This window comes from Rattus norvegicus, chromosome 6 (genome assembly GCF_021556685.1).
Source record: "Rattus norvegicus strain SHRSP/BbbUtx chromosome 6, alternate assembly SHRSP_T2T, whole genome shotgun sequence".
Classification (NCBI taxonomy): Eukaryota; Metazoa; Chordata; class Mammalia; order Rodentia; family Muridae; genus Rattus; species Rattus norvegicus.
The window spans coordinates 21,939,645-22,011,733 of record NC_141539.1 but is presented as its reverse complement, the minus strand read 5'-3'; the positions used below and the strand labels follow the sequence as shown (position 1 = coordinate 22,011,733).

Here is a 72,089-nt window from a genome sequence, read left to right as displayed (position 1 = left end):
GACCCATGAAGGACACGTGCCGTTTGGAGGAACTCAGTGGGCAGCAATGGAGGTAGAGTTTGGCTTGCTAGAGGTTCGCTCTTGCAACTTCGCTAATCTTGATCTTCACGCCAATGAGAGAGGCACAGCCGGGAATTTCTCCTGGCATGCCTCTTGGTCGCTCCTGCTGACTTGTGCTGAGACTGAGGCCTGGATGATTCTGCTAAGTAGGGCCACCATTGCTGATTCGTGTTTGCTATCCTAACTCTGCCAAACTTGACTGCTGGTCATCTGTGAAGTATGTGTGAGTAGATCGAGCTGCTGCTGCTGAGATGGGATTGGCTCCAAGAACCATTTCTAAACAGGTCCAGTTCCCCCATATCCTTTCTTTCTTTCCCACTACCTCTGGCAGGTAGTGGGCTAGAAGGGAGGTTAAAGCATTGAAGAGCCATCATTAAAATAGGTTTTGAAAAAAAATTAAAAGTTACAGGCACCAAAGCTCCTAAGACCTCTTCCGTCTCCTTCACAGGCCCTCCCATTCTTGAGCCCCCCGGGCACTTTGCTCTCATCTCTACCATAGCGTTTTTTCACAGTGCGTTAGAATCTTTCTGATTATTCAGATGCATCTGCACTTGTCATAGAAGATGCCTATAGTCTCGCTTACTGAATGAGCAATTAGAAGCATAAGAATTACTTTCCCAGCACGAAGACGTTACAACTGAGTTGAGGGACAAGACACATGAATGTGAAACACTAGCACAAAATACAGAAGGAAGGATTTTATGACGTGGTACAGACACTTCATAGTACATAAATACAGATGAGCACGGGATTATAGGGAAAGAGAGTGACCAGGGAAAGTTTGAACAGATATGCAGAGTGAGTGACAGGTGATTTATGAAGAAAATGCAACCATTGGTATTCTTTTACAAGGTCCCATGGTGATATATTTTAAACACTGAAGATATCTACTGTGAGGACAACTATTGCATAAGAGGAAGAGGGTTGTTCTGGGGTGGGGGATCAAGAAAAAAAAGAATTTGACTGAGGAAGACCTCGTGCCTACTCTACCAGCTTTAGTGGCATTGACTGTGTGCATGAATAAATAGATCTTTGTGGTGATGGTGGAGCTAATGGATGAACTTGAACCTGAGGTACGTACGGTACAAGGCACCAGTACTCGGAGAGCAGGAGGACATCTGAGAGTCTCCCGACAGTTAGGACATTGTGTCAGGCTTAAGCAGACCTCTAGGAGAACAGAGAGGCAAGGAGCTTATGTTACAGCATGAAAATGTGTTCCTTCTCCAAAGATAAGGGGCCATGGGCCTTAAGAAGCCACCCAAGTCAAGGCAGAAGGACTTCACACTTTCTTTTAGCCACTGGCTCCGTGTCCATGTCTGTCTGCCATCCGGACAGCGAAAGGATTTTCAACTCTGCCTTAAATGAGGGAAGCTATGTTAGTGTGAGTTGTTTGTGATGGCAAAACCACTTAGTGTTTATTGTAAAGCCTTCTCTCTGTCTTAGTTGGGGTTTTAACCATGATGACTCTTATAAAGGCAAACATTTACTTTGGACTGTCTGTCAGTTCATTGATTTGGTCCACTGTCAGTATGAAGGGATACATGATGTGAGGCAGGCAGACATGGTGCTGGAAAGGTAGCTCAGAGTTTTATATCCAGATTGGCAGACAGCAGGAAAAGAGAGTGCCACTGGGCCTGGCTTGATCATCTAAAAGCTCAAAATAACAGACATCCTCTAACAAATCTACACCTACTTCAAGAAGGGCATACTTAATAGTGTCACTCCCTGTGGGCATATGGGGGACATCTTAATTCAAACCACCACAACCTCTAGTTTGAAATCATGTTCTCACTATTTTTCACCATAAATATTTCTCTTAATGAATTTATGGTTTTTATGTGTTTACATTGGAAGTTTCAGATGTGCTGATTTTGTGTTCATCCTCTGAACTTTAGGAATTTCATTGGTCCACATAAACCTACAAGTTCAAGAATCACTTCCCTTAATATGACCCATAATTTTCAGTCAACTAGATTTCCTTAATTAAATGGGGGAGGGGAGATTTATTTTCAATTCCCATTGCTGGTACTGGTTGGAGTTGATTAAAGCAATGTCTTTTTGAGTTACACCATTCAGAGCCTCCTCAAGTTAAAATCTGCAAGTATATGCCTTGCCTCTGAGGACTGTCTGTGTAGTTACTGGGTTTAGATTTGTGATCGGCACTCAAATAACAAAATAAACCCTGCAGCTTCTCAGAACATTTCATTGTTTCATCACAAAGCAGTGTTGATGCAATGATCACAGATTTTCACGTAATAGTTATGAAATGCACTCTGGTTACTGTGTCACATGGTAGGTAATTGCCACATATAGCACATGTTCTGTGTAAATAGCTGTAGTTCCTGTGGATCTTCATGTAGACAGCTTTGTAGGTATGATACCTACCTAGTCACTCGGGGCCTCATGCTGGGTGTTCTGTGACTGTGGCTCTCAACTGCCCTAATGTGGGACCCCTTAAAGCAGTTCCTCATGCTGTGGTGACCCCCCCAACCATAAAATTATTTCATTGCTACTTCATAGCTATATTGTTATGAAGTATAATATAAATATCTGATATGCAAGATATTTAATATGCAATCTGCAAAGGGGTTGAGACCCACAGGTTGAGAACCAATATTCTATAGTTATTCTGTAGAACTCACTGATAAGGTTTTTACAAGGGTGCTCACCCTGCCTTTTCCCTTTGTACTGAATCCTCCAAGTTTCTTCTGTCCACCTGCTTGGGTCTGGCTGAGAGAATCAAAGACAAGGTAGGAAGAAAGGAATGAGACTGGGTCTCTCCACAGCTCACGAGCCCTTGCCTCTTGTGCTAGAAAGGAGTCCATCACTTAGGAGGTTCTGGTTTTTTTGTTGTACCGTAAAGGGAAGAAAAGAAACACAGCAATGTTTCAGTGGGTGAAGAACTTACTATAGATACCTGACAACCTGAGTTTGATCCCCGGAACCCACCACTAGGAATGATCCTCTGACCTCTGCCCGCATGCCACACATGTGTCTAGAGAATGAGTTATAGTCAGATGTCAGAAGCTATGGGCACAATGGGTCTGGAGAAGGAAGTGGCCAAAGGAAATCTTCCTCACCTCTAACCCCTGCTTTGGCACTGTCCTTGTTTTACTGCAAGTTCATCTGAGTTCGATCTTACTAAGGCTTATGGGAAGCATAAAAAGATCAGTTATGCACCATCTGATCAGCAGAAAGATTAGGACCTCAAATGTCTGCCCACGGTCTACAGACCCACCCTATAGGGGCCATTTATGTTAATATAGAATAGTCTCTCTGCAAGGGTGAGGGGGACCTTGGTGGTAATAGTCCTAAACTCTACCAGACTGACAACCAGAGAATAATTGAGAGTGATCAAGTGACAAAAAGGGTCATGAGAGAAAGTGTTCTTCAAGGTAACATCATTGCTGTGGGACACTCAATGTAATGGAGCTGGCTTTTGTCCCTCTTCTGCAGTATCTTCAGTTAAAAGGGTAATGTTTACTTTGGGTTTTGATTAGTAGATTTCTTCACTGACCTGAAAACAGTACCAAGTTCCAATCTTGAGCTGATTCAACTAGAAACCAAGATTGGTCACCAGTTTCCAGAAACTCAGGAACCAGAAAACAGGATGGGGAGGAGATGGAGGTGTCGGGAATTGGTTCTAATGCTTTGTCTTATTTTGGATCACAGAAGCCGTGCTTCCAAATCTGAGGGTCCCTGCCCCAGCTGGCTTTCATTGATAATAGAGAATTGCTGTACAGCCATTGGCTGGGTAGGGAGACAGGGTGGGACTTTTAGATAGTGTAGCAAGGAACTGAGAGAGGGGGGAAGAAGAAGAAGAAATCAGAGGCAAATGGATCAGATATAAGAACTGCAGGAAAGGAACCATCCAGCAACGTAGGTGAAGGGAAGTGGCCCTATGGGGAGACTTCTTAGAACGTAGCAGAGCTGTAAAGATAAAATATAGATTTAGAAGATATTGAATATTGGAAGAAAATGTGTGCTAGTATTGGGAGGCTTAAAAGTGACCAACCATTGAGCTAGTCAAGACTTATCAAAATTACCTGGTGTGTATGTGTGTGGTGGTGGTGGGGTGTCTTTCATTTGTGAATATGAAGAGCTTTTGGACAGATGCAGTGCACGCACCACCCACTAGGAGCCAAAATAGTTTAACTAATTCACTGTTACAGATGGCACCCAATATGGGGCAAGAACTCAGTTTTAAAAATTAACTGGAGATTCCTGAATGGATTACACATGCACCATGATATAGATAAAGGAGGAGGGAATAATTGGTTTCTCAGTGAGCAGAGCTGAGTCATGTGGTTCCCGCACAAACCATGAAACTAGAACAAAGGGACACCCCTAGTGGTAGGGATTTATCTCAGGCCCTTCTAAAGGTTTCTAGCTACCTCAGAGAGCTTAAACTCGGAGGCACTGGGAGAGACAGGCTGGCTGCTCAGAGGCAGAAATAGTTAGATGATAGACACTGCCTGCTTCTTAGAAGCAAATAATCGAAGGACAGAGACAAATAAAATTTACTGTAATTGTTTTTAAGGCTAGAAAGGGAGTATAATGATAATTATTTAAATGTTCTTAAGTGTACATGAAACTGTACACTTAAGAAATCTGGGCTTTTGATCTTAAATTATAGGTCCGAAACAGGAGGTAAGTAGAATAAACTTATCTCAGACAGATAATAGAAGCTTGTTAATTCAAGTTATATAAAGAGAAAGGAAATATATGCCCACAGAGATATTAAGCTCCACAGAAAGGAGAATGAATAAGAAAAATGCTTTAAAGAAAATTTAAAAACGTCTATGCCAGGACAGCTCTTGGGATCTTCAAACATGGTCTACATGGCATTTCTGGAATTGTTCAGACTGGTGTGACAAAAATTAGGGCCTAGAAATAGGCTTATACAGTAAGTAGAAGGGAATTTATTTAAAATTAAATGCATAAATGAATAAATATTTGATATTAAACTGTAGGTCATAAACAGGGGATAGATAGCTTAAATCTATCTCAGACATAAGAAATTTAGACCTTGATCTCACTATTAAAAATTAATTGCGTAAGAACAAAAAAGGGATAATAGAGGAGCACTATCTCAACAGATATTTGTTTAGATTGCTTTAATTACTTTGAGTTGTCTTAATTATCAAAATGAAAATGATTATAAGCTTGATAGTATTTATGATATTAAAAACCCCTGGGAGAGAGGTCTAGGTATTAATTTGATTCATTCTATACCTTTAATGATTTCCAGTTACTGAACCAAGGTCATGCTATTTTGAGAGAGGGGCTCTGTATTTGTGTTAACAGGAAAGGAGGAAAGGTTTTGGACCCCTTCCAAAGTAATATGGATCAGATATGATGGGGGGAGTCCCCATGAAGATCTTGGCTATAGACAGAAAAGTAAAAAACGTCAAGAAGACCAAATGGGACAGGTAACTTGATCTGCTGATCCCTAAACATGTGAATAGCCCAATAACTGGCTTAGACATAAAAATGTCTCTAGTCAAACATCAGCTAAATTTAGACAATAAATGTTATTGGTTATGGAGTCCCTAAGATTCTTCATGCCCTCTTTCATATGGCATGAATAAAGATTTATTACAGTTGGTTATTGATCAAATTAACTCATAAAAAGATAGCCGTTTTTTACCTGCTCAAACAAGGAGCAAAAAATTCATCCTTAACCGATCTGCACACCTTGCATAATCCATACGAATATCTTAAAAGTACTAAAATTCTGGTTGTGAGATTCATATATTACAGAATGTACAACTTTAGCAAAATTCATTCTTGGAATGCTGAATGCCCCTGCTTCCTAATTCTGTACAAAGACTGGCTTCCAGAACAGCTTCAGGAATTGCTACTGATTTGTCCTGGTGGACTTGGTTCATCCAGCCATTCTGATGGATCCAATCAAAACTTCAGTCAAGTACTAAGCCTTCTAAGCATACAGAGACTGGATAACAGATGCTAAAGCTAGCTTTCTTAAGTCTAATCACATTTTCTAATTTTCCTACCCCTCTCCTCTGACCTTTAAAGAATTTCTCATTGCCCCTATTCAGCGGGAAGAAGTTATGGAGAGTCATCATCCTGATCCCTTGGGTTTGGGTATCTGGTTATGATTATTTTTTCATTATAGGTAGGTTGTCATTTTAAGGGATAATTTGGGAATGGTCATAATTCTGAACAGGAATGAAATAGATGGGATGGCTTACTAAATTTATTCTTAAGCAAACATTATATAGCCACAATCTTATATTGGCAGAAGTCTTTATAATTAATACTAATTGAAGTTATAATTTTATACTGATACAAAATTTGTAGATTGATAAGATTTAAGGTTTCATTGGTATAAAATTCTTATATTGATACAAAGTTTGAAAGTAATATTGTTACTCTTAGATAGAGGTTGTGCCTATACAACTCATTTAAGAATATAAGGCTTAGATGCAGTCCTCCTAATAGCTGTTATTACAAACTGTTTAAGATAATTATGTGGCACAAGTTAAGGGCCAAGGAATAAACTCATGGTTTTATTAGATTCTGTTATAATTATATTTAGGTGCTTTCTACAATTTTCAAAAAAAATAGCCAAGAGTAGTCAACTTTAGCAATTCAGATATATTTTATATCATCTTTAAAATATCAGAATTCCACAGAATATGAAATTTAATATTAATTCATTTAAAGATCATTAGACTAGAGACATGTCTCTTCCTGATAGTACCCCAATTCTTGGTTCAAAGAAGAAATTGAGCATCAAAACCGTCATATGGAGTTGCACCAGTTATGGCAAAATAGCCACTGAACAAAAATTACCCTCTTCATCTACAGACAAAAAACACTGTTCAAGATAGGACACACAGTTCAGGATAGTTGACAGGTTAGCCCTGCCAATACAGAGTAAACAAGTCCTTCATAGTTCTTACTTCATTTCCAGTCTTTCAAGACTGAAAACTGATGTTCCAATATTTTGAGGAATGAGGGACTGTCTAGGTAGTCAACTATCTCTGTGAACTGTTTAAATTTTGGAAGCTATGTTTTGTGCTTCCTATATATCAGATAATATTTAACCTGTTCTCAGATTTCTGTTGGGGTTGAAGATTAATTATAGTATCATGATCAAACTCAAGTTGTTTAACATTGAGAAAGATGATATAGAAAAAATGGTTTTCACATGATAATACAAATTAAAGTCAGGATATAATTCAGATATAGAATTGTAAACTCTAAGTCAGCATAAATAGTAGAGTACTTTATCTAATGGACAAATATGATAGACCATATGTTAATGATATATCATACTTTGTAATTTACATAATTGTTATGGTTATGCTCAATTTGTATCTGAGTAAAGAACCCTTTTATTTAATTTGGACAAAATGGGTGAGATGTTGGGAATTGGTTCTAATGCTCTGTCTTATTTTGGCTCTAAAACCAGTGCTCCCAGACCTGAGGATCTGTGTCCCCAACTGGCTTTGATTGATATTAGAGAACTGCTGTACAGCCAATGGTTGGGCAGGGGAGATGGGGCAGGATTTTTAGATTGTGTGGGCAAGGGATAGAGAGCAAGGGGAAGAAGAAGAGAGAATCACTATGACTTGGAGGCAGAAGGATCAGATTTAAGAGCTGAAGGAAAAAAAACGTCTAGCAATGTAGGTAGAAAAGAAAGTGGTCCTATTGGGGTGGGGGCACTGCCCAGAAGGTAACTGGGCAGCAAAGATACAGACTTAGAGGGTGTTGAGCCAGGAATACTGGAGGGAAATGTGTGCTAGCCGTGGAAGTTTAGAAGTGTCCAGTCATTGAGCTAGTCAAAAAAAATATCAAAATTAGCTGGTGTGTGTGTGTGTGTGTGTGTGTGTGTGTGTGTGTGTGTGTGTGCATGCGTCTTTCGTTTGCAAATCTAGAGAGCTCTTGGTTGAATGCAGCATGAGTATGACCCACTGAGAGCCAAAGTGGTTTAACTAATTCACCATTACATGGAGGAGGGCTTAGTGGGACATGGGATCAAGGTACAGTGCCAGCAACTGGCCTTTGAGTCATGTGACCTTGGTAAGAACACTGCTTTTGCTCAGTGGTTCTGGAGGTCCTGAGACTGTGTGTAAAAGACTTTTATGTGGCCTCCAGTTCTGGTGGGGGTGGTGAGTGTTTCTATTAAACAGAGTAGAGACTGTGTAAGCTGGGCAAACTGTCAGCCCTATAGACCAGTCATTCTTGCTCAGGCTGTTATGAAACATTTGCCTTTGTTAGTTTCTGTTTTCTCTAACTCAGAAAGTAGTCTTCAGATGCCATTGGAATAATCCATACTTTGGAGAGCTGAAAGTATAGCTCATTTGGCAGAATGCTTACCTCATTTGTACAAAGCCCCAGTATCATATAAACCAATTGTTTCAGTCAATGCCTGGATTGATTCACTCCACTTAGGTGGTAGAAGCAGGAAGATCAGGCTGTTGAAGGCCATCCTTGGCTACACAGCAATTTCTAGGCCATCTTGGGCTACATGAGGCACTGTCAAGTTGTACTTTTATTGCTATATTGCCTTTTATGTTTTTTAATATATTCTCCTCTCTTTACCTCTCCTTCTTCCTCCTCTCTTTCTCTCTCTCTCTCTCTCTCTCTCTCTCTCTCTCTCTCTCTCCCTCCCTCCCTCCCTCCCTCCCTCCATTTACAGCTTTATCTTTGCTGTGATGTTGACTTAAAACAGAATGTAGTTTGCCAGCCACAGGCCAGAACTCTGGGCAGGCTTGTGGGAAGGAGATATTTGGCAGCAGAATAGCTTAGGAAGCCAATATCTTTCAGCATAAGTTACAGTAAATATTTACAAAATTCAGTGGGTGTGCAGACTTTGAGTGAAAATTAATCTCATGCACCAATATTTCCTCTGAATATATGCTCCATTCTTCAGTAACCATGACTAATTCCCTGTTTCAAGGAGCAGAGAGCAAATTAGCTCAGCCTGGGGAATAAGGTCTCCAGTATATATACATTCTGGAAGCAGACATACAGTTAGAAGGAGTAATAAAGTGGATGAATGCCCGATGCTGTTTGGCACTAATTAGTAAATGAGCTAAATGTCAGTGACTCATGACCATGCTTCTTGCTCTGGCTTTGGTGGGTACCATACAGCAAAGGGACTCAGCCAAAGGAAGGCACTTATTGAGTATCACTGATGCTGTGGGATATGGAGAGAGTTAGATACAGTTCTGCCTTTGAGGAACTTATATTTGTAAAGAAAATATGTCTAGCAATGAAAGGAGCAGGGTTTGACCCTTAGCACTGGGGAAGGAAAATTAACAGAGAACTGAAAGTTTCCTGATGATGGCAGTAGAATGAAGTCAAGAAAGGCCATTAACCTAATGGTTAATTTATAAATGAAATATCTGGAGCTGTCCGAAAGGTAGCAGAGATGAGGTAGGACTGACCAAAAGAGAAGATCTCTCAAAAGGAGGTAGATGTGAATGTGGAACTGAGTTCTAGAGTGCAGAAGGCTTGAGCAAAATTACAGGGGAGACTAATGATCTCTGTGTGCAAGACCAAGGCAAGTAAACCAATCTCACTGAGGGAACTTTGGGGTGCTGGATGACTAGAGGTGGTGCTAGAAATTGCTGGAGTCCTTGATTTAGGGAGCAGGAGCTTCAGAGTACACTATGGAAGACTTGCTCTGTCAAAGAGGTCATCTCTGAATCCCCTATTTCCCCACATGTGTATATGTGCATGCATGCGTGTGTGCGTGTGCGTTCTCGTGCTTGCACACATGCCATGCCATGCATTGACTGGTCTGAAGACAACTTTGTGGAGTCAATTCTGTGCTTCTACTATACATATCCCAGGGATCAAACTCAGTCCGCCAGGCTTGGAGGCAGTCACCCTTTAGCCACATCACCACCATCTTACTGGTCTCCTAGAAAACTCTCTTGGGTCTCTTTCCCTTTTGCACTTTCTTTTGAAGCCAAAAGTCCAGTCCTGTTAAGTAGGCCTGTCTTTCCTGACTGCACTGAGTCACTCTAACAAGAAGGCTGGGCGTGTCAGGTGAGAGTGTAAGGCCTGGTGAGGAACTCTGCAGAGTGCATTACTGGTCTAACTAGGAAGGTGGTTTCCTCTTGCCCCCAGGGTGTGTGGGAATTTCTTCTTTTCGCACAATGAAAACAGAGGGCTTTTCTTATCCATCTCTGCTCCTGAGCTCACCTGGCCACTCACCTGGCTCCCCACCCGAGAGCCTGAGAAAGTAGGTGTAAAGTGGTGGGACTTGTTCAAATGCTCCGCATTGTATAAAGAGCCATCCCAACCCCCAAGCGAGGCATCATGAACGCAGACCTGATAATGCGCTATTGTAAGGGAATGAAAGTCTCAGACTTCGCGGTGGTGCTTTCAGAGTGCCGTAATTCTGGAGAGTAATTATGGAGCAGGAGACTGATTACACAAACTGCAGACTAAACAGTTAGGCTCTGCGTGTGAGGCCAGCTGACAAAGCAGAGGTAATTAATAGGCAGTTACAACATGGAAGATTCTGGAAAACATAGTTTTGAAGTTTCAAATCCACGCTCTGACAGAAGAATATTAGAAAGATAGATGTGGTAGGGACTAAGGAGTCTTGCGGGAAAGACGTTTGCAATCGCTTTTGGAAAGAATCCCTGGTGGGGTTTGTTTCCCACTTTCCCTTTAGGAGAGCATTCCGCCCAGTGTTGGGGTTGGCATGGGCATGCCCGAGATGATGCTGGAGAGAGACACGGCCACAGCTGTACAAGCAAGCTGCTGCGGGGACCAGACACTTGTTAGTTTTTATGAAGTCGCATGTCTGCTCTCTGCTCTTTGCCTTTCAAGGATGCTTCCTGGTGAGCAGATACAAGGACGACCTGTCTCGGGAAACCCAGGCTTGGCGGACTGCAGCTGGTGCTCAGTGTGGCTCATTACTTTCCGGGTCAGATGCAGCTGTGGAGTGATGAGCCTTAGACAGATAGGATCCTGTATTCTCTGCTCACCTCCTGCTGCAGACACAGTGACTGTAATGTAGTCTGACAGAGATGCTCACCCTCCTTGGGGTTAAGGGGAAAGCATGGAGGTTAACAGACTTTGTGGTGAGCCAGGAATTCTGATTTCAGAGTTGAGTTTTAGAAAACCATGAAACTGTTCTTGGATGACCTCTGACCTTTCTTTCCTCCTGTTGTTTTTAGACCCTTTCATTATACATTCCCCCACCACACACACACACACACACACACACACACACACACACACACACACACATTGACTGACAGATTCCTTTGTTTTATACTTTTTTTTATCTGTGTGGAACTGGAGGGTTGAACCCAGAGACTCATAGATCCTAGCTTGTCAAGCACACTACCTCCTAGCCCTATTTTCTGCCCAGGCATTTTTATTTATTTAACCTTTTTCAACAGGGTCTTATTGCATTGCCTGGGCTAGCCTCAAACTCATTCAGTAGGCCGGGTTGTTCGTCAGCTCATGACCTTCCTTCCATAGCCTTTGAAATAGCCACACCATCATAGGCTTGTGCTTACTTCTCGTATTACTTATTATTTGGACAAAATTCTTGATGAGGGCAATCCAGGGAAGGGAGGGTTTTCTTTGGCTTCAATCCACAATACAGTCCAGGATGTTGGGAAGCCATGGCAGCAGAGCGCGAGGCAGCTCCTGGCATTTCATCTACAGCCGACAACTTGGAACAGTGAACGCGGTGCTTAGTTCTATTCCTCCTGTTTATTCAGTCCCTGACCCCAGCCCTATTTAAGGTAGGTCTTCCCACCTTAACAACCTAATCTAGATATTACTTACAAACATGCCTAGAGGCTGGTTGTATGGTGATTCTAAATCCTGTCAAGTTGACAATCGAGTACCACCATCCCCTAAACCGCTTAACTTCCTTCTCTGTTTCTTCTCTTCCTCCCCATCCTCCTTTTCTCCCGCCTTTCCTGTTCCTCTTCTTGTTCCTCTTTTACTTCCTCTTTCTTTTGTTTTTTTTCCTTTCCTCCTCCCCCTCTTCCTCCTTTTCTTCTCTTCATTATCCTCCTCCTTGAGACAGAGTCTCTCTACATAGCCCTGGTTGTTCTGGAACTCACAAGCTGTAGACCAAGCTTGCCTCAAACTCACAGACCTCCCTCTGCCTGCCAAGTGCTGGGATTAAAAGTGCCTGCCCCCATACCTAGTCTTCCTTTTGATAGTGGTTATTTTTGTCTCACTATAAACCAAGATATCTGACAGAAAAGGCTTATTTGGGCTTCTAGTTTCCGAAAATTTTGTCTTGAAGGCATAATAGAACGTAACAGAGCCACTCACATCATGGTGGGGGAAATACATGATGGACAGCTATTTTGCATCATAGCAGAACCAGGGTGCAGAGAATAATACAGGGTCCAGGTGTAATCTCAAAGAATGACCTCATGTGACATCATCTTCCTAGACCCCCCAGAAACTACACGTCCAGCTGAGGAATGTGAGGCAGGAGCCATGGAGGACTATTTTACATTCATGTTCTAAGATGCTAGAAGACCATCAAACTCTTCCTTCCTTTTTCTATACAACACTTCCCTAAACATTTCTTTCCCTACTTTAGAACATCCACTTTCTCAGGGACAGTCCCAGGAGAAGCAGTTTAACTGGTTAGGTTACATTAATATGTGAGTGACTGATGCCCTGGTGGGTTAGCAAATGACAATATCTATTTCCTACAAGAGAATAGCTGAAAGCTTTCCTTTTGCATCCATGATCTTATTTGAAACAAACCTACCACTTGAATTGATTCAAAGGGAAACTGACCATTGGAGAACTTCAGTAACCTAATCTCACCCTTAAGGATATCGAGTAGTCTAACCTATACCTCAACCATTATGTCAAAAGTAGGCCATATCTGCTCTCTACTTTCCAATAGACTGTGTTATGAGTCCCCGAAATTCAAGAAATACACTTGAAAAACAATGAGTAGCTTCTGCTTTTTATGCAATTTCTCTAAATTTATATTTTTCTGCTTAACCCTCAGGGCTGGCCATTTGCCCAAAGATACCTATAATTGTTTGCTTTTAGATGTAGCTGTAACCATGTTCCACAAAATAAGGAGTTTGAGACTTAATATTTCATGAATAAATGCTCAGGCCATAAGCTTCAGTTCTGTTCCCTGTCTAGCTCATATCTCAATAATTCAGTTGATTCTAGCTTTTCCACTAGCTAGTTATCTCTCCTCAGGTTTATGTGTCCGTCTCCTTCAGCTCCGGGGCAAAGATCCCTTTGCTTATTCTGTTCTAAGAGTGCCATGTGACTGGTTACCTTCTCAATTTCATGTATCTGTCTCCTCAGAGTTTGGGGTGAAACTCCAGTCTTGACTCTTTCCCAGAATCCCCTTTTAGTTGGAACTCCCACTTCCTGTTTCCTGCCTCAAGCTCATTGGCCATAGGCTTTTTTATTGACAGGTGAATGCCTTTACATAGCAAACAAGAGTTTCTCTCTACAGCTATCCATGATATATAATTCACTAACCTTGAGACTATCTGGGAAGACTCCCCCATTTTCCCTAACTAGGCACAAATGTTTCCACTTGTATTCATCGTAAAAGATAAATGTAATAACCATGTGTGCTCAATTATAGTCATTCTTTTGTTGACTCAATTGGCTGTCCCTGGACTTTTGGATCAAAAGAAGCCAGCCGTATTCAGCTGAGTTCTCTTGCCCTTTTCTACTTTCCCAAGCACTCTGGAGTGGTGTAGGAAGAAAGGATAAGTTGAGTGCAGTAATTCACATCACTCAGTATCTTTATTGTCCAAGATCAACTGGAACTTGCTTAGGCAAAGGGGGGATTCATGCCCCTCACAGCAAACCTCAGGTTAACAGGAAAGAGGCTGGACCTTCAAGACATTTAGGAAGAGGCCTGGACCATCAGAAGTCTTCTCCCCACTCCCTTCCTTGCTCTCTGCTGTCCTATGCTTACTGGTTCCAACCTTCCTGACAAACATGTGCTCGACAGCTGGACCTAAGATTAGCAAGCAGAAGCACCATCTACACCTCCTGTCCCCAACCTGTAACCAGTTGGTATGGATGGTAGCAGTCTCAAGTCACAGGAAGACACTGGAACTAGAGATCACTTCCCCAAGGAATTCTGCTGGCCAAAGGTTTGTGGGCTTCCTATAAAAGGGGGCTCTGGGTTCACAAATAAAGGACTGTAAAGCTGTTTTGCAATGTGTAGGTTAATGTACGTTTGAAACGCAGGGTTCAAAACATTGACTGGCAACATCTGAAGTTCCCACTAATTTATGTCACCAAAATAGGAATATGAAGGATGCATTGCATTTAAAACACATTGCAAAGCTACCCCAAGAGACAGCAGCTCCTTTTATGTACCTATTCTTGGGGCACACGATTGCAATTTTAATTTTATCATCATTTGTTCCTTTTGACTCATATTTCACACAATGACAGGTTTCCGTGGAAAGTAACTCTAACAAGTTTTGAAAAAAAAAAAATGACAGCAGAGAGGAAGAATTCAAGTCATGACCCTCCAGTCACTCTAGAATAATGAGACTTTAAAGGGGGTGGGGGGAGCTCAACAGAACCTGAAATTAAGAAGTATAAAATGTAACTATTTTGTTGGTTTAACAATAGCTTATGTTTATTGAATGTTTGCAAGTACAGGTAACTAACAAAAGTTCTTTACTGTCATTATCTGAATGACTCTCCCGCCAGCTAAGTGGTAAATTAAAGCCCTGTGGACCAAACTCAGAAGTGTGTGTGTGTGTGTGTGTGTGTGTGTGGTGTGTGTGTGTGTACAATATCAGGTATCATTTTTCAAACACTGCCTCATCTGTCTGTCTGTCTGTCTGGCCGTCCATCCATCCATCCATCCATCCATCCATCTATCTATCTTCTATCTATCTATCTATCTATCTATCTATCTATCTATCTATCTATCTATCTATCTATCTATCTACAGGGACTTTAATTAGCCTAGAACCAGTGAGGATCCCAGCATACATCAATCTTTGCCTCTCTAGACTAAAATTGTAAGCACTGGATGCCATGAGATAGCCAGCTTTATTCATTTATCTACTCAATTTGGTTTCTGGGCATTGATCCACATCCTCATGTTCACAAGGTAAACACTTTATTGACTGAGCTGTCTCGGCTGCCCCAGTTCTTTTTGTGTGGTTTTACTGGAGCACAGCAACGCTCTTTCACAATGTATTGTCTGTTACCTTTGCTCTTATGCTACAGAACTCAGAGGTTGTGACAGAAATTATTTGGACCGAAAGCATCTTACGGCAAAGTTAGCTTAATTCCTGCAAATTCAGCAGTAGTATTGTTACGTAAAGTTGTAGACTGGTTTTTATTCTGACAGTGATCCTGAGCTTGGTCTATCTGAATATGCTGTGTCCAGATAACTTCACAAGGAGACCTTGGCTGCTACAGTCAGGATATTTAAGTTCAGATTAGACTATTACTTTGTAGCTGTGTGGAGAATATCACCTTAATTAGTCTGTGTTTTGGATTCTTCCATGACCCTTAGGATTGAAGCGATGGCTAATCATGTTAGTTTGATTTGACTAAGAAATACCTAGGAGACTAGTAAGGCTTACTCTGGGTGTGTCTGGGAGTGACTTCCAGACACAGAAACAATTCCACTATGAGGACTAAGATCTAATCGGTTGATAGATCATAAATAATATGATGATATTATTGGAGGTTGGGAAAAAATAAGCTATGGCTTTGTAGGGGAAGTGAGTTACTGGGGCTGGATCCCTGAGGAACTCTTTCTCACTCCTTCCTGTCTCTGTCTTTCCTATCTGCAGTGAGATGATGAAAGCTACCATCCACCACATGATTCCATCTCTATGACATTCTGCTTAAGGACATACGCCAAAGAACTCTAGACTGAGCCTCCCGAAACCATGAGCCAAAATAAACTCTGACCTTGTTTAAGCTGTTCTGTAAGTTATCTGATGACAGTGATGAAAGTTCTGACTATTATGGTTGCTGAAAGCTGTGGTTTGTCACCTTGGCTTAAGCACAACTTTAGACACTGTCTGTTTGGTCCCCACAGTTCATCCCTGGTATTTCCATGCTTTGAAGTAGTATCTCCCATGTTTCCAAAGTTCTGGGAAGATCTTGCGTAGCAGTGCTGTCACGGTGGGATCCCTGGAGATGAGATCCTGGGCCCATTTCTCTTCTTTATGTTCTTTGTGGTGATCTTTAAATTCTATTCTTCATTTTAATGTGATGTTCTCCAGAAGTCCAGATCTTACCTTGATGAAGTCACTCTAGGGCCTCAGGCCTGACCTTGATTCTAAGGCTGCTTAGCAAGCTGCTCCTCAGGGAAATTCACTCCCTGAGACTCTGCAGTTGAGCCCTAAGTGCATTGTGCACTGGTATGGATGTCTCTCAAATCACTCAGCATCTGTGAGTTCAAGACTTTGGGGTACTTGTGGTCTTCTGCCAACTCTTACACTTGGGTTGCATGTGGAGTTTATCAGCCTTTACCCCCTCCACCTTCTGATACACAGCAGTTTCTAGTCCATGGTGCCTTAGGGAAACAAAGGCAGCATCCTCCATCTTTGTTTTTGTCAATGTCTCATTCATGTACCAGGATAATTTACAGCCCCACTATGATGCCAGACAGAGGTAGACACACACTTGTCCTTGGAGATTGTTGGGGACTGTTGTCCTCCAAAGCCAGCAGACTCCCTGATGAGGCTTTCCCTGCCTCTAACCAGTGAGTTGGCATGAAGTCTACATGTATACACTGCATTGGTAAAGATGAGAACATGCTTTGCTCAGATGAGACCACTCTTCTTTTTCTATTCATCTCTTCCCATGTTTCTCACCTTTCCCATGGGAGGTGGTGTGTGAAAGACTAGGGGCCTGTCAGTGTTGAAAGAAATCAAATTAAAGGAATGTGGCAATGTCTCTAAGGACTTTAAATGGAAACATCATTGGGAAAATCTGCTGTAGTTTTACCATAAAGTACAAAATAATTAATACAGTAGGATGGGAAATTGAATTAACATTCGATTCAGGTTTTCCTTAATGCTCTGGGTAAGATTGGCCCCTTGTTGTCCTCAGAGCATAGTAACAACTTTTGAGGCAAGGAAGCTGGGATTGGTGAGTGATAATAGAACCAGCATTAAATAAACAGCATTTAGGGAACCCAGAAATTGCTGTGTGTATCCCAGGAGGCCACTAATATACGCTGTCACCCTCCTCAGTACTGGGATTACAGAACATATTTGAAGAGCCATGGTGATGGAAGCCGTTACAGTGTCTCCTCCAACAAAAAAAATATGAAATTTGAGTATTAGACCATAAAGAACACAGCTGGTTCTGACATCTATAGGAAGTGAGGATGGACAGATGTCATAATAAAAAAATAGAAAAACTCATTTTTACTCATTATTCTGAAACCTTGTTGAAAAATCATTGTGCTCCACATAGGTGTGTAAATAAAGCAATAAAATTGCTTATTTAGACAGAGTCCTTGAAGCAAAGTGCCAGATTGCATATCCTAAAGACAGATCCACTTTGTGTCAGGTTTCCTTCTTGGTGACACTCTTGCCTGTGTTTTCTTTCTTTCATTCTTTCTTTTTTTCTCTCATTTAGGTTGCTTTTCCTTTACAGTTTAATTTTTAGCTATTAACTTAATATTTTGTGGTATTGTATACTGCTCAACTTCTTTCAAAGCATGTAACTTTGTTACCATGTTTCTCTTTTCTGTCATCTGTTTGGCTTAGCTTGTCATTCATTCTCCCTCTGTCTCTGTCTCTGTCTCTATCTCTGTGTCTCTGTGTGTCTGTCTGTCTGTCTCTCATACACACACACACACACACACACACTATACATACACACACTATACAAGCTGATGCACACTTTAACATATAGGCATGTCTATGTAGAATCTGTTCCTTCCTTTAGCGACTATGACACTAGTGAACAGAAGCCCACACACGTGACCCAGGAAGGAGAAGATAGAATTGCTTGCCTTTATTCTCAGATCTTAAATCTAGACTCTTAATTCACAGTATCTTTCAGGGGACACTTCTCATTCAAACTACCACACATACCAATTAGGTTATAAAATCATTTGCTCCTGACTTCCTTGGCTGTTGTGTGCTCACACAGAGCAGGGCAGGTCATCTGAGACACAGAAATTTCAGTGCATTTAGATAATGTTTAGGGAAGGTGACAGAATTTTTTTTTCTTTTGTGCCAATTTGTACATTAGTGTGTCTTAAGTGGCGGATTAAAAACTTCTTAAAGCACTAATGTTGATTAAAAAAGGTTTGCTTAGGCTTGTTCAGGACTCTTACAAGATCCAAATCACATTCTTGTACTTCAAGCGTTTTAAAAGCCTGCTCAAATAGCTTTTATCCCATTGTGTAGATAATAATGTTTTCTGTAGAAGTACTTTTCTTTATTAGGTAATTAACTAAAACTTCTAAATATAGAAAAATCAACCCAAATCCATGCAAACACTTGTAAGTATGTATTTTTGAAAAGATTTTAGTCTCTTAGTCTCTTTTAATAGTCAGTAATCTATTGTGAAGAGACACCATGACCACAGCACCTCTTATGAAGGGAAATGTTTAACTGGGGCTGGCTTACAGTTTCAGAGCTTCAGTCCATTATCATCATAGCAGGAAGCGTGGCAGCGTCCAGGCAGACATGGTGCTAGAGAAAGGAGCTGAGAGTTCTATATCAGGATTCACAGACAGCAAGGAGAGAGAGAGAGAGAGAGAGAGAGAGAGAGAGAGAGAGAGAGAGAGAGAGAAACAGAAACAGAGACAGAGACAGAGACAGAGACAGACTCTGAGCTTGGCAAGAGCTTTGAAACCTCAAAGCCCATCCCCAGTGACACACTTCCTCCAACGAGATCTCACACACCCAATAAGGCCATACTTCCTAATCCCTTCAAATAGTGCCACTCCTTTGACCAAGCATTCAAATCTTTGAGCCAATGGGGGACATTCTTATTCAAACCACCACAGTACACAAACTAATATTTCCTTTTTTTTCTTCCTCAGAAATTCTTCTCCAAAATGATACCCTGTCTCCTTTTCAGTTAAGGTTGGAGAAGTCATTCATGTGGAGTAATTTTTAAAACGTTTGCTTGATGATCATTCATTTTAGTTGCTACTTCCAATCCATTTATTCTTTCTCCCCTCATGTCATTTATTGAACAGTAGGTCCGTGTTGGCCTGGAGGACACTTCATCATGCTGATGGACTCTGATACTGTGGGAAACCCACGGGATAGAGGCCATGCATGAGCTGACACTTGCTCTGGTGATATCACTGTGTTAGGGAAAGAGGAGGGCTCGCCCAGAGACATGGAAACTGGAAAGGCGAGAATTCAGAAAGGACAGCAGCAGTGAATGGGACAGAAGCAGAGTGAGAGGGGCAGTGGTATGGATGGGGCAAGCAAAGGCCCTGAGGTCCGTTTGGAAAAGACTGAACTCCTCTTTTCCCATGGGGACCTTGTGAAGATGACAGCTGGGATGGGGAATTTAAGTGGATGGTACTGGATTCAAAGGTTCTTCTAATAGTATGGACATGGGATTTAAAACTAAGCTTTTCCCAGAAGCTTATGTACACACATACTATGTATAACAAAAAGATTAATATCCCATCTTCCCTTTCTCTGCCTTCTCCAAGAAAAATCTGGCAGAGTCACTCACTAGGAATTAGGTTTCTTTTGGAGTTCTTTGAGAGACAGCTATAAGGAGGGAAGAGACGGTTTAAATGCTGTTTGCTATTATTTCATGGTTTGTTTTCCCACTGTGAGCTATCATAAGGTGAGTCCACACTAAACACAAGGTTTTTCCTTAGGTGACCAATAGAATGTGGAATGGTCCAAAGGTTAATGCTCACTGGTTGGCAGTTTGAAAAGTAGTGGTCCATCTATAAATAGTCAATCGGCAAGAGTCTAAGTCCCCAGTCCTGCCTGTTCTCTGCTACTCGCTGGATTTTGTAAGCAACACTCTTGGGGAGGGACATGGTGCCAGCACTGTGGCTTTATCCCAGATTGCTTCTGTCAATGTCAATTCTGGTTCACGAACCAGTGAGGGTGGCCATGGAGGCACAGTGGGTCAGGGCAGGTAGAGGAAAAGGAACTGGAGAGGAGGTAGATTAGCATAAAGAGGGAGAAAGGAAACCTGAGGGAAGAGAGAGGAGAGGCCAGGGCTGGTGGAGTCAGAATTGCAGAAGGAGCAGGAGGGGCCTTGGGCAATGTGACTCTAGGACAGCAGTGCACCAGGGACTGTCTAATTCAGCTTCAGTGGAATAGCAGCAAAGCATCCGGATGACAGTGGCTTTGGTGAATGTGCGGTGAGGAAGGAAATGGAGACCCGATGCAGGTGACCCCTGGAGGTGTTAGAAGTTTCTAGGGCAAGGCAAGGCTGTTGCTGGTTTTCAGAGTGGATACCTGAGCGTATTCTCCACACAAGCCCCCATCAGTGCAACTGACGGGCCATGCCAGCCATTTGGCTTACCTGTGCCTATTAGGCTGAGTCCTGAAATTTAAAAGCCTCTCTCTACTTCTAGGACTCCTTAAGTCCTCTGTTTTCCCTCCCTGACCCCACCTCCCTTACAGATAAAGGATTTGCTACAGCCTTTGAAGCAGAAATTCACCCCTACCCCCACCCTGGTGTGACATTCTACATCTTTAGAAACCACACTTCCTCCCTCACCTGCTTGTGCCACACAGAGTTGCCTGGACCCTGAATCCTCTGGAGAGGAGCCTCAGCTCATCCCCTAGTGAGAGCCAGGAGATGAGGCAGTCTGGAGTGGGACTTCCCACAGTGCCGTGTTGGGGGTCCAGTGTGTTATAAGGGTGCCAAGAAATGGAGCCTTCGATACCGAGTGTAGGTAGCTAGGGCCTGGTTGCCATGACAGCCCATTCATTTGCTTATAGAGCTTTCATAATACCATCAATTTTCCTGTGGAAGACTGAAGTGGGAAGCCTGGCTCACGCCAACACACCGGCTTCCTTTGTCAGCTGGTATCCTGAGTGGTGTTGAAATGGGCCTCTGGAGAGCTCTCTGGCCCCTTCTTGATTTGTCCTCTTCATCCTGGAAAGGCTCCTTTAACTTGCCTGGCATCTGTGTGGGAAGGAACACTTAGGAAAAGAGCGATGAGAAGACCGTTTCCCTAGCAACCACACACCATGCTGGATGTAGTCTTCTTCCTTTTCTTAGCTGGATAACAAGGTTAGAATCTGGCTTCTGCCCATACCAGTGCTGTCTGGGGCTGGAGACATTAAAATGCTTTGCATCGTTCCTTCCTCTCCGTGTCCTCTGAGCCCTCCCTCCATGCATACGCTACTTTTTGCTGCAGCATCAGCACAAGTGACAATGACCCTCCCAAAGGAGGCTGAACTTTGCTTGTGGGATTGAGCATCCCACTTGGGATGCAGCTTTCTCTGCACTTGTAGCAGGAGAGGCTTTATCAACTGTTAGTGCAGAAGGCTTTGCTTCTACCTCGATTGACCTGCCTGTCCTTACTGCAGTCAAAGTGACTGCAGAAACTCTTCTGATAGTGCAGAGCAAGATAGAGGCAACATGGAGTCCTCCTGGCCTTGTCCCCTTGGAGAACCTAACACTTCAAGAGAGTCTCTTTTGTTAACAGTCCAGATTAGTCAGCTAGGGCTCCCAGCACAAAATGCTACAGACTGGGTGGTTTAAACATCAAGGTATTTTTTGCACAGCTCTGGATGCTGGAAATCCAAGATCAAGGTACCAGTAAGGGGAGGGGGGGTGTCTCCTGAGGCTTCTTTCTTTAGCTTCTAGTATCTCCACATAGCGCTCTCTCTCTCTCTCTCTCTCTCTCTCTCTCTCTCTCTCTCTCTCTGTGTGTGTGTGTGTGTGTGTGTGTGTGTGCTTTTGGTGTTTCTCTCTGCATTAGGGTATAAGTCCTATCCAACTAGGGTTTCATCTTTGTAAGCATATTCAACCTTAATTAAACTCTTAAGCCCTCACTCCAAATAGCCACCTGGACATTTGGAGGATACATCTCAACACTGTCAATGGACACTACCAGTTCTGCATTGGAGTTCTCAGCCAGGCAGCATGCTTTCTGGGGGTTTACAGAAGCACATTTCTATCTCTTGGTGACTCTGAACATCCTTGACGTATGGATGCGTCGTCTCTCTGGTCTCTGCCTCTGTGGTCACCTTGTCTCGTCCTCTTCTATGTGCCAATTTCCCTTTTATTTCTCTGCTCTACACACCATTGGGATTGCAACTAGGGTCTACTTGGGCAATCCATGATTACTCTATCTCATGGTATTCAATCATACCCGTCAAGTCTCTCCCTTGACTCCCCCAATAAAGTCAGCCCCAGGTTCCAGGAATAAGAACATCACTTTTTTAGCACTCTAATGACTACTAGATTTTGTTTGTTTCAATAGTGGAGTCAACCTACAAAGAGCTCTTGTTGGAAAGATAGATTTGCGGATGTATGTCCTACCCAGATCACATTCTTTGATGTCACTGTAAACTGTCACCACCTGGGTTTCAAGGACAAGATGCTGCCGATTGTCCCTTGAGAGGCAAAGTGGATGATGCTCAAGGGTAGGGAGACAGGAGACTTCCTATGTGTTTCTACTTCCTGGCTGATGAGAAAGGTGGATCTTTCCCCCTTGGAAGCCATTTCACTGAGGCTGCTTTGTTGACCTATAGGTACATATTTCCTATGGGTGGAGGGCCCTGTGGGAAGGAAGGTTTTGATTCCCTCAGATTTTCGCCTCCAGGGGTCTTGTTTGTGTTCTACTATCAAAACACTTGTTGGGATTCCTTTCACTTATCTGAGGCAGCTGATGGGTAGCCAATGTCCTTATGAAGTCTAGAGAGCCAGCTGTAATTTTAATAACAGTAAACTCATTCTTTACTTCTTCCCTTTAAAACACAGTGGGGTTACTCTAGGGTGCCGCTTCACAACACTGCTTTATTTGGTCAAAGGGGCTATGGTCGAACTGTGAGATTTTTATTGGATGCTAATCTAATATCTAACATTTTGTTCATCTGTTCTTTCTTCTAGCCATTTATGGTGAAAAAGCTGGTGCCAGGGCACCATAAATGCTGGCTTCTTGTTTCTAATCTCATCCCAATTTTATTTTCCTGCAGTGTGGGTGAAGGTTAGAAGATAATAATGGATTTCTGCTAGTTTTAACAATACTCCTACTTTCTTTAAAAATAAAAATGTTTATCTGGGCATTACTGCTGTGGAAAATGCTAATATTTAAAGTATAGTTTTAGGTTTTTCCCAAGTTCTATATGTCTGTGGGATGGGCATTCCTAATGGCTTGTCTTACAGACAAAACCAGCAAAACTCAAACCAAACCAAAAGAATCCCCTTACTTGCTTTCTTTTGCAAAGGTGGACAGGACAAAGTCCTCTGATAGTTATTTAGAAACATCAACATTTGGTATCAAAGACTTAATGCCTTGAAGGCTTGAGACTGTAATAGGAGAGAAATGCTGTCACTCATGGAGAACTTACGATGAGTTTTTGTGGTACCTAATTTGGTTGATTTGAAATTAGAATTAATCACGAGTTGCGCATACTTCTCCAACCCCAGGGAGGGGACCAGTCAACTTCTATAACCTCCTTTGGTGAGAGCCACATCCAGTGACAGCCAGCCTTCTTACAGCTCTACTCTCGCTTTCCTTGTTTGGTCCCACTCTCTTGCTCCCATTAGACTTGTTCCAGTTGCCAAGGCTCTATGCTCCTACTGTCGACATCTAACATGCAAGTTCACATCCCATTGTGGAAGATCTTCAGATGGTATTCTCAATCACTACAGGGGAGTCCATGTTTAACGTGATGCCTCACCTAAAGGACCCCAACTCCAACCATGGAGAAGCTGTACAGTGGAAGAATTATTTGGAAGTGGAACTGTCCAGAATCACTTGGGATTTACCTGTTTTGCTTATAAACAAGACTAACCATGGGTATGAAGACAACTTCCTTTAGAGTTCAAATGGGCATTCTTTTTTGGTGATATCTGATAAAAATGGAATTTTCTATGAAACTGTAATTCAACAATTTTTTTGTTTTGTTTTGGTTAGGGTTAAGGCCTTCAAGCTCTATAGATTGGGTATGAATCTTAAAAACCAAGATGGTGACCACCTTTTGATAACAATTAATTCTGGGAACCAGCTCTTTAACAACATTGATTCCAAGGTGTCCTCGTCTTCAGGCTTCAAAATTGGCAATTAAAACCTAGTCCTGTGCCTGGAGTGTCCTGAACAGAAATCCTACTCAGGGCAGGGCTGCATCTCTTTGTTTGCTCTTGACCTTTTTTCTTCTCCAGTCTGCTCCTCTTTCCTAAGAAAATCTTACCAGTCTCCCAAGGAACCTCTTTGGATATTTCTCTTCCAAGAAGCCACCCCAGTGTTTCCTTGCAGAAACCTCAGAGCTTTTTTCCACAGCCATCCTTTTGGTAACAAACTTCAATGTGTGTTCTATGGCCTAGGCCAATAGTGATTTTATTACATCGAGCGCCATGCTCTATTCATTCATTCAGCTTGGTTAGCTCTGACGGATGCTAGTACCTCTACCTCCATTGTGTCAGAAGTCTTAGGTCTACGCTGCACAATGGCTTCCATTCAGGCAGATGTTTTCTATCACCTGTGTCAGTCTGCACTTCTTGGCTAACCTTCAAAGAATAAGGATGATTGACTTCCCTCAGAAGCTTCTGGAAGTGTCATCACTATCAGAATCTTAACAGTAAATGCGGCAGATAACACGACAGTGGCTGTGGAACAGACTCCATTGTTACACATCACTTTATAAGAGTTTCCATCCCTTCACGTGATATTCCTTGCAGCAATTCACTACAGACTAATGGCTCAACAAGTCAAGCTGGGAACATTTGGACTTCCTTGCTTGAAGAGTAACACGACAACCATTCTCAGATGAAAAGTTCTCTGGATAAAATGGTGTGCTTTCAGAATAAAATGAGAGACCGTCTAGGCAGTGTCAGATCCAACAACTATGTTATTATGTTTAGCAGGGACCATTTTTTTCCCTTACAAAGCAAGCATATTGTTTAGCCAGCACCATGAGCTAATGATGTGTATGGCTATCTTTCAGCATTACAGCATTTTTGAGTCTCATTCAGCTGAAAGAAGTCTTCAGGTGGCCCACCATGTGGCGTGGCATTGAGAATGTTCTCCTGTTGTGCTGGATCTAACCTGAGAGTGCAGGTGGGGACACAGGACAGTTTTTACATTTACATCCAGGGCATAGGGCATAGTGGCCTATTTATATACCTTAGTTGCTTAAGAAAGCAATTAACTATGCATAGTCTGAGACCAATCCTAAATTGGAGGGTTTTGTCTGGGGCTACATTGCCAATATAAATTCCCAAAGGTGAGACTCGCTGCAGAGGGCAGCATTCTGAACTGCTCGGTTGTTGATGTAGCTCAAAGCAAAATGACTCAGTCTCCCCAGCTCTGCATAAACCAGAGGACTAGAAATATAACGTATGCTTCCCTTTTTTTTCTTTTCTTTTCTAAAATAGTTATCAATTCGTGGACTCACAGTTCTCCACCATTTTGCAGCATACAGTATTTGCAGTGGCCATCAAAAGTGCCGGCTGGAGGCTGTATCCTGGTGTCTGCTTCTCCTTCCTCCTCAACCAATTGTTCTCTGTGTCCCGTCGATAGTGAGGCTGGCCCACTGAGATTAATGACTATATTAACGAGGAGCTAAGTATTCTGATATTTTTATTTTTAGCATGTAATTTTTGGCTGAAAACATATAGTTTGTTCTCTTTTAGGTCTTACTGCCCATGAAAACAAACATCTACCTATAAAAAAAAAAACAAAATAAAAAACAAAACAAAAAAAAACTTGCCTGCTTTAAGAGGTTTACTCCTTATGCAAATGATAGGACCTATTTCTGATAGTTGGTTCACACACAGGTGGCTTGTCACTCTTTTTTAGTTTACAGATGAAGTCCATTTGGGTTTCTTTAAATTCTTTATGTAAGTGAAGATAAATTAGACTAAGTTGGATAGAGACGCAGCTTGAAAAAACTCAAATTAGCTCTCAGCAGGTAGGAGCCTGAAGCGACTCTTTGTAGGACAGAAAGTTAACTGCCACTTGGGCGCCTGCTCAAGAGACTGGACCAGGCCATTTTCTTTTAATAGGAGAGCATTTTTTTTGCTATGTCAAGTACACCTACAGTGTGCGTGTGCGTGTGTGTGTTAGTTGTTTGAACTGGACAGAGTATGGATTTGGGAGAATGTGGACTTGGGTTTGGAAAACAGTTGAGCGGGCAGACGTGTGAGCAAAGATGGAGACACATCTGTCCCTTTCCCGGAAATCACACAGCAGACAGAGTACAGGGAGACTGAATATGATCAGTTATTAAGATGGGGAAGTGTGAGTTTGGCTGACACCAGCTACATAAAAATGAGCTCATGCCACTTGGCCTCACTGGCTAGAGTCTAAGTTTCTGCCTGTGACTGAGTGTGATACCACAGAAAGGAGCACCGGAAGAAGCAGAGAGAAGGTGCAGGGATTTGGGATTGATGAACAGACTCGAACCTCTAGGGGATGCTTTACTCTTCTCCTTGGTTAGCCACCCAGAGTGGGTTTCACTTCTGAGTTCCAAGATTCTCACACACATCACATGACTCAATCCAAGAACTCCAGACTCCAAGCCAGAGTCCCTGCTGCTGCTGTGAAGGTGTCTCAGGGTGACATCAGGCAGAGGGAACTGGCACTCGGCGTTGGCCACAGTGCTGAAAGCCAGGAAGGGGTGCTTGAAGAAAGACAGGAATCCATGTGCAATTTCCTGTTCTGGGTTCCTTAACCAATATCCTCAGGACATCTGGAGATCCTTGTAAAGGGGAAGGGCCTGACTGATCCTCTGTAGCTTCCTTAATCTTGTCTGTAGGGCCTACACTGTGTGGTGGAGCCTTTGTCTTACAGGTTAACTGAGTTTATAAGAATATGCTGTAGTCAACCTTGAAGGGGGTGGAGGGCATGCACAAGCGTTTTGCTGGTCCTGTGGCAAAGGCTTATAGTCTCAGCCCCACCCCCTCCCTCTCTCCTCTCCCTTCTCCCTTTCTTCTCTCATATTCCCCCTCTCTCTTCTCTTTCTCATCTCTTCCCCTCTGTCCCCCCTCCTCTCCTCTTTCTCCCTCTCTTCTCTCTCATTCTCTCCTCTCTCTCAGTGCTCAGGTTTGTATAAACCAACAATAATAACAAGAACGATCGCCTGTGTTCACTTCTCTTAAATGCCCCTCTCTCTAGAATCAAACCTTTAAAAGAAGTCAGAACTGTAGTCATCTCTTGACTTATGTTAAAGATGTGGGTACATTTTAGAAGGACTTTTACTAGATGATCTTCATCCTTTCTGATCTTGTTTATGACGTGAGCACAGTCATTTTAGCATTTCCTCTTTATTGCATGGCATGATGGACCCAAGCCATGTGGACGTGAGCTGTTCTTGAATACCTACCCCACCTCCAGTCTCTGCAGAAGCATCAGCCTGTGCCTCCACACTTTACAATTTACTGTGGTCCTATTGGAAGTATGGTGACACAGGAGCGGGGATGAGGGGGGCATGCCGATAACACACCGGGTTGTGTTATTTTTGATTGTGATTTTTTTCAAATACACATATGTAGCTTACAAGAAAGCAAGACAAATAACAATTGATGTACTGTGTATAAAATGGAGACTCTGCAATGAAAAGCCAAAGGCGCATAAAAATATATTTCAACTTTAAAAATAACTTAGTTACAGTAATACCTTGCTTGTTTTTAACCAACATGTAGCTGACAGTCAAACTTTTGCAACACGGAAATAGTATACAGAGATATATAAGAACCACAAGGAAAAAAAAATCCCAAGTCCCGTAAGGTTGTTCAAATATGAAAAGAGTAAAATCTTAACACTGGAGAACTTGCTATGGTGAACCCAAAAGATACAATATACAAAAGAGTCAAGGAAAAAAAAAAGGCGTAGGTGCGAAGTAAGTTTTGATTTCCTTCTTCCAACATGCTGTAAATCGCCTTGGAGAGACCACGGACCCAGCCCTACTAGACAGCCTGGATGTGTGCACATCTACAAACAAACAAAACCAAGTGTGTTTGAGCACCGACAATGCCTGCTTAAATGAGCTCTGACTCACTTCCTCATTTCCTTTTTTCTGCCAGAACAGGTTTTTTTTTTTTCTTCAATTTTTAAAAATTGTTGTTTTCAAAATTTTTGCAAACAGGGCATGATGGTTAAAAAAATATTTTGTACGAACAGGAGTGTTATTTTAGAAAAATGCACCACATGGCTGCAAATAAAAACAGTCAGAGCAGCTCTTTTCTTCGGCTGTGGTTAGATGATTTTTTGTTTTCTGCTTATTTTGGTACCTCTTACTCCCAAGAAAAAGGGCTGACTCCTGGTTACTTATTTTTATCCATGACATTCAGGACTTCATCCAAAAGTGAGGGCCCCAGATCCAACTGCAGGGAGAGCAGGGAGCCGGTCAGGTCGGAAAGGGATTCTTCTGATTTAGTCTTTGACTTCCCCAGCTCGCAGGAGGCAGGATGCTCAAACATGTCGTCCGCGGGCCAGTCGGAGTACTGTTCAGACAGGCTGGAGGAGTGGCTGTCCCTGCCCTGGCTGGACTGAGACGCGGAACCACTGGAGCCCCACGAGGTGTCTCCCTGGTGGACTGTCCCGTTCTCTAACAGACTACCTTTCTCCTCAACTTTCTCTTCCATGACAGGCTCACAGCTGAGTCTTGGCAACTTAGGACGCCCAAAGGACTCCTGCTTGGAATTAAATGTCACTGGTGATAATAAGGGCAGCATGAGAGCCTGGGATCCTCCAATAGTCGGGAGGGAGATGGCATTTTTGAGCACCGGGGAGGGTGTTTCCGTGAACATCGAGTCCGAGGTGCTATTGGCCCGGAAGAAGTCGTTGTGCCCCGGGAACTGGCCGGAGTGTGCTTTCTCTTGGTTTCCAGGCAAGAGCTCATAGTTCCCTTGAAGAAAGGAAATGTCTCCAAAGACGTCATGCTGGCCCTCTTTGCCGATGTGAATAGTGTGACGAAAGTCCCCCAAAGGAGGACTGATCATATCAGGGGACAGAATGTCCCTCAGTTTAAATTTCTTTCCCTTCTTGTTGTTAGCCGCTTTCAGGTAAATTGGGGTCTTGGCTGGCATTTTGGAATCTGAGAATGTCTATTTCACAGACCGGGAAAAGGGTGACCTTCTTCACGGTTATCCCACACTTCCAAAAAGTCCTCTTTGATAAGAATTGTCACATCATTTCTTCTCAGGTTGATCTAGGAGACAGGGTCTGAGAGATCTAGCTCAACAGAGATCTTTCCGGAGAGCCCGTTACATTGTCCAGTCCCTTCTACGGCAAGGAGAAACCTGGAAGAGAAACCAGAGCAGGTTGTGATTGCGAGGCTTCCGGGTCCACTCAGGCCGGCCACTCCCCAGAGCAATTACTCCAGAGCCCGGCCAGCACCCCACCTAAAGCCCAACCGTATCTCCTTCTACTAACTGCGATCAGAACTTTAATCTCAGCATGGGCTCACTAGTGAACCCCTAGTTCTTAGTTCTGGGGAAAACAAAAAAAGAGGTACTTGGCCCCTGAGCTAAAGCCTCACTACTTTTTAAACATAGCTATGGGTGTGGTTTTCTGAACACATCTGAAATTTTCACCTCCCTCTCAAAACTCATGTCAAGGGACTAGAGACATACACAGTGGTTAGAAGAATGTGTTGTTCTTATAGGGAACCTGGGTTAAGTTCCCAGCACCCACATGGGGGCTTATACCTGCCTGCAACTCCAGGGGATCCAACGTGCTCTTCTGACCTCCATGGGTCGTAGGCATGTATGTGGTACACATACATATGGACAGGCACGCATGCAGACACATACAATTTAAAAAACTGCAATCAACACAGGACCAACTGGGTCTGTTTAAAATTGTATTTTCTTTGCTATGACTGCTCACTAACAAGCCTGACAGTGAGATCTGCATACAAATGAAATTAAATGACTAAAGAAGGAGACTGGAAATTATCATTTAATAAGTGATGTTAGTATATAACTGCTCCAGAATACCTCACTAGGATGCATTCCTACAGATGGGGAAATATGACTACGGATGGGGGCAGGGGTACCAACACTCTGGTAGAATGCAGCCAAGCTACAGCTGGGATCATCATGGCAGAGAAAATACGGAGCCATGGAGGACTCCGGCATGTACTGGTAATCTGGGAATACCAGAACCGCTCCATTTCAAGACAAACCTCCACCATACATAATAAGTTGAGCTGTCCCCGAGGATCTTTTGGAACATCACTGATAAGGTGCATGCCCTGTCTCTGTGGGAGGTGAGCCTTCCGGCCTCCCTGGTGTTAGTGCCTTTGTAGATCCAACTGTGACTTGCTCTACTCAAGAAAGTATGGCAGCAGTCACTCCCTGGGTAGGTTACATTACAGAAGACGCCAACTGAGTGAAGAGTAGGAAGGGGGAGGGGAGAGAGTAAAGGAAAAGGGAGAGTATAGGAAAGGTGGAAGAGAGTAAAGGAAGGGGGGAGAGTAAGGAAAGGGAGGAAGGATGGAGAGGGGAGAAAAAGAGACTAAGTGTAGAGGTACTCATGCATGTCCATGCACCTGACCTCGCAGGTGTCCACACCTGACTTCACAGGTGTCCATGCACCCGACCTCACAGGTGCCCACTCACCTGACCAAACTTCCTTGCTAGCTTTGAAGTAGAAATGGATTTACCCCATCTAGTCTCTGACGACACACACACAGAGTTTTGGTCCAAAGCTTGGTCACATTCCAGTGAGGCCCAGGCCCTAAGCTCTGGCCAGACACCCACAGAAACCATGACTTAATAATAAGTGGATATCAATGCAGGTACAATGTTAAAGCCAAAACATCTTAACTGTAGATAGTGTTTGTTTCAGGCATAAGTGAAAAGCTGTGAGGAAGAAGGTCCAGGAGGTGCGTCAGTGCCTCCCTTGCTGAAGAGACACTTAACCTTCTGAAACCCCCTCCCCCATCCCACCAACCCCAAGAGCTGACATAGAGAAGCTAAACTCTCTTGACCCTCCCCTGCTTCCCCTCCCCCTCCCAGTCCTCTGGCACTGGGACTGACAGTACTCCTAGGACTGGGACAGACGGGCTTGAAGACAGTCACAGTTGCTTGGCAGCAGCTGGAGGCCCTCTCCATTTCCACAGTTCTTTCCTTCCAGCAAGAGTTTTAAACTTGCTCTTCAGTGACAGGTGACAAGGGCTGTGCTGTACGTACCACCCACTGGCACTGTGTGGGAAGCACAATGCAGCCTCACCTTAGTGTGTGAGGAGGAGGCTGGGGGCAAGAGGTTTGTTCCTGCCAAGAGCTGCCTGACCACAGAGCCAGCAGACATAACAGGACCTCAGGTCCCGACGTTCTCCTTTTGATTTGATTTGGGTCTTGTCTCAATAACAAAAGGTAAGATTTTGCATAGAGGGTGTGGTAGTGACTGCCTGCAGCATCAGCATTGAAGAGGAGAAGGGAGTATTGGACTTCAAAGGCATTCAAGGGGCTAGTTCAAGGCCATTCTGAGATGCTTGAGATCCCATCTCATGAAACCAACAGGAAAAGCTGAAACCTTGGTAGACCTAATAAAACGCCCTTGCCAGTATAGGTCCACAACACAGAGCCCACAACACTAGGACCCCAGTGACACTGTCCTGCCCCAGGAGGTGGGTAGTAGGCAAGCCCTGGGAAAAGTCACTCCCCGGGGCAGATTATCAGCTGGGCCAGGATGGCAGCTGCCCTGGAGAAGATTCAAGGCTTGCCCTTGATGCCTGCCTGAGGTCTGCTGGCATATGGAAGGCCAAGAAGTACCCAGGCAGGGCATTCAATACCAGAGTGTAGTTCTCTGTCTCTGGCAGGGCTACCCACATCTGTTGTGTAAGGGAATGCGAATGGGGGTGGTGGGGATGTGGAAAGAGAAGACATAGTTTCTCATGTCTGAGGGAGGAATGTTCAGTACCAAGGCTTCCTGGCTGGGCCTCTTTAGAGCATCCCTGCCTGGCCACAGGACTGTGGGCTTTTATCTGGAGGTTCCCTTGGCCTAGTAAAGGCTAGGCTTTATATTGGTGGCACTAAGACAAACAGACACCAGAGATGAGAGGGAAAAGAGACAAGGAGGGGGCTTTGAGAAATCCACAGACACAGCAGAGAGTAAGGTGACGACACCATGTGCCAGGCCTAACAGCTGCCAAAGACAATGGAAGACTGGTTTGCTTTCTAAGAGGGGGGTTGTTGGGCAAATACATCAGCTCTCCCGTTTAAAGGAGTTGGCGTCTATAGTGCTGGGCAGCACCCAGGAGTCCCACCCAGTCCTCTCTCATGTCCTCTCCCAGGATTCACTCCTGGCCCTCCCTTTCCAGGCTCTTGACTCTTTGGACTCTATTTCTGCTATTGCTTACAGACAGCTAAAGTCTTCCCTAGTAAGAAGTGGCAGGTCCTGGGAGAGGTATGTGTGTCCCCAGCAGCTAGAATCTAATGCGACAGTATTTTGTGAGAGCCTCTCTGCGTTCCCATAATGCTCTCTCACTCACAAGAACCCGAGAGGCTTCTGCTAGAATGCTGAATGTCTCCATTTACAAATAGACACTACTGTGGCACAGACATTGAGCCAGCCTGAAAAGACCCAAAAATGACACAGTTAACCAGTAGGCTAGGTTCCCTGTCTGAGGTGTAAGCCATTTAAAGAGCACAGTCTCTGGGAGTTTAGTTAGCTCCCAAGTTACCAACGGGGTGGGGTGGGGGAGAGCATTCCAGAATCTTTCAGAGACACGAATGCACACAGAGCAGAGGAAGGGGAAGAGGCTTCTGCATACATGGCAGTAGTAATGTGGACAGTAGCTTCCATGCAGGGCAGCTGGATGCTATCTCTCCTACTAGTGAATCATATGCCCTTGGACCCAGATTCTACATACAGGTGCAGAGTCAACTGAATGATATGGGAGATGCTGTTTACAGGGTATCCAATCAAACATTTGTAAAAGCCAGGAGTTGGAAACAGCCTAGTTGTCTACCATCAGAAGATGTGTACAGATGACACAGCCACCCGAATTAGTAGTACTTACATCTAAGAAAGAATGAAACATTTAGTACAGTCACAGGGAAAGAGCCCAGAGACGACATGTTCAAAGGAAGACAAGGTAGGTGCAGAAGTGAAGTGTGGAAATCTAAGTGTGTTGGCTTGTATTTCTATAAAATGTATCAATATGCTTCATACGAAACTGCGATAGTTACTGTCCTCAGACAGTCTGAGTGAATGGGAGGGGAGATGGCCTTGCGAATCCTCTGTGATGTCAGCGCTCTGAACTACCGAATCAACTGGATATTTGAATAATAAAAATATAACAACTAAATATATATGGCTCACTCGCTGTATTAGAGAGCCAAGTCTGCACAAGGTACTTAGGTCTGGCAACATCCAGGTGTCACATGATGAGCATTTGTTTATTACTGGGCTTCAGTCAGGAGTCCCACCAGCATGGATTCTGGGGCATCTGGGCCCAGAGGGTGCTGGTCACTGACAACAGGTTACCCTTCCACATCTCCGCCCATCTCCTGTGATCAAGAGCTCTGTTTAAGCTCCAGGGTGTCCTATTCTCTTCAGCATTTGTGTATGTTCACTATTGTCCTGGATCTTTTAAAGACAGAAAGGAAGGTTTCTATGACAGACCTTTCTCACATCTCATCCCTTGGTTCTGAAGTCTGAAGTCTTCATGACTGCAGACTGTGGTTTTCCTTTCCACGATAGTGATGAAGAGGAGAGCCAAGAACCTCTGGGAAGTTATGTTCCTCAGAAAGCAAACACTCGAGTTCTGGGCTCTCGTGAGGGAAGCTCTGCCACCAAGGGGCCAGCTCCCAGGCAGCCATTAAGCCTTCTCTCCCAAGGAGCAGGCTACCCAGCTTCTGATGTGCATGCTCCTACTTGCAGGTATCTGTGAGAACCTCAGAGGTCAAGACATAGAGTAAGACTTAGGGGGTGTTAAAGCCACACCTCTGATAGGGAAGGCAGATGCCTGGGTTGTCACTCCTGTATCAATCTAGGATTCTAGTTATTTATCCTGTTGGGGTCACGGGTCTATACCACTACACCTAATTTTGTTTTCTGGAAACAGAGTCTCACTGTGTAATCTAAGCTATCCTAGAACTATGTAGCCCAGGCAGGCCTCATGCTTGAGGGTATCTTCCTGTCTTGACCTCCTAATATGTGTTGAGATTGTAAGCAAGGGTCGCCTTATCCAGCTTGCTTCCCTACTTAAGATTATGGTCTTACCATGTATTTCTTTTGGCAAACAAAATAATTCTAACCATACTGTCATGGCTATTCTTGGTGGTCCTCCTGACTATACCTGGGATGAACTACAATCAGAAATGGAGGGCACACCTGTGAGCGATTCCCTGCTTGGTTTACAGTGGGTAAATCCACTTCTAGTTCAGGGAAGTGGTGGGAAGACACACACCTTTAATCCAAATCTTGAGGCAGAACCTGTGGACCACACCTTCTGCAGGAAGTCTACATAAGGACATAGAAGCAGGAAACTGTCTTTGCTTGTTTGCCTTCACCATTCCTTCACTGGCATTGGAGACTATTTCTCTGGGATTCCAGCATATATATAAGACCAGCCAAAAACATCCAGCCTGTGGGACTGAGCAACTACAAGATTCTTAGACTTTCTGTTGACAGCTACCTACTGTTGGATTATCTGGACTGCAGCCTGTAAGTCATCCCAATAAACCACACATATACAATGTCTGTGTGTCATTGAAATAATTATTCCAATAAATTAAATTCCATATATATACATACATATATATATATATATATATATATATATATATATATATATATATATATAGAAAGAGAGAGAGAGAGAGAGGGGGGGGGAGAAAAAGTGATTCTAGAGACTGACTAATACACATACCAAAATAAGTAAGCAGACATCAAGGGCACGGGGCGGGGGGGGGGGTTTAAAAAAACAAATTACTGACTGAAAACTCAGTTCCTGGATTGCTCAGAAGTGAGTGTCCTGGCAGCTTACTAAGTTCTGAAAAGAACAAAGAGATCAAAATTTTGAGGGAAAATCCATTTATTTTAAGAAAGGAATGCTTGGTTTGTCTACTAATTATTTTTAGATTAATTCTTGGTTGGAGAAGGATACAAAAAAAAAAAAAAGTCCTGCATCCTGCAAAACAGGTTGCAATGTTAATTCAAAACACACATGAGAAAACAGGGCAGGCTGTGTGAGAGGAGGATGATGCCTTCCTGACAGCCCGTAGCTCTCTTCCTCTCCTCTCCTTGTAGGAAGTGAGTTGAAATTCAACTTCCCCTTTCTGGCTTAGAAGTCAGAAGGAGCCCTGCTAGCTTGCATCATTCAAGGGCACCACACTCAACCTTCTCCCCCTCCCCCAAGTCTGTACTGGGGATGGGATCCAGCGCTGCGGCGAATGTCTAGGCACTGAATCACCAAACTACACCCCCAGCTCCAAATTCAATCCTCTCTGCCTTTTGCCCTTTGGTCCCAGCACAGTAACTACGAAGCCCAGCACCCTGCAAAGAGCACCACCATTTGCACACTAACAGTGAAAAACTGATATTCTCTCCTGTATAAACCAGCAGTCTTAAGGAAGCAGGGTGGGGTGACCCCCTCCACCTGGGTCCCAGAGCACAGCATTTTCTCCGTGCTTCTCTGCGACCAACCAGGAAAAAGTACTAACTTCTCTTGGTCCCTCCACTGCATTCAGACTCCTAAACTGTACTGGCCCCTGGACTCTTTGGAAGGGATAAAGGCTACCTGGAACTTGTTTCTACGTGTTCTGAGGAGGGCAACTGGAGGTCAACCAAATAAGGTGAAAGAAAGCTCTAAAAGAGAACTAATGGGACACTAATCTTTAGGGATCTGAAGGACTCATTTCATTGTAATGAAAAAGAGATTAACTTGTTCAGGGAGGCGCTAGGATCACTAAGCAGGAAAATATGAGGACACAGAGCTTGACTTCCCTCTAGGAAAGATGGAATGAAGAGCCAAGGGAGCTAGAAAGCAGACGATGTAGACTCCCCAGAATGAGGGCCTCACAGCGGGAGAAGCCTGGAAACCTTCTACCGGGGACACACTCATTAACTTCCCCGCGGTTCCGTTTCACACTCCCCTATAAACAGGTCCACAGGCTTGTCCCTGAAAAGGCTTTCTGTTCAAACAGGGCTATGCTTTCTCGTGCTAATGACTAGCCAACCCCAGCTATCAGGAAACTTAATCATCAGTACAAAGCCCTCCACAGGGCAGTCCTGGCAGGGGCTGGGGGGTGGGGGTGGGGCATTGGTTCTCTAAGGAAAAAAATAATCACAGAGAGGAGAATTTTGGTATTGAACATTTAACACTGAACTTAAAGGGGTTGAGGGTGAGGGGACAAGACTAGTGAACTACCCTGTAACAGTATCCCAAAGGGCATGCTTTTCATATTTCTAGCCTGTTCTACTCCACCCATCGGAAGATAAGATACCTTTTCTATCTTTAGAGTCTTATCTCCTGCCCGTGGTTCTTAAACTGAGGGCAGTGTTTGCCTCTTGTGAAACTGTGAGCTTCTATGAGGCTGAAGTTCCCAGTGGCCGAGCTCTACCCTGCAAGTCCTCCCCAGGCTGAGCAGGCTCTATTTTATGGACCCACTCAGAAAGTCTCATATGCCCACCTTCAATTACTTATAAATGGACTTCTCACTTATGATTAAACAACGGTTTGTATTTACGTTCCTTTACAACCCCAATTATACAGGGAGCCACAAATGCCATGTGGGAGACACACTACTAATTTATAGACACTCCTTACATTTACAGAACTTAATTGCACTTTTTAAAAGATTTTTTAAAAGCAACACTAAATGACAGGACGCCCACCTCCCAAGGTTCCAACACTTATGAAGAGAGCCCATTAGGGCCTTTTTTTTTTTTTTCTTTCTTATAAAAGTGAGTTACAAGGGCGGACTGTGTGGACATTGGTTCCTAACAGTTCTAACAAGGTAGGCCGAGGGCAAGTTCTCTCATGCCCGGTTCCTTTTGCATGACTGGTTTAACAGAGACTTAGCCTCAGTGCTGGCCTGGAGCACCCAGCAGGCACTGGAGGGCTGATGGAGGAGTCCAACTCACTGCTGTGAACTGCTCACATGCTCGGTAACTAATGGATCCAACTTGGTCTGCGACCATACAAAGACAAGATCAATAAAGATTTTGACCCTGTTTACAGCATTATTCAGTCACTCCAATTTTTGCCAAAAGCCAGGATCTCCCAAGACTGCTTCGTTGTTCAAACAGTAAAGTGAATCAAAGCCCGCTAACATTTCGGTCAGTAGTTGCTTGTGCAGAACTCCAGCTCCGACCGTAGGAACCTAAAATCCAGACTGTGGACTCTTCCGAGGGCTGAAGAGAGGATATCTCTACTCCTTTGCGGTTAGGATACCTTCTCAAACTGGGCATTCTGGATACTCTGTTTCTCCTCTGTGCTCACTAAAGGGACAGACTGGGGATTTCTGAGCTATCCTTGCATCTGATTATTAGGGCTGACTATAATCACCCACGCTCCCTGAGTGGGTTAAAAACCACAGGTTTCTCTGCATCGCATCTGCACTGGATAAGTGGCCATTTCACTGCCAGCCATTTCTGCAGGAAACTCCCCATGTTAATTACATATTTGTCTATCTCATGCACACATATCTGAATGAATGAATGAATGAATGAATGAATGAATGAATGCCGTCTGTAACAAGGTTGAAAGTCTTCTATGATTCTAAAGTGGACTTGCCTCCTACATCAATCACAAAGCACACAGTGGACTTTAAATTTTGAAATATCCTATCCGTAGCCAATTCAATTTTTCTGTCACAGGAGATAGGTTGACTGGCTCCAAGAAAGCAACCCACAGTGCGTGTTTCCCCTGTGGATGAGGCACACGTGAAATGCCTAGCTCGTGACAGAATGTGTGCGTGTACCAGCTGATAGACCAATGCTTGCTGTGGGCCAGGCAGGCACTCATGAAATCCTTAGGACACACACCTAGGAAACATTAAGCCCATGTTTTGGGTCAATCCTCAGGAGCCAGAAGTTCTGACACATCTGTACCATCAACTGGATAACATGATGTATACCAATCAAAACAGTTGCTCCCTAAGTCCAGAAGTGCAGAGAAAAGGTCGCACAGAGACTGCAGTAGCAGACACCGCCTTGTCCCACACCCACAGTGGGTGAACAGGGCCCCACACTCCCTTCCAGCTCGAATACACCACAGCTTCTTGCTGGCTTTGCTATTATTGAAACATAATCTCAAAAGGAATTTGACTTTGTGGTTGGTTAAGGTCAAAAGATTAAAAATTTAAAGCAACAAGAAAACCTCCGAGCCTCAAGAAAAAAAAAAACAAAAACAAAAACAAAAAAAAACCCAGACATCCTGTTCCTAGAAAATATCCCCTTGTTACTTCTCTTCCCAGAGGAAGCACATGCATGTGACCGTGCGCAAAGTCAAGGCTCGCCTGCCCTGGGGACAATGCCTCCCTCGTCCGTGGCTATTCACACTTTACTTCCCTCCTGACTTTCTGGAACCAAGAACTCTGTGTCCCAAGGTGGAATATTTTCCTTACCTTCTTACCATCAAACACAATTCATAACATCCTCTGAGACCTGCTTGAGAGCCATTTCCTTCCGGGAGGAAGTTTTCTGACTCACCTCACGTAATCCTGCCTTGATGCTGCGTGGCTTCTGGGCTTCCTTAGGTCTTGTGTAGAACTTACGTCATTTGTTAGTGTCCTGTTTTCTGCCTCTGTGATTTTTACGCCTACCTCAAAAAGAGTAAGGTAAGCCAAGGTATTATGAACGAGAGCTACTGTTGGGTCTTTTTCCGTGCTGGCCACTAACTCACGTCACTGAGACTTCACTACGTGAGCTTTTGTTCTCTCTCTGCCCATCTCTTATATCGAGAGCCTCCAATAGGTGAGCCAGATCTAGCCCCTTACCTGTTTGGTAAATCGAGTTTTATTGGAACAGTGAATGAGGACTTGTTTCTGTACTCCCCACAGAACAGCAGTTCTCCTCGGAGGGAGGCTTGGCACCCTCAGCAAGTAACAAAACAAATGTCTACACATGTTTTTGATCCTGTGACCTTAGGTGGAGAGGACTGGCCAGTGGCACCTCATGGACACACAACAAACATGCCGCTGATCACCCTCCAGTTCCTCGGACAGCCCCTCAAAGAACACTATCAGGCCTTGAGCCTCAATAGACTGCAGTTGGACGACCACAGCAGTCACCACTGCCAGAATGGATACCGGGCAGAGACTGCATGTGGCCCTCAACGCGTCAAACCCTTACTGAGAGGTTTGAACCCTTGCTCTAGACGCTTGCATCTCTACAAAGCTTTGCTGTCCACGCCTACTCTTCGATCAGATCAGACCCTGCACACGGCCTCAACTATCACTTCTAATGATAACTTCCGGAGCAGAACTTCAGCTCACAGGCCTACTTAAGTCTAGACTAGAACCTCTCAAAGTGGTCCATGGACCAGACCAGTCTATAGGTAAAGAAATCGAGAGTAAGCGCTTAGAAACGTTTTGACATTGCCATAGCAACCAAGCATGTGGTTGACATTTTCTTTTCTCATTGAAGTGGTTAATGATAAGCCTGGGGTCTGTTCACTGTTGACCTTACTGTGGGGGGTCCGAAGTATACATTTCGTCATGCACAGTAAGTAGCATCATTCTGCCACTGATTGGAAATTGAAATCAATAGGCAAAATAGTGGCTCTTCCCAGAGTTTAAAGCATTGAACGTTTCTCTATCTTCCCTCTCTCTGACTACCCATGGTGAGGGCCTTCTGTGCCTTCTTCTCTTTCTTTGTAAATGACAAAACCCAGCTGTCATCTCTCAACCTCTCCCCAGCTTCATTCTCCTTGTAAGACCAAAGTCCTATCACTGACTTTCTCCTCATGCGCCCCCACAATTGCCCTGTTATGCACTTGCTTCTCTTTATCTTCTTACCTAGAATCCACCCATAATCTTAAAACCCTTTAGAGGCAGGCCCACCCTTGCTGCCTGGAGACAGCACATGACCACACAGGCAAACTAAGGAGATGCCCAACCCTTCAGCTGTAGCTCTTCCCTGTTGCCAAGGCCTCTGGAGCTCCTTAGCATCATGTGTGCATCTGACGTCCACCAACCATCACACTGTATTGTAGTTACTGCTTTCTTGCACATCACCCCCACCCCCGCCCACTGGGCTGTCCTATGAGAATGAATTATTTTACTCATAGAAAAAACTAAAGACAGCATATATCTGTGACTGTAATTTAAAGGGGAAATGGCTTCTACCCATGCCTACAAAGTACAAACAAGTGTCTTATTAGAGAGTTAGACTACCTTGGGTCATTCAACTCTTCTGATTACATTCAAGTCCAACTTGAAGAGTGAGATTCTGGAGAAGCTGTGAGCCCACTCTGCTGACCTCTCCTCTGAAGTGGAAGTGAGTTCAGGAGAACTTGGCTTAAAAGGAGATGTGACCCAAAAGCATATGAGGAAATCTCTGGAAACCACAATGGGCATCCTATACCAAAGGGAAGCCCGGGGTGGGGCCTGTAACAGCCTGTAACAAGAGAGGACTCCACTTCATTGAGAACAGCTTTCTCAAGGCTTAGAGAAGATGGAGAGTCCCAAGGCCCAGCAAAGACTTGTCTCCATTTGGTCACATAATCAAATTATTTTCAGAAAGAGGCCAAGACTCCTGGTCGACTGTTGCATCTATTTTTAGTGAAACTGAGATCTTTGCATTGAAGAAATGTGGCCAAGTGGGCCCTAGTCAGTCCCCTCAGCACCTAGCGTCCTTTGCTCCTTTGGAGAGAGCTGTTAGGTGGGAAGCTTAGGTATGACACTGACTTTGGCAAAGCCTGAGGACAGCCCTGATGATAGGACAATGACTTGAAGGGCATAGCAGCTGTACTTCTCTCTAGATAGCAGGGGACCCACAGGGACCCCTCCATGTGCCAGTGCCAGACCAGGATATAGAATTACCTTCAAGGACTTGAGTAGGAGCAGGATGAAGTCAACAAGCATCAAATGAATAAATAGGAAGTCCTCCTGCATCTGGGTTAGAGCTCATTATATAATCACGTAAGTGCAGAAGGAGGCAGGATGTGGCTGGCAGCTCTTATAAACAGACCTGGGCATCTTGGCTCACCACAAACTTACTTGTGAGCTGAAGTGGTGACTGAGAAAGCTAAAGCCCTGGAAGCTCCCCGCACAGACCCCAGCCAGACCCCTTTCCATAACCTGCTGTGTTGGAACCTATCTGGAGACCCCATGCTATAAGGTGCTCTAGAAGCCAGTGCTTGTCTCAATACTTTCTACCAGCTTATAGCATTTCTGTCCCGCTTCCTGGTGTCACAGTGCTAATCGAGGCCAGTGACTTCCTCTTGAGACTTGAGTTTCCTCCTCTGCAAACTCTAAATAGAATTGTGGGCATCTTCTTGGGGCATGAAGTGCTTGGCAAATGGCTGGTAGGCAATGAGCCCCAATCCGAGAGAGAGAGAGAGAGAGAGAGAGAGAGAGAGAGAGAGAGAGAGAGAGAGAGAGAGAGAGATTAGTAACAGTGACTCTGAAAGAGCAGAGCTGCACAAGGCAGGCTTTGGAAAATCACCATCAGAAGTTGCATTAGTCTGGGTTCTCTAGAGGAACAGAACACGTAGAAGGACTATATAGGCATTTATTGGAATGGTTTATAAGCTGTGGTCCAGCTAGTCCAACAACAGCTGTCAACCAATGGAAGGTCCAAGAATCAAACCAGTAGAAGTTGTGCCATGCACAGAGATGAATGTCTCAGCTGATCTTCAATATAAGCCAGACTCCTGAGGAAGTAGGCTCCCATGCCAGTGATGGCCGCAGGGCAAAGAGAGCAAGCGGCCTCCTGTCCTCCTTCCAAGTCCTTTTTCCATATTGCCACCAGAAGGGGAGCCCCGGATTAAAGGTGTATCTTCTCACCTCACAAGATCTGCATTAGAAATGGGTCTTTCCATGTCCAATGACTTAGTGATGTAAATCATTACAGATGCACCCAGCTGCTTGAGTTCTAGTTAATTCCAGAAACAGGATGACCACCAAAAATAGCCATCACAGACATTTCATTCAACTTTATTTCTTTTAGATTTTAGGATCTGGACACCTAGTTGACTGTTTTAACTAAAGTGTAATAATGTCTTCCAGATGATGGGCTCCAAAAGTCAAACTTCCTGCCCACGACAAAACCGAGCATGAAGCAATCCTTGTTTTGACCCCATACACAACAGCTGAGACCCAACTGAGTGTGCTGTGTGTTCCCCACTGGACTGGTGGCAGCACTCACCTCTCCCCAGGTGAGCCACTGGATTACGGAGTCCTTCATGAAGGATCCAGGATAAGAGCCTCCAGTTTGAACATGATCTAATCTTAGCATTACACCCCAGCTCAGCGTGACTAGAAGACATTTCATTCTGAAGACATCTAAAAGTGAGAACACCACCTGTAATTTGGTGCTAGGACCTGACCAAAGGGAGCCATGTGACTATAAATATGACCTTCAGGATGTCACCAGAACAAGACAGATCCCCAAATGTGTAAGCTGTCCAAACAGAAGCCGGTCTTTGAAGTCCCTGCCTTCCAGCCTGCTCTGGCTCCTTAGAGAACTACATGCTGTTTTCCAGCCCGACACCCCTTTGTTATTAGCAGGCTCGGCTAATGCTGATAGGTCGTGTGGATGCTGGCTTATGGAAATCCAGGGCTGGGGATGATCTGAGTTCATCAAACACCAAATCCTGTTAGAGACGAGAAACAGGCTTCCAGAGGCCGGACTCACACCATACGGATCCACATCAAGCTGCCAACCTGTGTTTTCAGATCTAATCTTTGTTACCTCCGCCTGTTTCCAAGCAGAAGCACCACTGATTGCCAGCATCTTCCAGGCATGCTCTTCCAGCCGCGCTGCTGTACCGCCTGTGGCCCAGCAGGCTGCGAGGCACACAACACACAAGTCCTCTGTGCAACTGTGGCTTGGGGCTCCCCAGCGTGAGTTTTCTACTGGAGCAGTCCTGCAGCCATTGTGAGGACAAAACACTCTGAGACACAGCAGAAGCTCTTTCCACAGGGAGTAGTGGGTGGTGCCCACTGGTGTAGTGGATACTCTGCAAAGTTGTTCAGGAAGGGGACCAGGACCAGGACATCACCAAACTGGCTTTCTGCAGTTAGTTCCCTTCCCTGGTCTTTCTGAGTCTTCAGGAATGCTATCCCGTTGGGTCACTACAGGATGTGACCACTTAATACCGCTTAAGAACCATAGGCTAGAAGGCCAGTCCTAACATTCTGAAACATGCAGCTTCCAAACCACTAAAATTCTTTAGTTTTAAAAATGCCCTACTCTTGAAGTCCATTGTGAATGGATGATTTAGGCAGGCACCAATGACAGCATAGACACCATTGAGGCTCATCAGCTTCCATATACGGTCTGATTACTTAGAAGTGGGGTGGTGGAGGTGGCACTGCTGGGCACGGTGGCATTTGAATATAGTTCCAGCACTCAGGATGCTGACACAGAAGGATCAGGAGTTCAAGGTAGGAAACAAAACCACAACCAAACAACCACCATTTTAATGTCTGTTGCCTACTATAAAAAGCTATACAGTTAAAAAGCTGCTTTTCTACCTAGCACACTCAGTCTGGTACCCCACTCTGTAAAAGTTGTCATTGAAGTGTATTAATTAAGCCAAAGGAAAACTTATTTTTTCAAAGGGAAAAAAATACCCTGACTGCCTGTTAATTGCTGTAGATGTGGCTGGTTACTTGACATAGTTTGTAGGATGTTGTTTTGTTTTGTCGTCTTTAAAGGAAGTGGGCAGGAAAAGAGAAAATTCCAGATCAGGCTGGATAGCCCCAACTCCAACAGCTGTCCCCTTAGTTCTAAAGCAAACCTGAGTCATTTCCAGAGCCTGCCTGGGGTGGAGCTGGGACTTCACAGCTGATGAGAAGCAGAGGCCAGGCGGATCGTCCTGGGCGAGCGTGCTCTGGCCTGTGAGGCTTCTTCGTGCTATCTTCCACACCAGACATTTATCTAGTGCTATCCAGGGCATGTGCGCCACTGTCACAGGCCCCCTTCTGTCAAGGACAGAGTTCAGGGCCTTTCTGCCAACCTCCTGTCGTTCCTAATTTCCCTGGAATTATCAGGGCAATATCACTACCTAACAGGCACTGAGTATCCACTGGGTGCCAGGGGCAGCAGGGCAGGCCATGGATGAAATGGCATACCACGGTTATTCAGCCCCATTACCTCTGACTAATCCAAGGCCACGCCCACACAGGGGCTGTGCTCATTCCTGGATACTGGAGTGCCTTGTCCCCAGCAGGGCCTGGCTTTCTCTTTTCAGAGTCCCACATTGGCACCTGGCAAATCTCTTTGTTTCTGCTATAAACTGCTCAGACCAACTCTAGCAGCTTCACGCCAGCTCTGCTCTAGAAGAACAAGGTTGCCATATACAAGACTGAACCAGCCACCCTTAATAATTAAGTAATTCGAGCTGTCTTCCCTAAGGCTGACAATTACTGTCACTTTCCTTTTGGGTGTTGAGATGGTGAGATAGAATAATACAAGATGAGTTCCTTTCCAGAGGCCAAAATCCATAACAGTGATCACATTTAATAGCTCGCCTAACCCTCCACCCAGACAATGGAGGTGTGGTATGCAGAACTCGGTCAAACATACCGAATTCAAACTGTGCCCTGCTACCTATACTTAGTTGTGTAACCTTGACCAAGTTACAGAACTCTTGAGAGTCTAAGTCCTCATCTGGACAAGAAACACCATACCATCTATCTAAAAGACTAGCTGTGGATATTAAATGAGACAATCACACAAGCCAAATCACGTGTCCAATGTCACACAAGTGCTACATGCCAGCGCCAGGCAATGTGCCTAGGCCACCTTACCCCAAGGTAAGAATGGGTCAGGTTTTCCCAATCCTTTAACCTAAAGAGGCACAGACTCCAAGTAGAGGTGGGCACTCAGGCACACCCTCATGTAGGTATGCTCTTGACTGTCTAGCTTTGGGCAAACTACATCACTGGTCTGTTTTCGGTTATTACAGCCATAAAATGTAGGCATTGACACGCCTCATTACATAGAAGGATTTTTTTTCGCAATGAAGGACTTAACACAGGCACTGAGAAAAGTACTTGGCTTAGTACTGAGGACAGACTTTGTGCTAGAATTACTTTTGATGTCCTAACAACATGGTCCATTAGAAGTCTCTTAGATATTTTTCTGGAGGGGTGGTGGTTGAATCTGTTAATCTCAAATGGCTTAACTTGTTCTCTGAGAAACATAGTATATTTAAAAATACAATTTTTAGGTTCTTACTCAATGAAAAGAAAAATAGGTCAATGGGATTCTAGTTAGAAAGAAACTAAGCCGAACCTCTATGAAATCAGACTGAAACAACAAAAATGATGATGATGATGATGGTGGTGGTGGTGGTGGTGGTGGAGGTGATGATGATGATGAGGAGGATGATGAGGATGATTGGTATAGTTTTTCTAAAGGCTCTTTAGGTCGGGAATTGTATTGCCACCCATTAGATAAATGCTATGTCTAATAGCCAAAGACCTTGTGAAAATTTTATGGCTTGGTTAAAAACCTTAGGGTGATATAGGATAAAGAGACTTTATCCCCAGTGCTGTTGAATAGCAGGAAATTTATAAGTGGAAAAGGGCAGCTTTTGTGAACATGTCAGACATAAAACAAAACGCCACATTAAAGGGAAAGTGGAGAGCAGGCAGCGCCAACCGGCTCCAGGGAGCCCTTCTGCAATCACAGTTACAGCTTTCTGTGCATCTTGGACCGCATTTAAATTCACAATAAAAAGGAAAAAAATGTACAGTAAGTACTTTACTCTAGCTGCCTCTAGTCCCCTTAAGATATGAGGCCGAGGGGCTGGGGATTTAGCCCAGTGGTAGAGCGCTTACCTAGGAAACGCAAGGCCCTGGGTTCGGTCCCCAGCTCCGGAAAAAAAAAAAAAAAAAAACCAAAAAAAAAAAAAAAAAAAAGATATGAGGCCGAATTTCAGGGCTCGGATTAGGGGGTGTGGGAGGGAGTTCATCTTACTTCATATCTTCAGGGGCTGCCACAGTCAGCCTCAGCACTGTGTTCCAATCACGGAATTCAGAATGCAAATCTCTAGCAGATGAGATGGCTAGAAAACAGAAACTGCCATGGACCCAGGAGGTTTCCAAAGCTCTCTACACATCATCTGTGAGGCCAGGGGCTGGTATCCGGGTCTTACACCATGGGTGAGGCCTACTGGAAAACCTAGGCACCTCCAGATGGACTGTCAACCAGTCCTCGAATATAGAGCTCATGCTTTGTCCCACATTGCTAGACATTTCACAGCCCCCTTATGTCTGAGTCCTTCGTTCTGAAAAAGGTGTTTGTGCTTACATCTAAACTGTCCATCAAATCACAATGGTGGAAACGTCTAGAACTGTCCAGAAGTTGTACTTCTTAGCTCAGTTGAAAGATCTTTTATAAGTCAGAACATTACAGGGGTCTTTTAATGGACTTAGGGATACCCCTGGGGCATCCCGGCTCCTTCCTGGTGAGGCTTATTTCTCCCTGTGATGTTAACGGGAAGTTCCCAAGTCTGGGTCTGCTATTAAAGCAGGGACATCTGCTACCCTCCTAATATTTTCAAGGCGGCAACCCCTCCTCCACCCCCTCCCAGAACTTGAGGATATGGTGAGGGCTACAAGCTGCCAGGGTGGGGAAGAAGCAGAAGGAATCTTTGTCTCCCTAACACATCCATCAGTTCCCTCCCCAGAGCCCCCTACACACTGCACACATCAGTAGCCCGCTCCCTGCAAATGCACCAAGGCTGTAAAGATTCATGTTCCAGTCCCCGCCTGACATTCCCCTTCCCACCCTCGTTTTAATTCACTCACTTTTTTTTTTTTAAACAAAATGTAATTACTTGACTGTCAGCCGGGGCTGCACTCTGGGGCTTTTACTCCTTTCAACACAGATGTGCGCCCAGCTTTGATGCTGCTGTCCTCGCAGCTTGTCCCAGCCACAGCCGGCTCGGTAATGTAACATTCAAGTGCGTATTTATTTTTAAACTGACCTCTCCTAGACGGTGCAGTATAAAGCAGGTCCTGCCAAAAAAATATGCTACTTTCTATTTATAAGATGAAACACATGCCTTCCCTCCCAAAGGCGGGAGGGGGGTGGCGTATAATAATTCATAAAGAAAAAAACTGACTGGCCAGATCCATTCGTCCTCATCCTCGCATGGCTGTGTCAAGATACTTAGTGAGGAGGAGGAGAGGAGGAAGAAGAGAAGGAGCAGCCGCAGCAGGAGGAAGAGGAGAAGGAGGGAGTAAAGATCTTGTAAACGCTTCAGTTGTGCAGAAACCGCAATCAAGAAAGAAAATAATTTTTCCCAACTGCCAGATCTGCAGGTTGGAGCCTCAGCTAAAATGCACTGCCTCTGTCAGTGCGGAAACTGCCAAGCTGCGCGGTGCCCTCATAAGCGCCGCGGCGGTACAAACACACAACTAGAGGGGCGCGGTAGCCAAGTGCGGTTGGTTCTGATGGAAAAAACGCAACTTGCGCCCAGAATGGCTGTCAATGGCCAGGAGGGGGCCGTGCTGCCTGCAGCCCCACCCTAAAGAAGTAGGCACTGATGGCAGAGCTCCGAGTCCTGATCCCCCCACCGGGACATCAAACATGATGTCCCCCTTTGATCCTCTGGACATCAGCTCAAGAAGGCGGTGCTCTAGATTATCTTCGCACCTTGTAAGTCTTCCAAGGCCACCATCTGCACTAGCTGGAAGGGACTTAGGTTGAGGGTCGGACAGACTTACAGGTGGAGAGGCACTGTGGGTTTCATACTCACCAGCTGTCTCCAAGGCTCCTTGCTTCTGCCCGGGGACCGGGCGTCGGCCCGGGTCGCCTCCCGAGGGCGCACACAATCCTCGCTAGTGCTCGCAGAACCCGAGGGGCGGCGACGGTTCACCGCCCAATCTGCTCCCGGACTGTGCGCAGCGTCTCCCGGAGGTAGGAGCTGCGAAACTGGGTTGCCAGCGAGCGTCCCGCTGCTGTGCTCCCAGCGGCAGTTGGAAGCGCCTGCGACGCTGTGCGCGCGGCTGCCGGACGCGCGGCCTCAACCTGCCCAGGGCGGGGCGCGGGGCGGGGCCCGGCGCGGGGCGGGGCTGTGAGGCCAGGGCAGGGCGGGGAGAAGGGTGCGGGCGGAGCCGGACCTTCCCTCCGCTGTACCTGTCCCCCACCTCCCCACCACCCTTAGACCTGCAGGAGTGGCGGCGAGGCTGCAGGCTCTTGGAGGACAATGGGCACCCACTGTCACCTCCCAGTCCCACCTCTCCCCGGTTGTGGCTTCTCTCTGAGGCAAACCCGGCTGGGGCTCCCTCAGGCACAAAGAGAAGTGGCGGGGTGCTCTCTGTAAAGAGGGGACCCCAGAGCGTTGCTGTCCGTAAGTGCGGGAGAACAATGGGACTCCGCCCGCACCCGGGACCCTCGTGCTCACCCTCGTGTCCCCGCCTCTCCCTGTCCTACCTAACCCACCTAGCAGTGCGGGGCTTCGCCGCGGAGGAAGGGGACCTGCGGGGAAGAAGGGCCACCGACCCGGTCGCCCGCAGCGCGACCGCAGCTCCCTGGGGACTCCCTGGCAGCCGAAGCTCTTGGGAGGGAAGAGGAGGGTCGCGTGCTGTCAGCGTGCAGCCTGCTTCCCTTGCAAGCTGTCGCCAAAACCCGGAGCGCGGATCAGACGCGCGGGAGACGCGGGGCTGGAGGCTGAGCGCCTGCGGGGCGCAAAGAAACGCAGACGCAGCAGGTTTTTCCTGTCTGGAGGGAGGTGTCTCCTCCCCCTCCAGGTCTGTCCGAGATTGACCTAAAGCTGCGGAAGCGGGGTGGCGGCTCTCCCGGACGCTCTGAGGGGCGGCGCAAGTGGCGCAGCTGCTGCCGCTCCGGACCATAAAATTCCGCCCACGGCGACACCTGCGCCTGTCGGTCACCGGGCCAGGGCCTCAGGACGACCCGCCCCTCTGTCCCTGGACCTCTGTAGGAACCCAGAGAATTAATGTTAATTGTCTGAACCGGTCGCCCTCTCTTCCTTCTCCCTTAGTCCGCCTGGTTGGAGACAGGAAAAGGTGGCGTTTTCCGGCCTTGAGGTCCCCGCCGGCTTGATTGACCTGGAAAAGGAGTTGGAACCCTGAGGAGTCGCACGCTCCGGGCCGGGCCCCAACCCTGGGACAAAGCTGAGCCCCTCCAGGAGACCTTGGCTTCCCTGAGCGCTCTGGGCTTCAGGTCTTCACCAGGGTGCCCCGAATCAATAGCTCTGAAACCTTAGACTAGGGTGCACTTTAAGCCCAGGTTTTAAACCACGGTCAATGTTAAGGTGAATTTAAAAAGGAAGCGGACACAACTGTTCGGGAAAGCAAAATACTTGGGTGGAGTGTTAAAAGCCTCAAAGAAAATAATAGTTGGCAGGTTAAACAGCCATGAGGTCGGAAGTCAAATTCAAAACCGCAGAAGTGATACCAGAATTTTGACAAGCAAAACAGTAGGTGAAGATAAGGGACCCGGCCCTGTTTCCTTTCTCCAACTGACCGCCTGCTCCCAAGTTGCCTTTGGCAGACACCTGGGTTCCACTCCAGATTCCTCAGAGTTTTACTTGGGGTTCATATTTCAAAATATATGTTCCATTTGGCACTAATGTATACATTTTATATACGGATTTATTGAAAAATATTAAATGTTACTGGCCTAGTTAGATAAAAAGTATTTTATAAATATTTATGCACAGCTTTCATTACATATGGCATTTGAAAAAGTACAAATACGCATGTATATACAATGCTGTGTGAAAATTCCTTTTGCATGCATACATTCCTCACACATATGTCTTGTGTGATTTTTTTTCACTTGTTCTATTGCTAGCTGCCATTAAAAGCGGTCCATTTTCACGTGTCTAAGTGAATAATTTCTTTTACAGTTTGTGCAAACATAGGGTGGCAGGTAGCTGGAAGTTAAGACTTTTGTTCCAAAACCCCATTTTCATTCTACTGTGCTGTTCCTGTTTCATCCAGAGGTGGTTTCTCACTATATGTGTTTTTAAAAAGGCTTTGCCTTGGAGCCCTATGCAGACAATCTGTGTGTGACCTACTTCTTCAAAGGTCCAGTGGTGCTGGCTTGATCCATCCCGGCTTCTCTGAGGCCCTGTGTCATTTTATTTTATTTGTGCTGAACACCTTCAGTGAGGAAAAAGAGCCCTCGACTTGCGAATTTTCTTTCCAAATGAGTTCATTTCCTGATTTAGTCATGGCAGCATTTAGGTTTCGTGGGTTTAGCGTTAACTTTAGAAGGTTCTCCTGCTAAGCAGAAAGGAAAACCTTGCTTTCTTTCTGAAGGCTGAGACTTCTGAGACTCTGTATTTCAGAGAGGGTTAGCCTTGAATAAAAAAAAATCAATGGGAATCTTGGAAGTCTGTGACTAATATCTATAGCACATGGACCTGTGGATGAGTCCCTGTGAAGCCAGACTAGACTAGTTGGTTCCACTGGGATGGACTAGGGAGAGGAGAGTCTGGTTGGGGTGTGAGAGAACCATCAGTGGCTTGTATTTAAGGCTGCCTTGCCAATAATCGCTCTCACCCATCTGGCCGTATCAGACTTCCAAGCTGCCCTGTAGTTTATACCTGCTGGGGCCTGCCTTCTATCTGTCCAGGACACTTCTTCCCCCAAAGCTTCAAAGCCTCCTTTCTCTCTCATTAAGATCTCTTTCTCAAAAGAGACCTCAAGGGTGAGACTTTCCCTCCCCTAAAATAGCAGTCCCACCCAAATTCCCTTTCCCTGAATAAAGCAGGGAGAATAGTTTCTTCACGACCTGACATGACATCATATGTTTTTATAGTGTCGGTGATGGCCCGTTTTCTGTGGTGCATGGATGGACGTAAAGTACTTTATAGCTTCTGTACCTAAAGTGGGGCCTAGCAGATAACAATACCTGTTGAATAAAAAGCCCTGAATAGCAACCTCAAGTCTAAGAGCCTCGTTTACAAACTCCATAGCACAGGATAATATTTTATTAAACATTCCTGGGATGTCCCGCACAACTGCTGAGACCGAAATTTCAGTCCCTTCTCTTTAGTCTGACTGAAGGAGAAACACAAAACACATGGAACGTTTTAAGTTTTCTAAAACTCAAACATTCGAGAGGAAAGCTTACCAAAAAAGTCTTTGTAGTCCATGTATAATGCATAACTATTTTTCTTCTGGCAAAGCTGAAATGTACCCGTGTGTGCTCAGCTGGGGTTTTCCCCCCGAAAATGCCACATTCGGGTTGAACTGAAGCATGTATGTTCCCCATTATCCCCCACCCCCCAGTCGGATCTAGGTGGGGCAGTGTGAGGAAGAAACTGGAAGGTTGGGACTTTTATTTGACGGCGCTGGGGATGGAACCCAGGGCACACACTAGGCCCACACTCTGTCTCTGAGTTACACTCCCAGCCTGATTACAACATCTTAAGTGCGTCTCTAGCTGCAGCTTAAGCTAGTCTCTTGGCTCCCTGATGGTAACTACACCGGAGAGGAACTGTATACAGTAACCTGTGCTAATGAGCTGGCTTCACTAGTTGCCAAAAGCTTAGAAATTTTCTAACCAGCAATTTCCTTGTAAATAAAGAAGCTTGAGTCGACTTTTGGTTAAGAGCCTTTACCTCATCAGACGGATCACTCTGGTAGCTTGCAAACTGCAGGCCTGGGGTATAGATTTAAGCAGGGCGGGAGGTCAGCCGGGAACTTTGATGACGTTTGTGTGAGTTTTCGAACGCAGGCCAGCAGCAATTCACTCTGTGGATAAGGCCTTCAGCTACAGATGCAGGTGTGATCTATCTGACTGAGTGGAAATCCATGACCGGCGAGGAGCGTCGCCTAAGATTTATAGAGCCCTCGCTACTCTTAGTCATCCTTTTCCGTGTATCTCATGACGTTTTCATCTCAGGTTGTTTCGTCTGTATTGGGTAGTAAGGTGATTAGGCCTGTAATCTGCAAGCTGACATCTTAAAAACAAACAAAAAAACCAAACTTTCAGTTTCCACTCTTCACTTTGAGAGACTTAAAAGGCTTTTGTGTGCAATGAGTCATTCTACCATCGAACCCCTTCCCCAGCTCTGAGAGGATAGTTGATTGAATTATTGCTATTACTGTTTCTGGATACGTTCTCTCTCTAGGTGTCTATGTGTCTGCCTCTTAGCTGTCTTCAGGCTTCTGCTTTAATGTTAGCTCCACAGAGGACTTCCATCCAAGATAAAGTCCAGACCCTTTTCATCCCTTAACCTTCTCATTCTTCTCCACAGGACTTAACACCTGACATATTGATCATATGTTTGTTTAATGTCTCCCGTTCCCCTACATCTGAACATAAATTACAGGACAGAAACATTGCCGTTTTACTGCTATATCCTGGCGCCTTGATCAATGCTTGGCACATAGCAGGAATTTAAGCAGTTTTTGAAAGAGCAAATAAATCCCAGTACCTGATACCAGACACATGGTAAGTAATTATTGAATGCAACAATGCTTTGAGGAGTAAATGACAGGACAGTTCTTCGATTCACTCCGGGTCATACAGACAGTGACCACTTGCTTTATAGAGATCTCAGTCCCAACAGATTCTTTCTCCGAGTCTTCTTTCATTTGTGTACCTATTTACAAACCCAGACTATTGTATTCTCAATAGAATTTACTTGGTGCCAGACAGAAATGTGCATCTAGAGTGGTGACAACGACTATAATGTGAGCAGGAAGAATGATTATTTCAGTTCTGTGGGGGAATGAGATGAAAGGAAGTTGGGGGATCTCTGCAGTGATAATCCTTCATGTTTCCTCTCCTCCATGGCCACATAGAAAACATACCCATGATCCTCCCCTACGCCTGCAGACACATGTGGCCTCAAAGATCTCTCTGCCATCAGCCATTTTTTTTTTCTTACCCATAGTCAGAAATCTCTGTGCTCCAAGGACAGCTCGTCTTCTGAGGACGCAAGACAGGTCATTTAACTTGGATTCCCCTCTCAAAAGGATCAGAAAACAAACTATAGACTATTCACAGGGCTGTGCTGATATTTACATCACAGACAATGATATCTAAATATTTGTGGATGTGACCTTCAACTACCGGTGTGGGCACAATCTGATCACCATTGTAAAGCAATGATTAAGAGATAACTTGTAAACCACAACTGATAGTGTTGTACACTATCTTCTCAGCGACCCAAGGTGGCTTGCTCTCGGGGAACCTCCCTGTTAATATTCTGTGACCTTGAATATATTTTCCTACTTGGCAGGGTGGATGTTAGATTTTCCATCTGGCTGGTATCTTTCTAGGTAGCAGCAGATGAGTAGGTGTGGCCGTGACAGCACTTTGAGCTACTAGGGCCACAGGACTTAACAGGTTGGCTAACAATGGGAGGGCGCTCTATCAACAATGTCAACCCACGTTCATGAAGTGCCTACTTTGAGTTAGGTAACACTCGGGCCCTCTCCTTGAGCTGGCCTATGTTTCTTTCGCTGTTCCATAGCACTTGGCTACATATGGAAGTTATGTTCCCAAAACCTCCAAATAGACTTTCCAGGGACGTCTAGATGCCTCTGGCTATGTCTCAGAGAATTCATCTGAGAATCAAAAAACATTCAAACTGGGTACCCATATAAGAGATGTCTGACACACAGAAAGAAAAAAACAAACCCTTTCCTTTGTATTTTAGCCCAGAAATGTCCACAACACTGAATACTAAACTGACCAAGAGAGCTGAGTCACCTCTGGGAACCTACAGAAAAAAATCTTTGTCCCTAAGAAGGGCCTAGGGCTTCCTCGTTGTTTTTATAAGCTTATCTTTACCTTGTGCCTAATTTGAAGTCTGCCTAGAAAGCAAAGATAGGAGTTGTATGTGTTCTTTCCACGATGCTCTAAGTCCCAGGATTTACAGCACAGATCTGCTCCCTGGTGAACAACGTTCTACCGTTCTCCTTGTCATTCAGTTTTAGTTTATTGAACACCAGAATTTGAAGCACTGTGTGTGGTAGGCACTCCAAGGGGTCTAAAGATGAATACATTCCTACTCCTAAGCTATTTAAACTTGAAGAGGCGATAAAGCGAGCATACAACTAAACTCACACAAGAGAATCAGCCCCATAGTCTACTAACCACCCCCCCTCTCTCTCCAGATCTCACTATGTAGACCGGGTTGACCTCAGATTCTCCTGCCTCTGCCTCCTGAGTGCTTGGTAAGAACATATATTCTGGTGTTATCTGACAATGGGCCAGAAAGCACTGAAATGAGGATCACATGACATGGGTAATATAGAGTGTATCGGTGTGGTAAAGCTGACCCTTGACTGTCCTCAGTAGTTTTCAAGATGTTTCCTATTTGATATGGAATTGTAAATGGGAGAAGGGATGGCTGCACCTCCAGGTCCCTGTTGAGCCCTAGTAGGGGACGCTTCTATCGTAGCACCCCACCCTCTCACCAGGGCGTACTCAGTTCCTCTCTGACTCTTCTGGGCTCTGTTCTGAGCTCAATATTTGTCTTACCAAACTCATTCGTTAAGAATCTTAATCCCCAAAGTGATGGTGTTAGGAGGTGGGCGGGGCCTCTGAGAGGTGCTTAAGGACATCAGGATGGGGTCCTTGTCATTAGGGCTAGTATTTAGAAAGGAGACTCCAGAGAGTGAGTGCCCAGCAATTCCAGAGTATGAGAACACCATGAGGGCAGCTGCCTGGTAACCAGGAAATGGGCTTCCCTCAGTCCAGGTCTCGGCCTTCGCTTCACACTTTCCAGCCTGCGTAATTGAGGGAAATACTTTCTGTGCACCATCCAGTATCCAGAATAATCCTTTTGATGTGGCAAACCACGCAGACTAAGAGAGACCCCAAAAGGCACAGCTGAAACCACTTTGAGATGACCTGAAAGTGGAGTTTAATTATAGAAAGAGTAATAAGTAATGGTGCTTTGGCTAATATGCAATGATTCCCAAACTTTCCATCGCACAGGTCTGAGTGCGCCACATGTGGTAAAGATCTTTACAACTTAGGCAAAATGGCCAGACACAGAGGGTGTCTGTGAGGACTAAGGACTGCGTTGGTGAGTGTTATCTACATACGGGATCCCCACCATCATGGTGAAGATGAGGTCCATCTCTATTCTCCTGTGCCCTCTTCCTCCCTTCCCTTCTTCCTGGTCATCTCTCTACAATTCTCCTTCCCACCACAACGAACAGTGACTTCCCTAGATTATCTGTTGCCCACAGCAGCGTTCGCAGTTTCCGTCAACATTTCTGTTTCATGTGTGCACATGGGTGTGTGTGTCTGCGTCTTCCATTTGACTTATGTTCCTATAGTTGTCATCTTTGAGCAAAAGGACAAAGGAGATCATGTGGACTGATGCAGAGAGAGCTATCGACGATGTTATTTGTTAAACAAGACTGTTTTTCAGTTATCTAATAAATCAACCTTCTACTAGGGCCTTTGTTAAGTTTGGCTGGTGTAAAGGGATTATAAACTGCTCTAAGGTAAATTGGTGTAGAGGGGGTTATTATACGGAAAGAGAAATTTGAATTAGTTAAGGTTCAGCCTCACTGAGAGAGGGATGTATTTGAGGAAGGCCGAAAAGAACTAATCGGATGCCAAGATTGTTATGGGCTCAGTTGAGTCCCTTTCTTCACATGTTAGAGTTTCAAGATCTTAGATGACCCCAGAATGAGTGTTCTTTAAGTTAATAAGAGAGATAATTCAGGCTAAGTGAGATCTTCGAGGTCAACTCAAATCACTCCGACTGTCACCCTAGCTTTGGACACACAAGCAGACACCAGAGAGAAAGTGACCATCTTCAAGTGAGGAAGTAAAGGTTGGGGAGAAACCAACCTGCTAATCCTAGACTTGAAGTTTCTAGAAGTATGAGGAAACAAGTTGTTTTTTACATGCTTTAAGTCTTCTGGTCTTACAAAATACCCAGTGGTGCTTTGTTACAGTGGCGTAATTATACAGAGACACAAAGCATGGATCCATCAATATAACGACAGCACAGTCAGTGAGATCAGGCCGGTGGTTCAGGGGTGTAAAGAGTGACCTGTGTTCAAGAGCAAGGTGGACCTGGGGTTTGTTGGAACTCTAGGGACGTTTACCAGGTAGGGTCAAGCTTATGGGTAACCAACAAGGTAGTCAGTCAGTCAGTGGGCACCTGAATGGGGTGGATGCCTAGACTTGCTCTGGTGAGCCCAGCTAGCTTAATAGCTGGTTGCCTGTCATAGTAGCCATTCTAGCCTACTTGCTTTCAAGTTAATAAAAGCTGGTCTTCTGCTTACTCCCAGTTCACAGAACTTAAAGGCAGAATATTGCCAGAAAAACACCGATGACGGTCACCAGATGAGTGCCTTGCCTGGCTTTCCTCCCATGCTTCTTATCCTGAAAGGGAAAGACACAGGTGCATCTGATTATCTCACTATCCTCAAGGCTTCATGGAAACTTAAGGTTCGTCTACTCTTGGCTCACATTTTAAGGTCAGGGAAACCCGAAGCCCCAAATAAAGTTAGGGATTGCTGCTTGAATGTTAAATGTCCCCCAAAGGTCCATGTGTTGAAAGATTTGTACTGAAGGGTTACAGCATTGGAAGATGCTGTAGCCCTTCAGAGCCTGATCCTGTCTTTGAGAGAATGCCTTTGAAGGGAAGTGCAGGAGGCCGTCCCATCATTTTTCCATCTCAGCCATTGCTATTGATTCCATTAACCATAGTCCAAAAGCAACTGGTCCAGGACCTTCACTATGAGGCAATGAACTTTCTCTCTTAAACCTAATTATCTCAGGGGCTGGCAAGATGGCTTGGTGTATCAATGCAGTGGCTATACAAGTGGGATGACCTCAGTTCCATCCCAAACCCAAAATGGAAGGACAGAAGTAAATCCTGAAGATGATCTTCTGACTTCCCTGAGTATGCTGCAGCACTCATGTGCATGCACACAGTGACATCAGTAAATGAGATTTTTTATTTTTTGGTTCTTTTTTTTTGGAGCTGGGGACCGAACCCAGGGCCTTGTGCTTCCTAGGTAAGCGCTCTACCACTGAGCTAAATCCCCAGCCCCAGTAAATGAGATTTTAAAATTTAAAGTTGACCTCAAGTATCTTTCTATGGGAAAGCAAAACCAACCAGCATTGTGGCTTCCCCCATAGATCATTCAGTTAGTACTAAAGATCCCAGTATAGACGTTTTAGATTCTTTTTCTTTTTGCTCCAAATGCTTTAATTTGAAATGGAGCTTTTTAAAATATTTTTTACAAAGAGTAGGATAAGAAAGTGGGACTTTTATGACTGTGGGAAGGTTGTGGCTTCCAGCAAAATACATGCCCTGGAGTCAGCAACCAGGGGCAGTCCTCAGTTCTCTACCAGTAGTGGCCCAGGGCCACTATACCTCAGCTATGTGAGCTTTGCTTTTTATTTATAAGGGTGGACATAGTGTGTGTGTGTGTGTGTGTGTGTGTGTGTGTGTGTGTGTGTGTATGTGTGTTTATGTGTATGATTATGTGTGTGCATGTGTACAATTATGTGTGTATGTGTGTGTATGTGTGTGTATGTGTGTGTATGTGTGTGTATGTGTGTGTATGATTATGTGTGCATGTGTACAATTATGTGTGTATGTGTGTGTATGTGTGTGTATGTGTGTGTATGTGTGTGTATGTGTGCATGTGTGTGTTAGTATATGTGTCTGAGTGTGTGAATATGTGTGTGTGAGTGTGTGAATATGTGTGTGTGTGTGTGTGTGTGTGTGTGAGAGAGAGAGAGAGAGAGAGAGAGAGAGAGAGAGAGAGAGAGAGAGAGAGAGAGAGAAATACAGGAACAGCCCCACCTATCCCTGTATTTCTAGGAACACCTCCTCATGGACTCTGTAGAGAGGAGATGTAGATAAGCATTCAAGTTAGCCTAGGAGAGAAAGGACAGCGCCTATAGCCAAGGAGAGAAAAAGGGAACCAAAACAAAGATCATCCAATGATTGACAGATAGGGTATCTGCAAACATTTAGGTTGTTTGGCAAGCAGGAAGGCATGAAAGCTGTTAAATGGCAATAAAAGCACTAGGCAAATCGAATCTCCCATCTCACAAGGGTCACAAGGGGTCACAGGACAGGTGCACAGGCCTGCTTTGCAAAGCACAAAGGACAGAACAGGTGCAGCTCAGCCACCCACACCAGAAGCAACCACACCTTAGCAGATCTTGAAGAAGGAGCATCTGGGGGAGGTTTCTGTAGCATAGATTCAGGAACAAGCAAGGGAGGCTGCTTCAGTTAACACCAGAGCAAGCAGGACTGACAAGCAAATCCTTGAAAACTATGGCCAGGTCTCTTTATTCTGGTGCTCTAACCCTGGGGAGCCTTGCTGACTTTGAAAGGGGCCAGGCTCACAGAGTTTAGCAAATTTCTAGAGGCAGGGGCTGCTTGCCTTAGGGGATGCCTTTCATATGCAAACCAGCCACTATCTTTACCTACCTTTGTAGATCTCTTGGCCTAATCACCCCAGGCCAGGGTTAGATAAGCCCTAGACTCCTTTTGATAAGCCATTATGAATAGTTTGAAGTGACTCCAATTCCTAACTTTATTCACATACAACAAGCAAACAGATAGAACAAAATTTAAAAAACCCAACTTCCCTCCCTCACCTTTCCAGTGAAGACCACAGTAAAACTCTTCCCCTGCCTCCCTCTGTCTCTCTTTTTTAAAAAATGTGTATGTGATTACACTGTTGCTGCCTTCAGACGCACCAGAAGCGGGCATCAGATCCCATCACAGATGGTTGTGAGCCACCATGTGGTTGCTGGGAATTGAACTCAGGACCTCTGGAAGAGCAGTCAGTGCTCTTAACCATTGAGCTATCTTTCTAGCCCCTCTCTGACTCTCTTTGTATCTCTGTCTCTCTCTGTCTCTCTCTGTCTCTGCCTCTCTCTGTCTCTGTCTCTCTCTTCAGCATTACCTCATTGTTCTTTTATTTGAGTATGGTGTTGTTTTTGTTATTATTGAAGACCAGCCTTAGTCTGTGATGATCTCATAGGATGCATGGGATTATTTCAATCTTCTTGCTTCTGTTGAGGCTTGTTTTTGCGACCAATTATATGGTCAGTTTTGGAGAAGATAGTGTGAGGTGCTGAGAAGAATGTATATTCTTTTGTCTTAGGGTAAAGTGTTCTGTAAATAGCTGTTAAATCCATTTGGTTCATAACTTCTATTAGTTTCGCTGTCTCTGTTTAGTTTCTGCTTCTATTGATGAGAATGGGGTGTTGAAGTCTCCCCCTATTATTGTGTGAGGTGCAATGTGTGCTTTGAGCTTTAGTACGGTTTCTTTTATGAATGTGTGTGCCCTTGTATTTGGAGCACAGATATTCAGAATCGAGAGTTCTTCTTGGTGGATGTTTCCTTCGATTACAATGAAGTGTCTTTTCCCGTTTCATATGATAACTTTTGGTTGAAAGTCTATTTTATTGGATGTTAGAATGGCAACTTCTGCTTGTTTCTTGGAACCATTTGCTTAGAAACATTTTCCCAGCCTTTTACTCTGAGGTATTTTCTGTCTGTGTCGTTGAGGTGTGATTTTTGTATGCAGCCATCTGCTGGGTCCTGCTTGCATGTCCAATCTGTTAGCTTATATCTTCTTATTGGGGAATTGACTCTGTTGATGTTGACAGGTATTAAAGACACGTGATTGTTCTTGTTACCTTTGTTGATGGAGGTGGAATTATTTGTGTGATTCTCTCCTTTTGGGTTTGTTGTGAGATGATTGATTTCTTGTATTTTCTTTGGAAGATACTCACCTTGTGTTGGAGTTATCCTTCTAGAATTCTCAGTATGGCTGGGTTAGTAGATATATATTGTTTAAATTAGTAGATATATATTGTTTAAATAGTAATATATATTTGCCATGAAATATTTTGGTTTCTCCATCTATGTTTATTGAGAGTTTTCCTGGGCTGACATTTGTGTTCTCTTAGGGTCTGTATGACAACTGTCCAGGATCTTCTGGCTTTCATAGTCTCTGTTTGAGAAGTCTGGTGTAGTTCTGATAGGTCTGCCTTTATAAGGAACTTACTTGGCCTTTTTCCCTTACATCTTTTAATATTCTTTCTTTGTTCTGTGTATTTAGTATTTTGATTATTATGTGACAGGAGGATTTTCTATTCTGGTCCAATCTGCTTGGTGTTCTGTAGGCTTCTTGTACATTTATGGCCTTGTACATTTTTATTATTAGGTTAGGGAAGTTTCTTGTTGAAGATGTTTTCTGGTCCTTTGAGCTGGGAATCTTTGTTCTTTTCTATTTCTAGTATTCTTAGGTTTGGTCTTTTAATTCTGTTCTGGATTTCCTGGATGTTTTCGATCAGGAGGTTTTTATACTTTGGAATTTCTTTGACCATTGTGTCAATATCTCCTATGGTATCTTCTATGCCTAAGATTCTCTTTTCTATCTCTTGCATTCTGTTGGTGATGCTTGCACCTGTAGCTCCTGACCTCTTTCTTGAATTTTCCATTTCCAGGTTTGCCTCCATTTGTGATTTCTTTATTGTTTCTCCTTCCATGTTTAGGTCTTGGACCACTTTGTTCAATTCCCTCATTTATTTGATTGTATTTTCCTATATTTCTTTGAAATATTTGTTTTTTATTTATGAGCTTCTACCTATTTAACAGAGTCTTCTTATATTTCTTTAAATGAGTTATTTATATCCCCTTAAAGGTCTCTATTATCTTCATGAGATAGGATTTTAGGTCAGCATCATGCTATTCAGGGCTTGCTATGGTGGGAAAACTGGAGTCTGATGGTGCCAAATCATATTGGCTTCTTTGCTTATAATCTTGTGCTTGTCTCTGACCATCTGGTTATCTATGGTATTAACTGGCCTGGGTGTTCCTACCTGGAGTTTGTCTCCTGTGTCCCCGAGTTGCAGCAGATCTCCTGGGAGACCTGTAGACTGTGCAGTGTTGAAAAGGGCAGACACGCTGATCTGCCCTAGCAGAGGTACAGACCGGAAGGGTGCGGAACTGTATTAAAGGGTTGCAGTATTAGAAAGATTAAGAACCATTGCCATAGAATTTACGGAAAAAAGATGAACTTTTATGCAAAATTTAAAAATCATTTAGGAGGTTGGAGGATTTCAGGATGGTGTACAAAGTATGACAAAGCAGTTCATCTGTGTGACATATGATGAAATGTGGGAAAGTGTTCCCCTGAGTACACCTGGAAATTATTGGGCCCATAAGATTAAAGGCACTCCAGTCTATCAAATGGTTTATGAGTGTATTGGCTAACAATTACAGAGTTCTATAAAGTATACTGGAGTTCACCCACTAAGAAAATAGATAGCTGGAGGTAGAAGACCGAGTCTTCATTGTAAGAGAGAGAGGTACAGCCTTGTAAGACTTATCTATGGTGGGCTGGGGTTAGAATGTCAGCGTGTGTGTGTGTGTGTGTGTGTGTGTGTGTGTGTGTGTGTGTGTGTGTGTGTAGGTAGATACTGATTACAGATAGGAATTTTTATAGACCTATGACTAGGCATATAGGTTGACATAGACACATTTCAACATGAACACCAAACATGGGAGTGAGCCTAGAGACCATGGCATCACAACTGCAAGGAGCACACCCAGATCTTGGTATTTAACACCATCCTCCAATTAAAGGGGCAGAGCTCATTAAAGAAATGGCTGGTTCTTGGAGAGGCTGATGACATATGCGGGATGAGGCTTGAGCATCTTGTAGTTCTTGAAATAAAAAAGACTCCAGCAAAAGACCCTGGTGACTACATGACAGGAACACAGAAGTCGACAGAGCACTCCCAGCGACCAACTCTACAACAATTTGAGGAACATCATAAAGCAGAATTGAATTATACTCCAGAGCATATAATAAACATCCACAAGACCAGGTACATGACCAAATAATCAAATAAATGGGGGACAGCTTCCATTAGAATAGTGTCAAATCATTTATGTAGACAGTCACTGAAGAAGTGAGTTAGAAATCCTTGCTCTTTCATTACATGTGGAAACTATATGACTTCATTCAAAGAGCCCATTGGAAGGGGAGGGGACGGAAGAGGAATCTAATAAATGGGAGCCTGGTCAGGAGGCTGGGATCAGCATCAATAGTCACAATTCTTGTTGCTAATAGCAGCCTTTGTGTGGTATGATCAGAAGCCATTTTATCTCTGTGATCTTCACCTTTCAAGTCCAGGGCCTCCACCCAGTCTTACACACACACACACACACACACACACACACACACACACACACACACACACACCAGATACTTTCTAATTGCAGGAAATTTTTACAATGTCTCAGGACTCTGAAGACTCTCAAGAATGCCAGATGTTGAGGCACATGCCTGCAAGCCCAGGACACTGGGGACTGAGCTGGGAAGATTGTGAATTCAAGGTCAGCTGGGTTACCCTGTCTCTAAACCCACCATATAGATCATCAAAACCCAAGAAAATCTTAGAACGTGGCACTGCAAATACGAGCCTAAGGAGACATGGTAAGCAAAAGTAATGAGGTGTGTTGTACAGAATCCAGGCACAGAAAAGATACTGGTGACACAGCGGAAGCTCTAATAGTTAGGACCTTAATTAAAATAGCGTTTCAGGGTTGCAGAGGTGGCTTTGCGTTAAGACTACAGACTGCTGTTGCAAAGGACCTGAGTTTGGTTCCCAGGATCAGAAATTTGCTTCTTCACACCATGCCAAATTGCTCACAACTGCTTATAACTATAGTTCCAGGGGCCTCCAAGGGCACCAGGGCATACCACACACATGCACGCATGCCTGCATGCACACCCATAATTTAAAATAAAATCTTTAAAACAGTACTTTAATATTGTTCATTGATTACTAATGGGAGAATGGTGTATTATCTCATAATTTATTTGCAAATAGTGTATTATCTCATAATTTATTTGCAAATTTAGAACTATTTAAGAAATTTTTCTTAAAAAGATGCTGAGATGGAACTAAGGGGAACCCTTACGTCCTGCTAGTAGGGGTGTCAAGCAATCCAGCCACTATGGAAGTCAGTATGGAGATTCCTCAAGAAAATCCAGCTACACCCTCCAAATCAGCACACCACAGAGAAGCTAAGTTAAGGGACCAATCTGAGAGGCCGACTACAGAGGGATGGGTAAAGAAAAGGTGGCAAAAATACACAATGGAATTATTTTCAGCCACTAAAAAGAATGAAATTGGACCTTCAGGAAAATGGATGCAACTGAGTTAATCATATTAAAGACATTGATCATGTCAAACAAATTTAGCCATCTGCAGAAAGACAAAGGGTGTCCTTCTTTTATATATGGCTACCAGGTTTTATGTAGATGCAATAAAATAATTGTGTACATAGCCATGACATAAAAGGAGAAACACAACTGTGTAGGAGAGCAGGGGGCCTAATGGCAGAGGTGAGGAGGGAGAGAGAGGAAGACAGAGGCGAGGAGCATATACTCGGTTTATAATATACACAGTATAATGTCTTCACCTAACACAATGTCATGTACAATGGATATATATATATATATATATATATATATATATATATATATATATAAAGAAAAAAGTTAACTTATGGGAGAGAAATGTTGAGAAGTGGGTAAGTGCTCTATTATTTTAAAAAGCTGATTTTCATCTTGTACTTGTTCTATAATGAAGGGCTTGTGGTCTTAACTTCTTTAAAATATAAAATGATTAAATTGAAAAATAACACTGAAAGAGCTGAAAATCCTCAACAAACAACAACAGAAAACTAGAATTGACAATCCAGCAAAGTAAGCCAAATATTAAAGCATCAAGTGTATGTATACATAAAAAAGCATAAGGTTCCATATTTTTTAGGTTTATTCTTATTTTTATGTATGTATGTGCATGTATCTGCATGAGTGTATGTCATATTTATTTACTGCTTTCAGAGGCCAGAAGAAGGTATCATTCCCTTGGATCTGAAGTTTAAGGATATTGTGAACCATGTGATAAGGGTGCTGGGAACCAAATTCAAGTGCTCTGGAAGACCAGGAAGCACTTTTTTAATCTTTTTTTTTTTTTTTTTTTTGAGCTGGGGACCGAACCCAGAGCAGGAAGCACTTTTAACTGCTGAGCCATTTCTCCATTCCAAGACTCCATATTCTTTTTCCCATACCGAAGATATGAGTGGCTATATACCCATTGTGGTTGCATTATTGGGATAAAAACATTAACTCTCAATGACCAAAATAAGCCCAGTAATCTGTATCAGCAGATTTCTTCAGCACACAAAATGCTACTGAATGAGAAAATACTGGACATTGAAGAATTTAGAGCAGCGGTTCTCAAACTGTGGGTCATGACCCCTTTCAAGGTTCAATGACCCTTTCATAGGGATCACCTAAGATCATCAGAAAACACTGATTCTTTACATTATAATTAATAACAGTAGCAAATTTACAGTGAGGAAGTAGGAAGGAAAATAATTTAATGGTTGGGGCTCACCACAACATGTGAAACCTTATTACAGATTGCAGTATTAGGAAGGTAGAGAACCTCTGCTTTAGAGAATGCTGGTTAACCTGGCCCTTACCTGTCAATAATAGGTGGTTGGACTTTGAATCTTTAACAAGAGGCTCCTGTTCCATCTGGACTAGTATTGACCAACATATGGCTCTTTTGGTGTCTGGCTCATGAATTCATGAATTCAGATTGTTTTAAATGTTTAGCAGTTTACCTTGGAATCTTCTGGAAATTGTAGAATCGTATCTTTATGATCTCTAAGGAGATAGGAAACAGGGTAGCTCTGAAAATCTCTTGTGAATTCCAAGTATCTCATAAGCAAATAGAGAGACAAAGCAACTGTCTGCAACACGAGGGAGTGGAAAGACTTTCTCTTGGTGTAATCTGACATTTACAATCCAAACACAGAGCTTCAATTTCTTCCATCTATTCCCTCATACTTACAGAATAGTTGATATGTGCAAGGGCTGTGCTGGGAACTGTGAACAACAGAGAGATGAATTAAACATGGGCCTCACCGTTCTTTCCTCAAGGAGCTGATCACTGATCAGAAAATAGTCTCACATAAACAATGAAACAAGAGAGAGTGATCATTGGGGATTAATAATACTGAGTAGGTATAATTATTTAATTTTCCTCTGCTACTTAATAAAACTTATGGGATCATATGAAGCTATTTATCACTCAGTTATACCTAATTACACCTTTGGCTAAAGTTCTCATAATGTTCCACCAATCTTCCGAGGTCTGGTTAGTCATCAAGTCAAATAGATGGGAGTACCTTAGCTGGCTTCTCACAGCCACTGAGATAAAACATGGAGCATTTAGCAGACTACAAACATCTGCTGCCTGGACCTGGACCTGGACAGACAGCCTCATCTGCCCACCTGCCACATTCCAAACAGTTAGTAATAGAGGCATTCCACACAGTGAGTAATGGGGTATTCTGCTGTGTTCTTTCACTTTCCTCAGGGCCCCTTTCCCTGCCTTTTCTCTGGTCCTTCATCTGACTGCTCAGTGTTCTTTGCACCTCAGCAGGAGTGTCATCATCCCGCCCACTGGGCTATTACCCGTCCTCTGTGCTACTACAGTTCTGTGCTACTCATGACCCTGTCCCATCTATTTAGCTTCTGGAAAGTACGCCCATCTTCATAAGTCCTTACTCATCCTTATACCATCCTTTGGTAATCCTCCTCCCTTTGAGTTAATCATCCCTTCCTCTGATGAGTCACTAAACTTTGTTTATCCCACCATTACAGCCCCAGTTGCTTTGGCTTTATGTTATTCGGCATTGTGATCTACGGCATTTTTGTTGTTGACAGTGTGTCGAGCTTGCTGTGTGAACTTCTGATGCACCTGCAGCCATCTCCCCTCCCTCCTTCTATTTCACCTGTTTGCAAGCCATTTCAGAAGACACATGTATCTTCTTCTTCATAGTTCAGCACAATGCCAGGCAGGACACCAATGATTAAGATCATTATTTTTTGTGTGGTTAGTTGGGCCTCTAGGCAACCAAACATTTCAAGGGAGGTGTCGAGGGTGTTTCATTTGGCCCCATTTCTGGACGTTCTAACAGGTCATACCAGTCTATATCAGATGCAATGAACCGCACACAAGTAAGAGATGGGAACTTAAAGCATGTGGATTTCATCTCTCAAGACACCTCTTTTGCAACCATGACGAAGCACAAGGAAATAGTTCGGATCCAAATCTGCAGTATAAAAGGGCAGCTTGTCAGCCATACCATTGTTTTCTGCCAAGAGCTAGCAGGCAGCTTCGGCTGCACATTCCGGAGACGTGAATAATATTAGCTATGATTACACTTCAACATCTCCTTCATCACCAATCCTGTAGACACGGAATACAACCTAATTAGGAAATGTGAAAGCATCCGTTTCTGGGAAGGAGCATTAAGGGGAAGAGAGGAATTCCAGCTTCTCCCTGATGTGGGTGGGTCTCACTGAGAGTCACATACAGGTTGGAATCTGGCAAAGTTCAAGGGTAGATGGGGCCTGGCTAGTCACATTCCTCACATAATCAGTAAGAGGGTGAGAAAGAGATACAGCCGGGAATGGGGCATCTTGACCTCCGTCCTGATAAATCTTTCTTCAATGCCCAATGCAGCAGATACCAGGACTGACACATCAATCAAATAAGTATTAACATATTAGCATAGTGCCAAACTCTCCTTGCCTAGTACTTTTAATTGTTTGGGCTCCTCTCAATGAATCTTCTTGCTGACAGCTCCTCGTCTGTTTACTTATGCTTGTTTGTCTTTTTGTCGTGGTACTTATGTAGCACCTAGAAGGTATCACTCTGCCTTCCAACATGCAGAGTGGAAGACTGGGATGTCTGCTAGTTAACATCCAAGGATCAAGCCACTGTCCTTTCCTTTGTACACAGAGCAACATTTATATAGCCATTTCTCCTTGCATTCCTCCAAACTTTGTGAGCCCCTGATCGGTTGCTATTTATCCCACGTCCCAGGTACTCTGGCATTAGCATTAAAGATCAATGGAAGAAGAAAGAACCTGTGGCCAGGAGGCATCAAGAGATAGCCATCTGCTCTGGGAATGAGCACCCAGCCAAACAGACAGAGCCCCAGCCAACTGATTTAACTTACAGAACTTTAATCTTCTTTAAAAGGTTAAAGTTGATCTTTAACCCTTGAACAATGCCAGATCCCAACCCATGTGTGATCCTCAGTGAGACCCACACATGTTAGAGAGAAGCTGGGATCTCCCTCTTTCCCCTAGAACACCCATCCCAGCTTCTGTTGACTCAATATAGATTCTAGAATCCATCTTACCTTGACCATGTGTGATCTTCAGTGGTCTGAGACTTGTTGATGATAAGACATGGGATCTCAGCAGCCCAGATCACTACAATTCCTAGTTTTAAAATTTAGTTAAGGGGTTGGGGATTTAGCTCAGTGGTAGAGCGCTTGCCTAGCATGCGCAAGGCCCTGGGTTCAGTCCCCAGCTCTGGAAAAAAAAATTTAGTTAAGCCAATCTGTAGCTTTCATGTAGATTGTGCCTGTGTTTCCAAGTGTTTTCTATACCCGTCATTTCATAAAAACATGGCTTCCCTGAAACTTATGAATATCCCTGTAGTTTTATTGCCTTTTCTTTCCATGTAATAATATTCTGGATTCTCACTTATTTTTGTTAACTGGCTGTAAGAAGGGGTGAGGACATTCTGCTGCTCTCTCTTCTAAGGGAGCACATGTGGTTCTGTCTAGATGCTGTTCAATTACCTTGGTTTCCATATGCCTTATTTGCTTACCCTAGGTTCTTTTGTCACTTTAGTCCTTTTCTGACCAGAAGTTGTACAACTACCCCTAGTTTGCCTTGTGGCCATCGTTTACTAAAGCATCCCACACAACTGGATAAGAAAGAATGGTTTTAGGCTCAGAGGAATTTGGTGACTTTATGAAATGCATATTTAACAAATATCAGAAGCAGGCCTCAATGCAGGATTCCTTTCTCTAAATAGTTTATTGTTTGCCTAAATCCATATTATTTGTTCTGAATATCTTAATGGTTTTAAAAATTAGGGTACCCAAATTCCTGAAAGCTCAAGGAAGACCACCACTCTGCTCACATTCCTGGCCCAAGAGGGACCTGCCTAGAGTCTTATGGACACAGGAACCTAAGAGCAATCAGGGATTGGATCCTTCTGGTCTCTGCCTGTGCCCAGAGCTGAAAGTCAGGCTCCAGGAACTCTGACACACCTGAGAGCAGAGGTAAGACCACCACTTCTGCTCTGAGGGACCTGCATGGAGCCCTCAGGACACAGGAACCCAGGAGCAGTCTGGGACAGGATTCCTTCAGTTTCTACCTGTGCCCTGAGCTGACCCTGTGACACAGCTCTGCAGAGAGATCCAGATCCTGCTGGGAGAAAGCTGGTCTCCAGGATGGCTGACACAGGCTTACAGGAGGGTCAAACCACTGTTAGCGACAATAAGAACAGCTGATACCAGAGACAACTAGATGGCCAGAAGCAAGCTCAGGAATTTAAGCAACAGAAACCAAGACTACTTGGCATCATCAGAGCCCAGTTCTCCCACCAAAGCAAATACTGGATATCCTAACATACTGGAAAAGCAAGGTTTGGATTTAAAATCACATAGAATGAGGACATAAATAACTCCCTTAAAGAAATACAGGACAACACAGGTAAACAAGCAGAAGAACTTAAAGTGGAAACACAAAAAACAAAACAAAACAAAACAAAAAAACAAAAAAAAATTTACAGGAAAGCACAACCAAACAGGGGAAGAAATTGAACGAAACCATCCAGGATCTAAAAAGAGAAATAGAAACAATGAAGAAATTAAAAAGAGAGAAAACCTTGGAGATATAAAACCTAGGAACAAGATCAAGAGTCATAGACACAAGCATCACCAACAGAATACAAGAGATAGAAGAGAGAATCTCAGACACAGAAGATATCACAGAAAACATTGACACAACCATCAAAGAAAATGCAAAATGCAAAAAGCTCCTAACCAAAACATCCAGGAAATCCAGGACACAATAACAAGATCAAACTTAAGGATACTAGGTATAGAAGAGAGTGAAGACTCACAACTTAAAGGGGCAGTAAATATCTTCAACAAAATTATAGAAGAAAACTACCTTAACCTAAAGAAAGAGATGCCCATAAGCATGCAAGAAGCCCACAGAACTCCAAAAAGATTGGACCAGAAAAGAAATTCCTCCCGTCACATAAAAGTCAAAACACCAAATGCACAAAACAAAGAAAGAATATTAAAAGTAGTAAGGGAAAAAGATCAAGTAACATACAAAGGCAGACCTATCAGATTACACCGGGCTTCTCACCAGAGACTATGAAAGCCAGAAAATCCTGGATAGATGTCATACAGACCCTAAGAGAACACAAATGTCATCCCAGGCAAAACTCTCTATTACCATAGATGGAGAAACCAAGATATTCCAAGACAAAACTAAATTTACACAATATCTTTTCCCAAATCCATCCCTAAAAAGATAATAGATGGAAACCTCCAAATAAGGAGGGAAACTACACCCTAGAAAAAGCAAGAAAGTAGTTATCTTGCAACAAATCCAAAAGAGGAGATGCACACAAACCTAATTCCACCTCTAACAACAAAAATAACAGGAAGCAACAATTACTATTCCTTAATATGACTTAACGTCAATGGACTCAATTCCGCAATAAAATGACATAGACTAACAGACTGGATACATAAAGAGGACCCAGCATTTTGCTGCATACAGGAAACACACATCAGTGACAAATACAGACACAACCTTAGAGTAAACTGCTGGAAAACAATTTTCCAAGCAAATGGCCCAAAGAAACAAGCTGGAGTAGCCATTTTAATATTGAATAAAATTGACTTTCAGCCTAAAGTTATCAAGAAAAAGATAAGGAAGGACACTTCATATTAATAAAAGGAAAAATCCACCCAGATGAACTCTCAGTCCTGAATATCTATGCTCCAAATGCAAAGGCACCTATATTCATAAAAGAAACCAAATTCCTTCTATGAATTCACAATTACTCTTATACCTAAACCACACAAAGACCAAAAAAAGAAAGAGAACTTCAGACTTCAGAACTTATGAATATTGATGAAAATTACTCAATAAAATTCTCACAAACTGAATCCAAGCACACATCAGAACGATCATTCATCATGATCAAGTAGGCTTCATCCCAGGGAATGACATCAATGAAAATGACAGGAGGCCACATATACGTGGAAGTTGAACAATGCTCTACTCAAGGATAACCTGGTCAAGGAAGAAAAAAAGAAACAAATTAAAGACTTTTTGGAATTGAATGAAAATGAAGGTACAACATACCCAAACTTATGGGACATAATGAAAGCTGTGCTAAGAGGAAAACTCATAGCTCTGAGTGCCTGCAGAAAGAAACAGGAGAGAGCATATGTCAGCAGCTTGACAGCACACCTAAAAGCTCTAATACAGAAAAAGCAAATACAGCCAAGAGGAGTAGACAGTAGGGAATACTCAAACACTGAGGAAATTCAAAAAATCATCAGATCCTACTACAAAAGTCTATGTTCAACAAGCCTGGAAAATCTGGACGAAATGGACAATTTTCTAGACAGATAGCAGGTATCAAAGTTAAATGAGGATCAGATAAAACATCTAACAGTCCCATAACTCCTAAAGAAATAGAAGCAGTCATTGAAAGACTCCCAACCAAAAAAAGTCCAGGACCAGATGTGTTTATTGCTGAATTTTATCAGACCTTTATAGAAGACCTAATACCAAAACTCTCCAAACCACTCCACAAAATAGAAACAGAAGGAATACTATCCAGTTCTTTCTATGAAGCCACAGTTACACTTATACCTAAACCACACAAAGTCCCAACAAAGAAATAGAACCTCCGACCAATTTCCCTTATAAATATCTATGCTTAAAAACTCAATAAAATTCTGGCCAACTGATTCCAAGAACACATCAAAATGATTATCCATGATGATCAAGTAGATTTCACCCCAGGGATGCAGGAATGGTTCAATACATGGAAATCCATCAATGTAATCCACTATATAAACAAACTCAAAGAAAAAAACCACAAGATCATTTCATTAGATGCTGAGAAAGCATTTGACAAAATTCAACACCATTTCATGATAAAAGTCCTGGAAAGAATAGGAATTCAAGGCCCATACCTGAACATAGTAAAAGCCATATACAGCAAACCAGTAGCTAACATTAAACTAAATGGAGAGAAACTTGAAGCAATCCCACTAAAATCAGGGACTAGACAAGGCTGACCACTCTCTCCCTACTTATTCAATATAGTTCTTGAAGTCCTAGTCAGAGCAATCAGACAACAAAAAGAGATCAAAGACATAGAAAGTGGAAAGGAAGAAGTCAAAATATCACTATTTGCAGATGACAGGATAGTATACTTAAATGACCTCAAAAGTTCCACCAGAGAACTACTAAACCTGATAAACAACTTCAGCAAAGTGTCAGGGTATAAAACCAACTCAAACAAATCAGTAGCCTTCTTTTACTCAAAGGATACACAAGCTGAGAAAGAAATTAGGAAATGACACCCTTCACAATAGTCACAGATAATATAAAATACCTTGGTGTGACTCTAAGCAAGCAAGTGAAAGATCTGTATGACAAGAATTTGATGTGACTGAAGAAAGAAACTGAAGAAGACCTCAGAGGATGGAAAGATCTCCTGTGCTCATGGAATTGGCAGGATTAACATAGTAAAATGGCCATCTTGCCAAAAGCAATCTGCAGATTCAATGCAATCCTCATCAAAATTCCAACTCATTTTCACAGAGAAATTTGCAAATTCATTTGGAATAACAAAAAACCCAGGATAGGAA

The 72,089-nt window shown here is 43.8% G+C and overlaps 1 protein-coding gene and 1 long non-coding RNA gene across 2 annotated transcripts; one reads left to right on the top strand and one right to left on the bottom strand.

The window, feature by feature from the left end:
- Nucleotides 1–27,758: 27,758 nt before the first annotated feature.
- On the bottom strand, nt 27,759–48,258 carry Cdc42ep3 (CDC42 effector protein 3). Its single transcript, NM_001048044.1, has 2 exons — nt 48,036–48,258; nt 27,759–29,439 (listed from the first exon to the last, which is right to left on the bottom strand). Exon 2 carries the CDS (start codon nt 29,224–29,226, stop codon nt 28,462–28,464), a length of 765 nt encoding a protein of 254 aa, NP_001041509.1. The 5' UTR covers nt 29,227–29,439; nt 48,036–48,258; the 3' UTR covers nt 27,759–28,461.
- Nucleotides 47,405–50,125, top strand: LOC134479326 (uncharacterized). The gene is made up of 2 exons (XR_015622806.1): nt 47,405–47,935; nt 49,281–50,125. It is a non-coding gene; the product is annotated as an uncharacterized LOC134479326 (long non-coding RNA).
- Nucleotides 50,126–72,089: the final 21,964 nt, after the last annotated feature.

Excerpts from the sequence above, each read along its gene's own strand:
- Cdc42ep3 (NM_001048044.1), bottom strand. The coding sequence starts at position 29,226 with ATGCCAGCCAAGACCCCAATTTACCTGAAAGCGGCTAACAACAAGAAG.